The 52,500-nt window shown below is 34.6% G+C and overlaps 3 protein-coding genes and 2 long non-coding RNA genes across 16 annotated transcripts; 2 read left to right on the plus strand and 3 right to left on the minus strand.

The window, feature by feature from the left end:
• On the plus strand, positions 9,868-22,365 carry LOC109325818 (histidinol-phosphate aminotransferase, chloroplastic). Of its 5 annotated transcripts, none has more exons than XM_019558396.1 (11): positions 15,712-15,800; positions 15,889-15,912; positions 15,943-16,149; positions 16,994-17,077; positions 17,300-17,454; positions 17,600-17,697; positions 18,182-18,290; positions 18,806-18,963; positions 20,318-20,460; positions 21,391-21,531; positions 22,111-22,365. In XM_019558396.1, the coding sequence occupies exons 2-11, from the start codon at positions 15,895-15,897 to the stop codon at positions 22,240-22,242; spliced, it is 1,245 nt and encodes a 414-aa protein (XP_019413941.1). In that variant the 5' UTR covers positions 15,712-15,800; positions 15,889-15,894; the 3' UTR covers positions 22,243-22,365. The 5 variants fall into 5 exon arrangements, with proteins under 5 accessions (XP_019413938.1, XP_019413940.1, XP_019413941.1 ...); XM_019558397.1 differs by having other exon boundaries at positions 15,740-15,761; XM_019558393.1 differs by lacking the exon at positions 15,712-15,800 and adding an exon at positions 9,868-10,401 and having other exon boundaries at positions 15,889-16,149.
• LOC109325819 lies at positions 15,810-16,045 on the minus strand. Its single transcript, XR_002105189.1, has 2 exons — positions 15,951-16,045; positions 15,810-15,920 (listed from the first exon to the last, which is right to left on the minus strand). It is a non-coding gene; the product is annotated as an uncharacterized LOC109325819 (long non-coding RNA).
• Positions 23,863-30,234, minus strand: LOC109325512 (mRNA-decapping enzyme subunit 2-like). Its single transcript, XM_019557931.1, has 8 exons — positions 30,062-30,234; positions 28,963-29,114; positions 28,078-28,205; positions 26,646-26,741; positions 26,199-26,351; positions 24,972-25,075; positions 24,817-24,884; positions 23,863-24,372 (listed from the first exon to the last, which is right to left on the minus strand). The coding sequence occupies exons 1-8, from the start codon at positions 30,139-30,141 to the stop codon at positions 24,188-24,190; spliced, it is 966 nt and encodes a 321-aa protein (XP_019413476.1). The 5' UTR covers positions 30,142-30,234; the 3' UTR covers positions 23,863-24,187.
• Positions 24,598-24,926, plus strand: LOC109325514. The gene is made up of 2 exons (XR_002105140.1): positions 24,598-24,701; positions 24,738-24,926. It is a non-coding gene; the product is annotated as an uncharacterized LOC109325514 (long non-coding RNA).
• LOC109325510 (FHA domain-containing protein PS1-like) lies at positions 31,280-36,195 on the minus strand. Of its 8 annotated transcripts, XM_019557929.1 has the most exons (8): positions 35,854-36,195; positions 35,440-35,648; positions 32,997-34,776; positions 32,881-32,909; positions 32,626-32,793; positions 32,400-32,535; positions 31,949-32,298; positions 31,280-31,772 (listed from the first exon to the last, which is right to left on the minus strand). In XM_019557929.1, the coding sequence occupies exons 1-8, from the start codon at positions 36,140-36,142 to the stop codon at positions 31,545-31,547; spliced, it is 3,189 nt and encodes a 1,062-aa protein (XP_019413474.1). In that variant the 5' UTR covers positions 36,143-36,195; the 3' UTR covers positions 31,280-31,544. The 8 variants fall into 8 exon arrangements, with proteins under 8 accessions (XP_019413474.1, XP_019413472.1, XP_019413471.1 ...); XM_019557927.1 differs by having other exon boundaries at positions 32,626-32,939; positions 33,027-34,776; XM_019557926.1 differs by having other exon boundaries at positions 32,626-32,909.

Genomic DNA, 52,500 nt, shown 5'->3' on the forward strand with positions numbered 1-52,500 from the left:
AAGTTGAACAACTTGATGTCAAAACCACTTTCTTGCATGGAGACATCAAAGAAGAAATCTATATGGAGCAACCAGAAGGTTATGAAGAATTTGGCAAGGAACACTTAGTATGTTGTCTGAATAAGAGTTTATATGGTCTAAAGCAAGCCCCGAGATAATGGTACAAGAAGTTTGAATCCTTCATGACCAAATACAGTTTCAAGAAGACAATTGGTGATCATTGTGTATTCATTAAAAAGTATGAAGATGAAAACTTTATTATTCTCCTCTTATATATTGATGATATGTTAATTATTGGGCATGACAAAACCAAGATTGATGGTTTGAAGAATGCTTTAAGTAAGTCTTTTGCTATGAAAGACTTGGATCCTACAAAGTAGATCCCTGGAATAAGGATAATCAAAGATCGTTCCAAGAAGTTGTTATGGCTATCACAAAAGAAGTACATTGAGAAAGTTCTCAAGAGATTCAACATGGATAAGGCAAAGTCTGTCAGTGTTCCACTTGCTAGACATTTCAAGTTAACAACAATCCAATGTCCAACTAGTGATGAAGAAAGGAAAGAAATGAGCAGAATGTCTTATTCCTCTATGGTATGAAGCCTAATGTATGCTATGATGTGTACAAGACCAGATATTACCCACACAGTTGGAGTTGTGAGTCGGTTCTTGTCCAATCCCGACAAAGAGCATTGGAATGCAGTAAAGGGGATATTGAGATATCTGAGGGGAACTACCAAAAGATGTTTATGTTTTGGTAATGAAGATCCTATATTAGTAGGATACACTGATGCTGACATGGTTGGAGATGTAGATTCCAGAAAATCAACATCAGCTTATATAACTACCTTTGCAGGGGGGCTGTATCTTAGCAATCTAAGTTACAAAGATGTGTTGCATTATCAACAACTGAAGCGGAATATATTGCAGCATCTGAAGCTGGCAAGGAGATAAAATATATGAAAAACATCTTGCATGAGTTGGGTCATGTCCAAGATAGATATGTTTTGCATTGTGACAACCAAAGTGTAATTCACCTAGCTAAGAATCCTATGTTTCATTCTCGGACAAATCACATTGATTATCGTTATCATTGGATACGAAATGCTTTGAAGGATGGTGAGTTGCACCTAGAAAAAATTCATACAGATGACAACTTGTCCGACATGATGACCAAGACAGTTTCACTCAAAAAGCTAACAGACTATTGCAGAGGTGTAGGACTGGTGATACCCATCAATTAATTCAGGAAGGGGGAGATTTTTTGGGAATCCTTCCTAATCGATGTGGAAGCAAGACGAATGAATCTTGGTAGATGAACCATTGAATCATTCAATGATGGCTATTCCAAAGTCTTGGAATTATTCCTTGACTCTTAAGAATTATGAAGTCCAACTTAAAAAGTTGGAGTAGCACTTTTCAAAGTGTCTTGAAAAGTTGACAATAATTAATCATCCACTATGTCTTTATGATGGAGCTTTCCTCCCCTTCACTATATATAAGGAACTTGTGAGGAATAGATACAACAAGCAAGTGAGAAACAACACCATAGAGAGAAAGTGATAGAGTTTATCCACATAGTGTGAGATTTATATTCCTAGTGAGATACTAGAGAGAGTTTGTATTTCCATCCTTTTGGGTGAAATTGAGTGTTATCCTCTTTGTGAGATTGGTTGTTTCCTTCTCATATTGAGGGGGTTTTTCCACGTTAAAATTCTTGGTGTTAATCTTCTACTTTTCTCTATTTTCTTTATCCACTTGCCACTTCCGCAAGTGTTCATTTTGCATCACACAGAGGAGTAAAATTGGTTCTAAATTTCCCAAACAGAATTCAATGTTAGGGGATCATTTTGTCAATTACTAGAACCTCCATAACTATAAACATATCCTCTAACATCGTCTTTGTTGCCAAACCAAATATGTTATCCCTACAAACATTGCAACACACCCATAATCCTTAATTTGACACCACTTTTTTGTTTTTTCTTTGTTGTTAATGTCTTTTATTGTATGGTTAAGAACTATGTTGATAGAATAGGAACCAAATACTCATGTGGTGACTTAAGGGTAGCTGCATGTGGTGACATTAATAAATACATTAAAAAACAGAGAAAAAATCATAAAAAGAGAGAAATCTCTCTGGAAATTCTTGTTACCCTTTTCAACTTATAGTGTGCTATTTCTTTTTCAGATCTGACCAAATCATCTTGTTGCCCCACCTGTCATTCACTTGACACTAGTCATGGTCTTCTCTGCCTTGACAACCTTCAATATCTACAAATGTGTCAATCCATTTGACTAGGTAATACTCTTACTCCTAAATTTATTTCTTAAAATATATTTTAGATAAATAAATAATACTTATTATTTTCATTTTTTGATAATGATAATTGTTTAGAAATAAAAATAGTCAACCAATAAGATTAAATATTTAACTATATATTTTTATTAAATAATATAAATATCATAGCAGTTGAAAAGGTAGTATAACAAATAAAATCATATCTTCTATTCCATTAAGTTGAGAAATAGAGCAAACATTAGTTTTGATACTTCATTGTCTTGAAGTGGATATGTGGATAATAATAAATATTTTTATATAAACCAATCTCTTGGATCTCAAAGTGGATATTAATGTTGTTATTTCACTCTCTTAAACCAGATAGACGAATAATAATAAATTGAATTTTATAATAAAAATTTATCTCTTTAAGTTGAGATGTAGAGTAGACATTAGAGTTGTTACTTCCAGTGTTATAAAACTTGGTTCGAACCGGTTGGTTTGACCAGTTCAACCATGAACTGGTCATCTAACTGGTCTGAGTCTCTCATCTAACCAATTTTGCATCAAAATCGGGTTGACTTAGTTAATTTAAGCCTAAAATTGATGATTCAGACGGTTGGATTAGTTGGACTTACCGAATCAATAAAAAATATAAAAAACAATCAAATCGATCTCATTTTTGGGTGAAAAATCAAGTATTTTTAACTTATCTATAATTATGTTTATTATTTGTTATCTTTAAGTTATAACAAAACCTTCGTTCTTCGATTAAATTTTAAACTTATATGTTTTTTGTAATTAAATCATAGTTTATATGTTATTTGATGATGTTTTCAACTTGCTTATGTCATTTTATATAGTACTAAATTTTTCTTTGTTGTTTGTTTAATTAGGTACACTAATTTTTTTAAATTTTGAGTATACAATTATTAAATATTGTTATGTAGTATATCAAATTTTTAGAATTTTTAATGTCAACCGGTCCAACCATTAAACCAATAACTCATTGGTCTAATACTATGATGAAATCATTGACCAGTCTGAATTTAATAACACTGATTACTTCACTCTTTTAAAGCGGGTAGATAAATAATAGTAATTGTTGAATTGTATTTCAATCTTTAAATAAATAAAAATTAGATCAATTTATCAACCAATATTAAGTAAACTTTAACTAATTGTTATGTAGTATTAATTTCTCTATTATCTAAAAGTAAGTAGGAGCAAGATTATAGATGTTAAAAAAACACGGATCAACAGATAAAATCCACATAGACATGGGTTACAAATGGATACCCAAAGATTTTAGAAACGAGTTTTCCAAAATATCCATCGTATATGGGCTTGGATTCATATATTGTTATTTTTGTCTCAGTTACTCTTACTCAATCTCCTGTTAGTCTAGTCTATTTAAGAGAATGAATTGTGATTTTAACGTAAAATTCACTGCAGAACAAAAATCTTTTTTTTGTACATAATACTTCTTTCAACGAACCTGCACTATGTTGCTATAATCAATAGAGTTTTTTCCCATTTGAATATTGTGGCATGGGGAGCAATTGAACTTAGCTGACTAAGCTATAATAGAGTCTCTTTTCCGTCATTGATAATGCAAAAACATGTCGATAATTGTTGTATTTGCTTGCATGTGCCTATTGTCATTCTTAATCAAGATAAACTGCAACAACAACAAAAAATATTATTATTTCAACAATTAAGTTTTTGATAAAATAAATTAAGGGGATAAAGGTCCATACAATTATTGAGAGTATCCTTTAATATAAATGGATGATGTGTTAATACATTCTTTATTTCGTAATCGATTCTCGAACTCATAACTCAAGTTCGAAGACCATGTTTTCTAAATTGGATATAAAAATAATTTTTTTATATTATAACCCTAAAAATGTATTGACGCTCTAAATCATTTGGCAGAGTTCGAATTTGGGTTCTACCTCTTCCTAAGTCATGTATCCATTCACGTAAATGTGAGAACCCTTATTAATTTTTCACTACATTCAAACGGTGATGCATCTACTCTTGCTCAAATGACATTGTACTCGTGGAAAAAAATCATTACTTCTTAGCAACGACTTAATATTGTCATATTGTTTATCCATATTGTAGAGTTTCAATATTGTTTTATGTTTGCTCTTAACTGCATAACATAACCTTAATCTTTTATATGGGTTTAGGACCAAATATGTATAATATGAAGCACCAATAAATAGGTTTAACCATTATTGGGAAAAATTAAAAGATTGTTTGGCCTAGAACGTTTGTTTTAGTGCTTGACAGATTGGTCAACCATTGGAACAATCACTTAATTGGAAAAAATATATTATAAAAGATATAAATTAATATTTTATATTATTTTGAGAAATGTTATTGGTTAGAGACATGAAAATATGGTTTTTGGGACAGAGTATCCGTTAATTTTAACCCAAGCATGCATACAAAATGTTCTACTTTGTTGATAACACAAGTGTCTTTATTTTGGTTGGTCATTTGCGAAGTGTGTTTTTGAATGTGAATAGGCCAAGTGTTGAGCATAGAAAAGAAGCCGAAAACTCCTTTGGTGGGCAAATTAGTTTGCACCGTTCTAGACCCCAAAACTAATTGCCTAATTTTTACTATTTTAGAGTTGTCTCCTTACCAGTATATCCATGCATTCTCCATAACGTGTCACTTAAGGTTACCATCAAATTGAATTGCATAGATTTAATGAATCATTTAAAACTCCTTGGTTGTTCAACTTCAATATCCCTTTCATGACTCAAATAGTCAACACCACTATTTAAAAAATTAGGCAGCATAGAAAAGGCTTCCTCATATCAATCTATCAATATTTAGAGGGTACTTTCATACATTCTAGAATTATTGGAACATAATGAGCATGATGAGCACGACAACTTGCCAACCAAGCAACATGGAAATGCGCCACATGCTCACACCAAGAACACCCAAGGCTCATCCCATGATCCAGCACGAGTCATTGGCTCAATCAGCTCGGTCAGAGTCCTATGCACCATGACGCATCAGGTTGAAGCCCTTAGCCAAGACAACATAGCTCAACCCACGCCAAACACCAGGCGTAGTTCCCTCGGTCAGGCTGCTCCAGTCAGGCGCATCAGTCAGGCTGCTTGAGTCACGCGCATCAGTCAGACTACTCGAGTCAGACGCATGTCCCTCGGTCAGGCTGCTCAGGCTGACGCACCAAATACCACGCTTGGTGCATCAGAGGCCTTGTTGGGCGCATCAACATTACACGGTTAGGCTCATGGCTCTGACTAACCTTGGTGCACCATATTACACAGTCAGGCTCATGGCTCTGACTAACCTTGGTGCACCAGATTTCTACCTAGGCCACGAAGCATGCTCGGTCAGAATTTATGCACATGGACAATTAATTGACACATGTGTTTTATATGGGCACACTTTGTATATTCTAGAAGATTCTTCATTATATGTTAGTTAGGCAAGTTTGTTAGTTGGGGTTTTTCACCCTTTTGGTTAGGTTGCTTCTGTTACAAGCAACGATGTTTTTCTATATATAAGAAAGTCAGTAGCCTATGTAAAATGAATCAATCAAATAAGAAAATTATGGGGTATATTGAGTCTCAATTTCGCAATATGGTATCAGAGCCTTCTATATGATGGTTCTGTTTACCCAAGTTGCAGATAAGTTTTTTACTCACCTCATCCAAAGAGAGACCTAGCCAAGGATTCAGGCAAACAAAGAAAAGAAGCCAAGAATTGATTGGCAATGGAGCAAGAAAGAAGCATGCTAACAAAATTGAGCACTAGTGAGGTGCAGAGTCCATATTTCCTCCATCCAGGAGAGAACCCAGGGGCTGTGTTGGTCACACCACCACTAGAAGGAACAAATTATCACTCAAGTATCAAACATCCTGTGTAGAAACCCCTCAGAAAAACTCGGTTGTTGAGAGGAAACATATGCATATATTGAATGTGGCCAGAATCTTACTCTTCCAATCAAAGCTTCCTAAGGCTTTCTGGTCCTATGCAGTTTATCTCATTAACAGACTGCCAACCCCAAACCTACAACATAAGTCACCCTATGAACTTCTTAATGACAAACTACCCAACCTACAAGATTTGAGAGTCTTTGACTCTCTATGCTTTGTTAGTACCCTAGCACAACACATGACTAAACTTGAATCCAGGGCTAGAAAGTGCATGTTTCTTGGATTTAAGGACACCACTAAGGGTTACATTCTTTTTGACTTAAGAAGTAGAGAGATCTTCATTTCTAGGCATGTCATATTCCATGAACACATCTTTCCCTATAACACCAAACAAGCTAAAGATTTCCCAACCACACCAATAGAGAATGATGATTTCAATTTTCTACACCAAAATCCAAAAATCCATGACACAATAAACCAACAAACCAACAACCTACCTTTAGAACTCAATAACATTGGTCAAACCCTAAGCACTCCTACTAACTCTGAGGCCACCAACAACCCTATTAGAAGATCTAAAAGAAATAGGAGTGCCCCTGCATACCTGCCAGACTTCCATTGTAATCTTCTCTCCTCTAGTCACACCAAAACAAAATCCACCAAGGCTTGTCACCCCTTATCCATTGTCCTGTATTATAACACTATTTCCCCTAACCATTTGAAACACATCTTGTCTGTCCACACCAACATAGAGCCTAAGCACTACTTTCAAGCAGTGAAGCACCAACACTGGATAGAAGCTATGCAAAATGAATTAGATGCCCTTGAGGTAAATAGAACTTGGAGCATAGTTGACCTACCACCTGACAAAACACCTATAGGTTCTAAATGGGTTTATAAAATCAAGTATAGGTCTGATGGCACAATTGAGAGATATAAGGCAAGATTAGTTGCTAATGGATATAACCAAACAGAGGGACTTGACTACTTTGATACCTTTGCACCAGTTATTAAACTTACCACAGTAAGACTCTTATTGGCTATTGCAGCCTCGCAATATTGGCTTGTGCATCAGTTGGATGTTAACAATGCCTTCTTACATGGTGATTTATTTGAGGAAGTCTATATGTCAATTCCTCAAGGTGTCATATGCACAAACCCAAACAAAGTTTGTAAACTCCACAAATCCCTTTATGGCTTAAAACATGCTGGAAGGCAATGGTTCACTAGGTTAACCAAATGCTTATTATCCCTTGGATACACACAATCTCACCATGATCATTCTTTATTCACTAAGGCATTAGACTCTATTTTTACTGCTCTACTTATATATGTTGATGATTTGGTTTTGGATGGTAACAACCAAAAGGAAATTGATTTAGTTAAACTCTGCTTGGACACTCATTTTAAAATCAAAGATCTAAGCCCAATCAAATACTTTTTAGGCCTACAAATTGCTAGATCCACACAAGGCATCACTATATGCCAAAGAAAATATGCCATTGATATATTTGCAGATACTGGCTTTCTGGCATCTAGACCAACACCCACACCTATTGTGAAGACCACAAAATTACATCAAGACACCTCAACTCCTCACTCTGATCCAGTAGCATACAAAAGATTAGTGAGAAGACTCTTATACCTAACCAACACAAGACCTGATATCAATTATGTTGTGCAACAATTGAGTCGGTTTATGGCACAACCAACCATCACTCATCAACAAGCTCTAACTCGTATATTGAGATACATCAAAGGAAGCCCTGGACAAGGGCTATTCTACTCTTCCACATCAACTCTTCAACTCAAGGCATTTAGCGATTCAGATTGGGCAGCTTAAATAGACTCACGCAAATCCATCACAAGTTCTTGTGTGTTCCTTGGTGATTCCCTAGTCTCTTGGAAATCCAAAAAACAAACCACCGTAGCTCGTTCTTCCTGTGAAGCAGAATACATAACATTAGCATCCACCTCTTGTGAAATCCAATGGCTCACTTATTTGCTTACCAATTTCCACGTACAATGCAATCAACTTGCCCTCCTATATTGTGATAATAATTCAGCTAGATATATTATTACAAACTCTGTATTCCATGAAAGAACTAAGCATATTGATATTGATTGCCATGTGGTTCGAGAACGACTTCAAAACAAGCTTTTCCATCTTCTCCCCATCCAAACAACTCAGCAAACATCAGATATATTAACAAAAGCTCTGGATCCTACACCTTTCCACCACTTGCTATCCAAGTTGGGCACAATCAATATCTATGCTCCAGCTTGCGGGGGGCTATTGAAACATAGTGAGCATGATGAGCACGGTAACTTGCCAACCAAGCAACATGGAAATGCGCCACATGCTCACACCTAAAACGCCCAAGGCTCATCCCATGATCCAGCACGAGTCATTGGCTCAACCAGCTCGGTCAGAGTCCTATACACCATGACGCATTAGGTTGAAGCCCTTGGTTGAGACAACATAGCTCAACCCACACCAAGCACCAGGCGTAGTTCCCTCGGTCAGGTTGCTCGAGTCAAACGCATCAGTCAGGTTGCTCGAGGCAGGCGCATGTCCCTCGGTCAGGCTGCTCAGGCTGACTCACCAAGCCTGCCTGGTCTAACGCACCAAATACCACGCTTGGCGCATCAGAGGCCTTGTTGGGCGCATCAAGATTACACGGTCAGGCTCATGGCTCTGACTAACCTTGGTGCACCACATTACACAGTCAGGCTCATGGCTCTAACTAACCTTGGCGCACCAGATTCGTACCTAGGCCACGAAGCATGCTCGGCCAGAATTTATGCACATGGACAATTAATTGGCACATATGTTTTATATGGGCACACTTTGTATATTCTAGAATATTCTTCATTATATGTTAGTTAGGCAAGTTTGTTAGTTTGTTAGTTGGGGTTTTTCACCCTTTTGGTTAGGTTGCTTCCGTTACAAGCAACAGTGCTTTTCTATATATAAGAAAGCCAATAGCCTATGTAAAATGAATCAATCAAATAAGAAAACCATGAGGTATATTGGGTCTCAATTTCACAATAAGAATCGCACATCATATCTTAGTATAAGACCTATATAGATATTGTGTCAATTATTGTTTGTAGAACAAATTTAGCAGATGAATGAGTGTTTGTATTGGGTTTTGCCATTTGTTTATGTTTAATCACGTATATGGTCATGCAATATTAGAAATTAGTATATGGTATAAGATTAATAGTATCAAGTACATTGACATTGTCATTGATTTAGAATAAAATCATTTAATTTTAAATCAATAAATACATAGTTAATGTTGAGGATTTGATAGTAACCATTTGTCCTGTGCTAATTTTCCAATGTCAAAAGTAATAAAGAGGCCGGAAATGCATAAAATACAAAGGTAAAAATAATATGATGTAATATTCTGCTCTTTAAATGCAATATGATATCATTTTTACCTTTAAGTCCAAAATGGAAAGGAGAGGTTTTCCTCTACAGCACGGGAGTGAATTCTTTTCCAATTTTCCTACCCTAAAAATATAAGTGAAGCATAAGTTGATTATACATATACATGTATTGGCACTCATTCATAATTTGAAGTGAACAAAAAGTATAGTTTCTTGAAGTAGTTGAACTAAAACCCTCCCCAAAACAACTACCAAGTCCACACCATCAAACCTAACCCAAAAGCACCCTTCATTCATTCATTCACTCACATATCTTTACAAAGTGGTTATCATCCAAGGCATGGAGAGTGAGGATTTCACTTTCCCTAGAATCAATGATACTTCTTCATACAACATTGATTCACCTCGTCTATGGAATCTATCACCAACATCTTCTCCTAATCCATGCCATGCAAAACAAAATGATTGCTTAGGAGAAAAACTTATAACTTATGGTCAGAAGAAGAGTTTTTCATGCGTTGAGATTGGAAGGAAAATAATTGGATTAGATCATGATCAAGAAGACAAAATGGACTTGTTGTGGGAAGATTTCAATGAGCAATTATCTTCAAAAAATGGATCAGATACTGAATTCAGATCATGGGCTCAAGCTTTAACAGTTGCTAAGACTAAGTCCAAGACCAATGCACTAGTTCCTACTAAGAACAAGCCTAGCATGGTGGTGATTGTGAAGGTCTTGAAGAAGCTATTTTCCATCAACAACAATTTTCATGGGAGACAAAGAAAGAGAGTAAGATGATTCTGTTATTTTTAAGCAAAATTGGGATCATGGGTAGGGTTGATTTTTCTTTGGGGTGAGAATTTCTTTGTTAATCTATGAAGAATTAGTGAAATATTTCTGAAACTTCAAAATGCTTTGTATATGTCTTAAGTAAATATAAGTTAGTTATTTGATTTATTGTTATGAGTCACTTATCCTTTTTGCTATGACTCTTTTGGTTTCCCAACTTGAAGTTTTAACCAAGTTGATGACATAAACAAAAAATTTGTCTAAAAACATTTTTTTTGTATAACCAAGGGTACCCCATCACCCGATGACTAAGGGATGCATGACTGTCATTCTCAATAAGTGTCGTTTCTAAGAAATCGAACACTTGATCTTTAGTGTATCTAGAGTCTTACATCATTGGATGAACGCCTCGTAAAAACATATAATTTGTGATAGTTGACATTTACGTAATTTGATTGTATGTAGAATTTGATTTTTACAACTCACTCTTATGAATGTTTCCTTGTATTATTATTGCATAAACATGATAGCTGTAATCAGAACCATTTAACCAGCACTTCTCCAAATTTGAACATTTTACCACCAAAATTTAATCAATCATTGCCTATAGTAAATGCCTATAAATATTTTGTCTTCCCATAATCTAAAATTGGAAAAAGATCCCATTGTCCATTTTTATTGCACGCATGGACATAAAAGGCTATTTTTTAATGTAATGGGTAGTATGTGGTAAGGGTAAACATTAAAAATAGTTATAAAAAAGAGTTAATGTTCTGTTTTTTTTATTACCTTTTCTGTCTTGATGACATTGTTATAATTCAAACACTACAATGAAATACCATTTCTAATATTTTGTAAAGGGTAATAATAGTACTGTCTCAGACTGGAAATCCTTGCCAGGCTGTTTGGCTCATTTATTGTCATATACTTATCTAATGCTAATTGCTAATGAAACTCCTACTCGCCTTTTTTGGAAGATTTCGAAAGAAATATTACAAATGTGATGAAACTTATAAGGTATTCGGCTCAGATTACTATATAAGAAAAATGTTATTATTTGTTTTATTAAACTCGGTTTGGTTATTGTCTTAGTGACTCATTCAAGATAGTAAGTCAATATGTTACTAGTTTGACCAATCATTAATATCGTTCCAGAATAATATGTTTGACAAAAACCTAAGTTAACTTAAACATGACTTTTGGATATTCAAACTAGGGTGAGCATGGGTCGGTTTGAGATATGTTAAGGTTCGTCTCTTATTCGATTCTAAGTGTTGGCCGAGTTATTTTTTGAACTCGGACTTGACCCTAGACCCAAAACAAATCTAACCGTAAATATCAATAGGTCAATCTTTAAACTCGAACCCGACCCTAGACCTGATTAAATATAATGCATGTTCATGTTAGATAAAATATTTTTAATATTATCTATTATTATCAATATCTAATTTGATATATAAAATGATATATTTAATGATGTATATGTGATGAAAAATTAGAGAATCAATAATATTTTTGACCATAAATGTGTCATTACTATATACACTTTTGAATAGAGACACATACAAACATGATGAGTGGGTGATCATGAGCCAAGTCAGATCGTGTCATGCATGGTCCTACCCAAGTGTAAATATTGATCGGGTCTAATTTTTGAATCCGAACACAACCCTAGACCCGATCAAACCCGACCATATTCGGGTCCGTTCATGATCAGGTCATACCAAGTGAGTGAGTGCTCACCCCTAATTCAGACTACCTAATAATCAATTTATTTTCAAATATGGTCCAAAGACACCATGCATCTAGTAAGATTAAGATTTGATTGTTATTGTTCTATGAGTCAATCACAATCTTGAATAAAATATTTTTGTGGTGATTATCTCTTTTATGTTTGACTCAATGCTCCATTTGGTTATACAAGAAAAAATAAGAAGAGATAACTAGGTGAGAAAGAGACTGAAAAGAAAGAAATATATAAGAAATATAGTAGATTTTTGTGTTGTTTGGTTTTAGATATAAAGAAAAGAAAGAGAAGAGAAATATCTCTCTCAAAACTCTCGAATTGAGATATATTATCCAAAACAATGTCGCAAATTTTGTCTCACACCAATGAAAACATATCATGTTAATTAAAAAAATTTAAACAATCATTATATTTTAATTTTTTCTTTATTATCATTAGTGTGAGATAATATTTGAAATATGGTTTGGAATAATACATATTTATTCCATTTTCTCTTCATATGAGAGGAGAAACAAATTGCATGAGCCACAAAGCACTTTTCTCTCTCTTCTCCCTACTCTCCTTTAAGCCAAAGGACGGAAAGAGATAATTTTTCATTAACTTCTCTTCTCTCTTTCTCTTTCTCCCTTCTTTCTATTCTACCAAATGGAGCATTATAGTCTTATTCTAATCTTCACTCATGTTAGCTAATATTATTACCTGGTACATTTGCTTGTCAATTTTATTTTTCCATATGTATTAGAATTTTTACATAAAGAGTTAAAAAGTTTGGGTCAAGCATTGAGGACCATTTTTTCTATTTTGCATTGGGAAAATGATGGTTACACACTGAAACCAATGTCAAGTGTGTTTGGTGCATATTTGAAAATAATTTGATTTGTCATCAATGAAATTATTATTTCTTCCATATTTGATTTCATATTTTACTTGTGTATCAATAAACAAAATCCGACCTAACTCGTTCATCTAATTTAATTTGATTATGATTGACCTGAATATGGTTGGATTTCATTAGCTCTAGGGTTGAGTCCACATCCAAAAATTAATCTCGATCAATATTTAGGGTCAAGTAAGAAAGAAACATTATACGTAACTCATTGTCACTTATTTTTCATATTTATATGTGCCTATTTAGTGTAGAATAATGGCATCTTTTACCTAAAGTATCACCGATTCTCCAATTTTTTCAATATATATGCATATATATAAATGATTAACAAAATATCTAAACATATATCATTTTATATGTTAAATTATATCTCTATAATAATAAGTATAATAAATATTCATTTTAGTCTATCATATTTTTTGACAGGACCAGATTGGTCCTTCAAAAATTGAGAAAAACAAAATAGTTCCAAAAATGTCAAAAGTAGATCAAAGTAGTTCTTTTTAACATTTTCTACAATTTCACAGTAGATCAAACTAATTTAATTGACATTTAAAATTTTTGGTAATCATTTTATGTTTTTAATTTTTTAAGGACCAAACTTATAATGTTGAAAAATATAAGGGACTGAAATGAGTATTTAATCTCATAAGTAATATTGAGAATATTTTATCTAAAATGTGTATATATTATATTTAATTGGGTCTAAGGTCATGTTCAACTTTAAAAACTAGTTTGATCAATATTTAAGGTTAGATTAACCATCTGATTCAAAAAATATCCCAACCAATATTCAGAGTTGAGCAAGATAGACTAGTTATCCCATCCAACCTTGCCCATAAAAGAGGGTGTTCCCACCTGCTTCTTCCAATGCGAGGGTCTATGCTGTTGATATATGTAATCATTTGCAATTAAAGTTTGAAGCTATGTGAATAATGATCCAATGTGACAAACGAAAATGTTACCGAATAAATGTTTTTTTTTATGGGCAAATGTTAATATGCTACCTCCTTCGATTCATCCCTTCTTTCTAATTATTAAATTAGTTTATAATTTTTTTATATTTATTGTGGGTGAGACTAACCCACAACATCCTTTGTTTAATATTTTTAAACATTTTCCCTTTAATCACCGTAACACATGTTGCCTTCAAAATGGTTGATCTATGAAGACTAATAAATGAATCAGTATTAGTGGAATGGCTTATCATATTAGAAAGGACTTCTTGCAAATTTTCCTGTTTGCTAAACACATTCAAAAAAACAAGTCGTATTTTAGAAACATAGCTTTTTTTTCTGATAAAAAAGTCACTAGCAGTTTCTTTCATTTTTACAAGCAAGTATCACTAACTAGTAATTGTGTTTAAAATTGTTAATAATAATGTATAATTGTATAAAAATAATGTATAATTTTATGATTAACCCTAAAGGTTAAATAATTAATAAATTAGTATGACCCCAAATCGGCCTGACACAAGGCCCAATTTTTAAATATATGCCTAACATATTAAAATAATTGAATAAAATGTGTAAACGACATACACTGTTTCTTCCATAGTGTTGCAACTCTCAATATATAAAGTCGTAGTATTTTTAATTTGCACAATTGAAAATCACGTTTCTATTTTTTTTTTAATTTTTGTCTTATTTTAAGGATTTGGGTTTTATGTTAGAAGTACTTAATTTTACTATTATGAAATAATTAATTTTAAATTTTATTATATAACGTGCCTTAGTCTTGACATATTATTTTATTTCTAAGGTTTTCCATATTTATATCCTAGTGGCTTGTCCGTGCTTCCTTGCCTCTCTTTCCACGAGATTTCCAATGGAGATTTCACATTGGCATGTTCTTGATTATTTAAATAGGTTGATATGTCAATACAACATTTCTATATCTTATAATAAAAATTTAAGCAAATTATGTGTGAAACAGTGTATGTCGTTTACACATTTCATTCAATTATTTTATCGACATATAATCTTATTAATGCATATAATCTTATATATATATAAATATAATTTGCAATAAATATAATTTGCATTAATAAGATTATATGTCTATGAAATTTGAGTGAGCTAGAGCAATAAATGCTCCAATCCCAAACATTAGGAATGTTCTGTAGATTCTTTTGTCCTTTTTGTTCTGTAGATCTTAATTTTAAAAAAATCACCCGTTTATGCAAAAATGTATTCTAAAAATTCCTTTAAGAGAGTTTTTTTTTATATCTTCTCTCATCATAAATTTTAATCCCTAATAAATTGAATTAAACTGCATGAATTCAAATTTTGATGAATAAAATAAACTTTTAGAAATTATTGTGTGACTTTATTTTTTTCCGGTCAAATTGTACCCTAAACAAAATATTGATGAACTATTTTGAGATTTAACATCTAAAGAAATTCATTCATTATTTTTATCAACATAATTAAGAGTGTCAATTACCTTAAGCATAAAAAACTAATCACATTACTTACGAGATTTGTAAATTAATTTCTTCTAATAACTTTCGCTCGTAATTATTTATGAGAATCTTATACCAGTAAACTAATATTATTATATATAAAAGATGAATTTTTTCTCGTTAGTGAAAACAAAATTGAAACCGATGTTTGTTTATAACAATTATTACCCACCTTTGTAAGGGTTCCACGACACACAGTTCACTTCTATTTTGCATACAACAATAACAAAATAACAACCTCTTCACCCTTCACTGCACTCGTAAGTCGTAACCACTTCCACACTCCTTACCTTAACCTCGTATAACTCCTCTCTCTCTTTCTCTCTCTCCTTCTATGTTGTTTCATTCTACAATGGTCTTTCTCTAATCTTAGTTTTCATGATGCAGGTCTCAATGGGTGCCATTGATTTTCATACTTCCTCTTCCTTTTCGATGGTTAAATCCAATACCAATTTGCAGCAATTGGGGTTCAAACCCAGACCCAATATTTTTTCTTTTGATGGGAATCAGAGGAAGAATTTTGTGGTCATGGCTTCTACTGTTCCAGTGGAACAAGTCAATAAGGTTCCTCTTCAGGTTAAAGGTGATTCCTTTATCAGAGAACATTTGAGGAAGTTGGCTCCTTATCAACCCATTTTGCCTTTTGAGGTGGGTCTCTTGCAAGTCTACTATTTTATTTGATTTTGTTGGTTCCCTTTTATTCTCTCACCGTATGGGTAAAGAATTAACTTTTTTAGGGGTTTGTGGCTGCCCCTCCTAATAAGTGTCGCACTCAGTAATCGAATATTGACATTTTGTTCATCATGGGGTGGTGCCTTACACCACTAGATCAACGTCTTGTTGGTGTTGGTTCCCTTTCGTTACTACCGCAAAAATGGTTTTTTTCTCTGAAGTATTGTTGCCATTATCAAATTTTCGGTTTTATACTTTGTAGCATAATCACCACGAAAAACTATAAGCAAAAAAATTAAGAAAGATTTATATGTTAATCTGTAGACATGATTTACAATAGAACATTATGGGATTGTTAGCTCCATGTTGCTGACCCCAAAGGAGTTGGAAAAAACTTGGTTGTTGTTTGTTATAATTTGGTTTTGTGTGGTTCACTGTTAGCTCTGAAAGGATACTTTTCTAGTTGTTACTTGAAAGTAGAAAATCAAAGATTTAAAATACATATGTATTTCTTCAGGTACCACCTAGCTGTATTAGATTTTCATTTTATTTATTTATAATTTCATTAATTTGTATATGTTTTCTGTCTCATCTGTGATTGGTAAGTCACTTGCATGCACACTGCAAGGTGCTCACTATAGCAGGTTTCTTAACTGAATTTTATTTCCCTTGTATCATCTAGAGGCAAGGAGTTTCCGTTACAGCATACCTTTTCTAACATTTTCCGTAGACCCTAGAACTTGTCATTGGTTGCTTTTTCGGGGGAATTTGTTCCATTGCAATGCAACTTTGTAATAAAAGAAAAGGCTGTCTGTTTCAGGTTTTATCTTCTCGTCTTGGACGCAAGCCTGAGGATATTGTCAAGTTAGATGCTAATGAAAATCCTTATGGCCCCCCTCCAGAGGCAAGTTATTATTGTATATGTCTATTGGTATTTTCCAAACTATTGAGTGAAAATAGAAGGTAGTTATCCTGTAATATGATGTGCAACATTCACCGTGAGATTGTAATGTTATCTTTTAATTTTTAAGTCTTTTCTAGTATATATGTTAAACTGCAGACGAGGATCTTATTGAGAAATACACCATTACATTATACCCTGAGTTGAATATGAGTGGTTTGACAGGTCATGGAAGCCCTGGGATCAATAAGGTTCCCTTATGTCTATCCTGATCCAGAGAGTCGCCGATTGCGTGCCGCTCTTGCCCGAGATTCAGGCCTTGAATCTGAATATATTCTTGTAGGATGTGGTGCGGATGAGCTTATTGATTTGATCATGCGGTTAGAACCAAAGTCTTTCTATTTTAATGATCCTCAAGTTCTTTTTCTCTTTTTAATGTTAATTTCAGCATAGCTATGGCAAGCAGCCATTCTTTATATTCCGTGGTCTTGATATATGGTTTTCATATTCATATATATACTACAGTTGTGTGCTTGATCCTGGTGACAAGATTGTGGATTGCCCTCCGACCTTCACAATGTATGAATTTGATGCTGCACTTAATGGGGCACTTGTTATCAAAGGTAAGAATAATATTTCCTGAATGTAACTTTTGAATTTGCCCTTTTGAAAGATTATAATTTGTTTATACTTGTTAGGGATATAAAACCAGTCATGAACAATTGCCTAATAGCTTAAGCTTTTAGGAGAATGGTCCTTGACACATCTGAATTGAGATACAAATATCTGTAAACAGATTGAACCTTAGATATTAGAAATGTCTCATGATTGTTTACTATAGTTCTCTAGCTCTTAAATTCATCAGTATAAAATGTTCCTATTATGAAATTATAAACCCCTTTGTACTTATAAAATGAAAAAAAAAAAAAATATCCCCAAACAGATTGGTGTTTATTATTTCGAAAGTGGCTCATACCATATCTAGTGATTGTAAATATTTTGTGATTAGACTTGTCAAACTAAAGGGTCTTAGGTTTTATGGCTGGTGTATCCTTTGAATTTTTTCTGTTCTTTGTCACCTCACTATCTGCATTATTTAAACTGTAGTTCCTAGGGGACCAGGCTTCAGCTTGAATGTGGAACACATTACAGAGGTTGTTAAACAAGAGAAGCCTAAATGCATATTTTTAACATCTCCAAATAATCCAGATGGAAGGTAACTGTATATAGAGTGCATAGTTAGAAAATTAGGTAGCTTGAATTTTTATCTAGGCAGTATTTTATTTCCCCCCTAATTTGTTCTGCATCAAATCTTTCCTTTAAGACAGGAGTTCCTTGTGAGACTAAATAATGCGTTTTTGTTTAGTTACATTACAGTCACAAGTGGATATGATTGGCTAGCCGATATACATCTTTGTTCGGATAGTTATATAACTGGATTATGCTTTCTGTTTCTAAATGTTTTTTGGAATATGATTTTGATGATATTTGCATGATACTATTGCTTCTCCTGTAATAAAGTAAAAGCAGTCTGTTCTATGTGCAATATTTACTGTCTCGGCAATAGTACCACGAAAAAACCCCCTCTCTCTATGTATATACACACACATTAACAATAAGGGGTCAAGCTTCAGTAAGGCTGCAGACTGTTCTTATATCAATAATATGCTGGAAATTTGAGTTTTTTCTGTTAGATTTTGATCAAGAATATATCATACAATTTCACAACAGTATAATTGAGGACGAAGTTCTCTTAAAGATACTTGAGCTTCCCATATTGGTCGTGCTGGATGAAGCATACATTGAGTTTTCAGGAATTGAATCGAGGATGAGTTGGGTGAAGAAGCATGAGAATTTGATTGTTCTTCGGACATTTAGCAAAAGAGCTGGTATGCTTATACGGCACCTTCTTTTTTCGCTGTTACACCAGGGAAATTGAAATTGAAATGATAATCGTGTTTTTCAGGCATAATTCCCACATGCCATATACATGTATTTTTTTAATTGAGATTCTTTTATTGATTTTCATTTCTTGGTATGGAGTTAAACCCTCTGGGGTTCTTTTGTTTCTCCCTGGAATAATCTCTTTGGGCTTGCCATTGGCAAGGAAATTTTGCGACTGTTATCTGTCGAGAATTGTGGTAAGGATTAGAGCCTTATTGGTTAGGTTAAACTTGGCCAAAACCAGATATGAGTTGTTAAGATTACGAGAACCTGTGAACTGAAACGTCACTGTCTAATAACACCTTATAGTATACTACTGCTGTTTTAATATCATGGATCAATGAATCATAATGGTGGGTCTGTGTAAGAAGTAGCTACTAGATTAAGTATCTCCTGAACTCAAGTGTAATTGGATTGCATATTTCAATTCTAAGCTGAATACTAGTCTTTATGAGTGTACTATCATAAATTGACTTGTAATGAGTTAGCATGCTAATCTGAATGTCTAGTAACGTGAATATTTTGATAAAACTGGCAATGGCACATGGATATGTTTGAAGATCAAGTAGCCTGAAGTTGAGATGCTTGGGCATGAGGGCTCTAATAGAAAAACTAAGATTCAAGAATCAGAAGAAAATAGATAGAAGTTCCTCTTGACACTGGTTGGAGTGAAAGAGAGACAAAATATGTAGTCTATGTAGGATTAGAATGAGAAAAGGAATTTATATATTGGTTTTGAATGAATTTTAATAAGTAGTTGTAGTTTCAATCTCAATTCTTCGGAGTAGGGATGGTAAAATTATTCACACCTGTGGGTACCTGCAAAAATATCTGCAACGAGTACCTGTAAAAATACCCATAATGGGTACCCACACTGGCAACTGTACCTGCAATAAGTTAGATTGAACGCCATATATTCTCTCTACAAAATATTTGCATGGATGAGGGTGAGCTTGGGCGCAACGGCGAGGTTGCTTGCCTTGTGACCCGAAGGCTATAGGTTTAAATCCTGGAAACGGTCTCCTTACTTGCAAGGGTGAGGCTGCATACATCTACTCTCCCTTGATCCCAATAGGTAGGAGCCTTGTGTACTAGACTGCCATTTTTCATCTTCCCTCTTCTAAATCAAATTATCTTTTTAAATGTTTTGATTTGTAGTTATAAAATATATACTGATGTTTCATTTGTTTCTTGATGAAATGATGTGTACAAAGTTTTGTTACTGATTTGTCATATTGCGTGCTTAATTGCATATATTGCAGTTTCCAATTATTAATTTTGGAATGGACTGCATCTCAGGTTTAGCTGGGCTTCGTGTGGGATATGGAGCTTTTCCTTTGAGTATAATTGAGTATCTTTGGAGAGCAAAGCAACCTTATAATGTATCTGTTGCTGCTGAAGTTTCTGCATGTGCAGCATTGGAAAATCCAGTTTATCTAGAGGTTTTGCTTTTGTACTTTTGGATATAAGCTCACACATTCTTATAAATAAATATACGCTCATATATGTACTTTAATTGGTTATCAACTAATACACTATCCCTAAGTAGTCAATAGCGTACTATCACTCTAGGATAGCAGTGTCATGGTGGTTGCCAGCCCTTTCACATGACGAATGGAAGTGCAGCGCTGTAGATGGCTGTAACACCTGTCGCAGGTCAAAGAGCAACGACTTTACATGCCAAATTGCGGGTCAGAACCCGCTCCAACAAGGCTATGTGTGGAATCCTAATTGTTAAAGGGGAAGCCAGTTTTGCCCTTATTTTTTACTACGTGTCAACAAGGCTGTGCGTGGAACCCTAGTTTTTAAAGAGGAAAAGCCCTGTTTGCCCTTATTTTTATGGTTTTTTAGGGTTTTGGGTAATTTACCCCTCCCTCTTCTATATAAACAGCAACACCAAAGTAGAACATTCTGCAGCAGAAACATGTGAAACCCTCTTCCCCTTTTTTCCTCTTTCTGCAGAAATGAATAAGCTGTGCAATCTTTGGCCACTCACTCTCATCCCAACTTTCTACATACTCATTTTTCGGGCAAAGCTTCTTCCCCTCACTTCCCTTCTCACATACCTAATTCTTTCGTAATCATGACCTCATCTCAATTTCTAAGTTTTAATATTTTTAATTATATTACTTCACTCTCCCTCTTTCAAAACTTAAAAGAGTATAGATTACTTAAATTTTTAATATTTTAGTGTATTTTTTCCCTTAGCTGTAGCGGACTAGCGGCCATTCTGCCATCCGCTATTCCGCTATAATAATTTTTGAGTCGGCCGCTATACTCACTATCCGACTACCCATACAAGTTTTAAACATTTATTACACTCAATTGTTCTTCACAAAAGACAAATCTAACTACTCATTCTTAACAAACAGGATGTAAAAAATGCTTTGCTGAAAGAAAGAGAAAGGCTTTTTGACCTTTTGAAGGAAGTTCCCTATCTTCGACCATTTCCAAGCTATTCTAATTTCATTCTTTGTGAGGTCACATCTGGAGTGGATGCAAAGAAGCTAAAGGTACCTTCCTTTCCATATATTCATATAATCAGTTTTATCTTTTATTTTCTTAATAAATGTCTGAATAAATATTTATTTGGTGTTAAATTCAGCACTGTATTTTAGTATGGTATTTGACTTGACTTGATAGTAATCTTTTCTACCCCAAAGTTTCCATTTGATAACAGATGTTATCATGCAGTGAAGTTTATTTTTTGATGTTTATAGCACTCAAGGTTTTCTAATGAAATAACATTACTTTAAGAGTAAATTACACTGACATCGCCTGAAGTTTAGTGAAATTACACAAAGTTACTCCTAACTAATATACATACATTACATTGGGTACCCTGCAAGGGAGGTGAGTGTCTGTTTTAAACCGGAGGGGTGGTGAGTATAATTTAGCTAAAGCATCAGAGAGTGTCCGTATAGTCTATTTTTTTACGATGAAACTACCATACTTTTTATCAACAAAAAAGCATACCTATTGCACAATTATTTTGTTGCCTGCTAAAAGTGGTTTAGTATAGAAGATCTTGATATAATTTCTTCTTTTCAATAATCCTAACTCAACACATAATTTATATGATATGAACACAGGAGGACCTTGCAGAAATGGGTGTTATGATCCGTCACTACAACAGTAAAGAGCTGAAAGGGTACGTTCGTGTATCTGTTGGGAAGCCTGAACATACAAATGCACTAATGGAATGCCTCAAGAAACTGCCTTAGTTAGAGGAGAATTTGAATGAAGTTGATTTATATTACTTATAGCACGTAACGGAGAAGTGTAATTGCTAAAGTTTTATTTGTTAATCATATAAAAAAACTTTGAAATTAGAGGAAATTTTCTCACGTTATCAAGGAAGTTGGATTTCTAGCATCATTTGCATGTTGGTATGTTATTTTCTTCTCCTCTTTCTGGATGAACAAGCTCAGCACCCGCTTTATACCGCTAGCATTGTGCTTGTTTCTTTTTGCATACATATGCAGAGGGCATTGTTATTGGTAAATTACCTGAGGCATTGTTATGAATGAAATGTGAGACACTTGACTTGAAAATTGAACTCTTTAACTAAATGAGTTGTTCTTTGAGTGAAATATAGTTTGATTCATTAGCTTAACATATAATTTCATTTCATTTTTGAAAGAGGTTTTAAATGTTTTTTTAAGATGTAAAATAAATAAGTTATACAAAACTAGCCTTCCCCTAAACTTAAAAAAAGGCTGAAGATAATTTTATTTTTCATTAGAATGACATAGACAGACAAATGGATCTATTTGGGTAGATAGATATAAGTAAAGCCGAGTTAAACGAAAAGTAAAGATAAACATGTTTTCTCCTGGTTCACTGGTAACACCTAAGTTTCACTATAACTGATCAAAGTACAAATTATAATCACAAATTTTAATAAGTTAACAAAATCTCTCCAAACATGAGTATTTTTTTCAATCTAGCCTATTCGGGCTCCTGATTACTACTATTATTTTCAACCTGGCATTCATGCCCAAAGAAAATAGATTGACCTTTGTCCTCAAGTCCCGTTTTGATTAAGTTTTTGTTGAGTTGTAGTTTCTGAAACAAATTTCCTTCCCAATAACGGGCTTTGAAACCATACCTGCTTACTTCTCAAATAATTGTGAAAGGTGAGCTAACGCTTGATTTCCCGGGTGATGATTTAACTCCAGATATCTTCAAGGTGCTTACAATATCAGTATTTTTGTTAAAATGTGAAATCAAAATTTAATACAACAGAGATGGTGTATTTTCCTCAGCGCTATCTTATCATCTTCAGATTCATATGGGATACCAATAAGATGTTGGACTAGTAATGTAGGGACCCGCTAGATCCTCAGAATGACCAAAATATCATGACTCGATTCCTGGAGAGACACTTGGGGGCAGTCAAGCACCCCGAAAAAATTAATCCATTACCCAAAAGGGTGAGAGGTATCCTTGGCAATACTAAAAAATGATTCAGATGGGAGTCAGAAACAGAAAACAAAAGAGTTGGAAGAGGTTTGTGGTTCAAAAGCCACAAGCATTTAGCTTTTAATATAAACCAGAAATATTTCATTTAGGATCCAATTACGAGTCGGGTTTTAGAGATGATGGAATGAGAATGGAAGACTTCTGAGCTTAAACCCAACTTGCTATCGGACCCAAAAGGTCACCATACTTTGACATCGGAAAAACTATTCTCAAGATCCTCTCTTTGGTTTGATTCTATGCACGTTAGGTCCCCTACCAAGTGGCCATTATAGATAAAATGGAAGCATTCCTCCATACATAAAGCAGAGATAAAATGGTAACACCAAAAAAGGACATGAGCTATGGGAAATTGCCACAAAATTAACACATGAAATTAGTCCACTTAAGATTTTTCATAGACATCATCACAGTTTCATTCCATTTGAGTTACTGAAGAGTGCTAAATGAGGGAGTACGATAGCTTCTACATTGGACTATTTTTCTAGTTTTCTACATAAACTGACGGAAACTATTTAGGCACAAATGCTTCCTGTACACAATGTACATATTACTCAACCAGACAACTTGAGAAACATCATGTACCGCTACTGCCAATTAGCATGAAGAGTGATTATTAACAATTTTGACATTTGGACGAAGAAATCAATTCGGTTAGGGGAACTTTACAGGATGGTTGCTGGACTTTCAAGAAGAAAAGGCAGCTTCCATTGCTTGTAAAATTGAAGCAGTATCAAATTTGAAATTCCTGAAGCTCCTGCCAGGCCCCACATCAAGAGAGTGAGAATCAGGTTCAGGTTTTGTTGGTTGGATGTCAATTATCGTCGAGCTACTTCCAGTAGAACTGTGCTTTGCTTTCCACACGCAAATTCCTTAACAAGAAAAGGCTTGTTAGCAATCAAAACCATTGTAAGAATGAATGCATTCAGTACTCAATTTATAACAAGTAACACTTATGGAAGCCCATCTATAAAGGGTTTCCCTTTTGGAGCCCTTGCCTATTGATAAATCATGTATACTTAATATATTGTAGCAATGAAATCTCTGCAATATTGCACCTTAGTAAATCCAATATTGACACAACCTCACTTTTAAAATCACGACTGAACCTAACTTTAAAATCAGTGCTCAAGATATGTGAAACACCAGCGAACATAACATCACAGTAAAGTGTTTAACTAACTGATGGAAACCAACTCGAGTCCAAAAAACAGCTAGGAGTGGAGGCATCAGGCAGTTGACAATAACTTCATTTTTAAGTACACATAGAAGTATCTGTCAACAATAAAAAAACTGATGTTTGTAAGAGTAATTACCTTTAAGAGGCAAATCAGGCCTTGGAGCCATAGGGGGTTGGTGCGATGAAATCCATGATTTCAATGATCTGCATTAAGGCAATGAATCTTTTTGAACTTTGACAAGACATGGGACATTCACCAAAGCTATCAAAATCATATGAAGTGGTACTCACGCAAGAAAAGGGGACACCATATAAAGCTTGAGGCCAGTGATCCCACGAGATATCACATCATCACTTGCTGGTTGAAGTTCATCAAGCCTGTGCCATGCAATTTCCTGCATACAGATAATAAAGAATCAACCAGCACTACGGTCATTAAAAGTTGTCAATCACATTAAATAATATTTTCATGGCTTTCAAAATAAAAATTGATTTATGGTACTGGGTAGCTGGGTTGTTAAGGGGCAACAAGAGCATAAGCTTATGTTGCAAAGATCAGTGTTGTAATTGATTAGCGGATATACAAGATAAAATCAAGAAAAAACACAACAGAAAGAAAGTAAGGTTAGCACTTATAGAGAATATGATGGTAGAATCTGGCCTATGAAACCCAAGCCAGATACTTAGTACGACATGGACAAATAGATATGGGGAACTTCTTAATTCTAGATATGCTATGGTCTAGATCTTAAAAAACATACATTGAATATAAAATAATAATATTTGTTAAAAGGTACTGGTCATTTCTCATTAATACATAATTTGATCATAATTTACAAAGACATTCTTGTAAAAAGAACAATTTTGTCCATATCATAAAATAAGTTTTGTCTCTATACAGTAGCCTACAATTCAAAAGCAAATTTACTGAATTACTGTCTAATGCTGGGGATATTGTATATAGGGGAGAGAAACAATTTAAAAAATATCAAAAGTATTGTAAGTCATATCTGGCCATGTTGGAGAAATATATAAAACATATTAGAATAAAAATAATTATAAAAAAAGAAAAGAAAATATGGGATAGATACTTCTTGGGCACATATCTTAAAGTATCATATGGGTATTGGTATCGGATACGAGTATGACACCAATACTTTTTCAATTTTGCATTATCTGGGATTTATAGAACCTTGCCCAAGGTGGTTTTAGCCCAGTGAGAAGATAAATAGGAAATTTCCAATGTCGCACTCTACATGTGGCTGTTTTGGACAGTTTCCATTTTTTATGAGCATTTAGTTTGGTTTAAATTGTTTTTATTCTTAGCATTTTGACTCTGGCTTCTTTGGTTTCTCAAATTTTTAGTATAACTTATAACATGGTCCCCCTAGTTGAACTTTTCCCTTCTCCTCTCTAATCTAATTTTATACTAAACAGAGTTCAGGAAGTATTAAAAAGTGTCACTCCCTCTGGAATGATAAGAACATTAAAAGTAAATTCTCATAAAGAATCACATACACTGATCTCCTTTTTGGTAAGTGGGGCAAACACTGTATCATCCTTCACACCAGCAATAATGTAAAGCCGCACTCTCTGTTGTCCAAAAATAATTTCAAGATATTCATCTTTGTTAAGAAGTTTTGAAACATCAAAACCTGTTTCTTCCATGACCTGCATTCACCACGAACAAAAACATGTAAGGAAAGGCTAATGCAAGACCTTTTGTAAGACATTAATTAGCCAATTCTTAACTTTTTGTTGTAAAGAAACAAAATTCATTAGAAGAGAATAGAATAGTACAAGAGAATAATAAATCCTAAAAAACAGAAAGGGGAACACTCATGCTAGGAAGTAGAGCCAGTTCTTCTTATGTGTAGTTTCTTCAATCTATGTAATTAAGCACATGGAGAGTGTCACTTGAACAGAGAGACGGAGAGAGCGATAAGTTCATAGAAGCATGCTTACTTCTCTAATGGCACACGCATGATCTTCTTCATCTTTGCTCTTTTTGCCACGAGGGAAGCTCCAGCTTGAACCTTTCCATCCCTTCACTAGTATGCACTGTCAACAGATATAAATATTCAGCCACAATAAGTTGAATTGGAAAATTACTCAATTGTACCAAATGGAAGTCAATGACAAATTGTATATAAAGAACCTTGAACACTTCTACAAAAAAGTGACAGCTTAAAATTTGAAGTTTTGAAGTCAACAAACTTAAATGTCGTTTTCCTTATAAAAATTAAGCTACTCTTAGAGATGATAAGTGGGAATATCAAGACATTATTGAAGTACTTTACTGAGTTGAGAAACATTAAGGGTTTCAACTTTCAAGGAAAACAGAGAACACAAGCAGTGGTGAAGAACACGATATCTCTCATATTAGCCATACTAAATCTCATAGGTAACTAACCCGAATTACTTGTTACCTATTTGTATTAATACTAAAACTCATAAAGACACCAGTACCCTACCTTTTACTTCATAATCTTTATGACCTAATCCTAAAATGTTTCTCTAGTGTCAATCTCATCTTTAGTAATGAATTAACAGAATTGCTATAATTTTACACTTTCATTCATGTTCAATAGCTCAATCATTTCAGACTTAGTCTAGTTCTTCCACATTTGAACTGTGCATGCCAGCTTCAGCTCTTTTGGACAGATTGGAGTTTGAACTACATTAATGAAAGGAGGGAGGGTTACAAACCATGAATCACGATGCCAGGTTGCATTACACAACAACTTAAACATCCACCATTTGCACTTCATGTTCAATTCAATATAAAGAAATCACACCAAAAAAATGGTTCACAAAGTGCTCTGGAGAAAAAATCTATAAGAACATCACCAAGTGCAGTAATGAACAATATACATAACCAAATCAAGAACTGTATGCATCTTTAAAAGATTAAAAAGAAGGATGCTTAACCATCCCTGTGTAGAAGGCCCTAAATTACTTCGCCACCTTGTGGTTTCGAAAAGGTTTATTGCCTTGGTCAACTTTGATTACCACTTCTTCACAGAACTATTCAAATCTTCATTAAATAGAGTTTCAAATCACTTACTTGAATAGCCATCAAGTAACAATTTTCATCCTCATAATAGTCAACTATGGAACATACAATATAATTTTGATTTCACAAGACAGATTTTAAACAAGTGCATCATGCACACAGATTAAATTAATAGCCGATCAAACATCAGCACAAAGTAAAAACGAATGCTAAAATAAAGCAGCATATTCTAGGTTTAAGGGATGCAAATTAATTCAGGGCATAGTTATACCAAAGGGAAGGTAAAACATTGGAATTAGAAAACGCGGTATGCAAATAAATTTGCCTTACAACAGAAAAGTAAATGATTGGTATTGAATTCAGCATTTACTCTTGGCTTACCCTTTCATAAGTTTCATCAAGAATTATCGCCCCAGTTACAGGAACTCGGACCTTGTAGGAAGTGAAGTCCTTAAATATATCATCAATATGGGCCACATAAGGCTTCAAAACGTCGCAACTATTAAACACTGCTATATATTAAGGAAAACAACATCTATTATAGAAGATGGGGAAAGAGAGAATACAATGAAAAAATATAAACTTTCATGATATCTAAAGCCTATACAATAATGCCTTATAAAAATGTAACGGGGTTTAGGGAAGGGACACCCTCACAAGGTAACATAAATGGAAAACAAAATGGGATTACTACGCTTTAATTTATATTATTGTCAGCATGTGTGCATGCACAAGCGAGTGTGTAAGCATAAGGCCAGTACTCATTGATAAAATGCATTGGATTCTAGTGAAGAAAAAATGAAGGGGGTTTATTCAAGATACAGATGATGCCTGCCTACATCATTTTGGCCTATACCATGCACAAATAATATCCACAAACAGTTTTCCTTATATTTAAGTATACATGTTTCCAAGTTTTGACATAAAGAATATTAAAAAAAAATATGCAAGGGATGGCATGATAGAAGAAAAGATATGTACATCTTGGGGAGCAAACAATTTTTTTACCAAATTAAAGTTTTCCAGAAAAAATTGAGTTTGGGAATAAATTTCTGTGGACACTCAATTCTAAACCAGAGAAGATAGCACATCATGTAATTTCCCCGTATTCTAATGAGAAACGGAAAAGAAAGCGATGAACGAAGGAATTGTTGATATGTTATTACAATTAGACCCAAGTTATCAAATGGAATACGAATGCAAAAGTTATATTCTACAATCATAAAAGCATAGGACTGCAAAGCAAAACAGATTTAGTAAGGATACATAAAGAAGTGAACTCTTTCAGATTTAATGACTTCAGAGATGGATTATTTTCTACAGAATTATCTTCATAAAACCAATGTGCATACTCCACGAGAAACAAGATCCTTTCAAATGACTGAAGGTCTTCCTTCGGCACATTTAACACAAACCGGCTGCAATAAAAACAGCATAAAATGGTATAAGACACAAAAAAGAAGGATCAAATTATACTAACAAATCAGGGGAAGAAAGTCAAATATAAACATAAAATAACTACAAATGATAAACCAAGATCACTGGTATATTTATTCAAATCATTCTAACAAATAACTTAACTGTTATTTTAAAAAAGTGAAAAAATGAATGGTTACATTAGCAAAACAAAAAAAAAACTATACTTTAGCTTGGAATGAGAAATCAATAACTAGGATGTTGCGGTCCACCTAAATCTTTTCTTTCGAAACTTGTATATATAGCAATGGATACGGTAGCAAAAAAGCCTTCAATTTACTCCTTCACGCTTAGTTCACAGCCATAGTAAAATTATGACAACCCAAAACTACATTGGCAGAAATGTGCATATACTTCTCTACCTTCATTGCCATACATTAATAGTTTAATAAAAAAATAAAAAAATAGTAATACAAACTTCCACAGTTTTAGTAAGCCTTCAATTTCCAATGTTGGACGAGCTCCAATTGTAGAAAAGACAGCAGAAATGCGTATCAGGTGATTTGGACATGTGTGGAGAAGTCCATTATAACCCCAATAAGTAGAGTAGATCAAACAGAGGTTAGCCCAGTTTCTATGATAAGATTTAAAGATTATGGATCCAACCCAATTACTCAATCCACGGAATTAAGGTTCAGTTGTTGTTGGATACAAAATTCTAAGTCACTATCACACAATACTATCATTTTATTTTATTACTATCAAATATCAATTAAGGGTACAAACTATGATCATTCTGATGTGGATAAAAAAGCATACAAAATAGCACAATTCAACTAAAAAAATGAAAATAACCAAAAAGCACATAACTTCCAATACCCCTTTTTACTGAATTTTGGGAAACCAATCGAGAAGCGATAAAATAAAAATAAATAAAAAATTGAGAAACCTGCAGAGATCGTCAAGGAGTTCTTGAGGAGGAAGACCATTCTTCGAGGAAGCGCTCGAAGAACGGTGATGATTGGACATTGCTACTAACCGTCGATTCCCAAACCCTAAAAGCTAGAAACCAAAAAAATCCCAAAATGAAAAGGCTTATAACTTAACAAAAACAAGTACATTTCTATTCTTATCATAAATTTTAAAATTTTAAAAAGAATACCTTAGTGAAGAAAATAATGCGTATCTTATTAGTGCTAGAAGAAATAGTCCACACCTAGTTTTTCGATCAAATTATAATTTATTTTAACTTATTTTAAGATAGTTTTAAGATAGTTATAATAGGAAAAATATATTTTCTTTGTTTACATAAAATAAATACTGCACTTTATTTCCATTGTGTGTTAGATTTCAAAAGATGAATGAATGAAAAAGAATGATTCAAAACTATCTCATAAGTATATTATGTATTTTTATTCATTATCCTCTAAAAATTATTAGTTAAAAAAAAGTAGAAACATTTGAGTGCCTCATAAGTGTGAAGTTGACAAAACCATGGAGCTTATATGCTCCTCTTTTCAAGAAAAACAAGTTCTGACCATCTTTTCTATCAAATTGTGCTGTTGTTCAATTAGTTTATCTATGTTTTTTTTACTATTGGCATCAAAAAAGTTTAAGAGTCTAGACTTTTAGTATTGTCTTTAAATTAAAAAAATAACTTAAAAAATTATTATTCCCCTCAATTTTAGTACGGAAAGGTAGTACTGGCTCATTTTGTTTGGCTCATTTTGTTTTTCTTCCTCATTGGAAAGGAATAAAATTATGCTTTGACATCCATCAAATTATTATCATCTAGGTTCTCCAAATAACCAAAATGACACTTATCTTCACACTTGCACAGGCAAGCTCAAGGGTGCTGTGCCCAATTTTAGGTAATGTTCCATATTTTGAACCAATAATGCAAGTGGAATATGTAATGTAAATTACTGCAATACAGATTTAGTTTTATTATTACATTGTGATTGTTAAAAATATTGATTATCAATAAATAGCCGGTACATACAAAATCACACATGTAATAGCTCAACAATTTACTTATGTCACCTAATAAATTATGACCACATTAGGAATTAACATGTGAAATTATTTGATAATCTTCTGCAGATTGTCCTAACCATAATTGCAGATGATGACTTATTGGTATAAAAATATGCAAGTCCAACGCAACTTGGCAGAGAGAAATGTTAGTTTCATAAGAAATTTGCTTATGAAACAAAACATTCCCTATTGTCCTTCTCTTACCCCTGTTGTGTGTCAGGTTTTTTAAAACATTGCAACCAAACTGGATGAGTAAAAATGCATTTATAGGTAATGTTTGGTAGATTAAATTTTGTACAGGTACTGCCAAAATGAGAGAAAGTACATGCTGAATAAAAACAGTTCAGTAGGCTGAACTGAAACTAAGTGGCTACTGAGCTGAAATTCTAAGTGGCTCAATGCTCATTATATTGAGAATTGTGAAGGAGAATGAGCTTTAAACCACTTGCAGCTCCCTTTGATGACTTCTTAGACAGAAAAGGACAATATTTCTCCCTCAAAACTACATCGTCTTGGCAAGACCAAGTCTGTCCTCGAGGAGAACTGTTGGCCCACAGGAACCTCTCCGAAAATGGATTCACTAAACTCTCACGGAATACTTGCACCGACTCACATAGCAAACCCTGCAGCAGCAAGAACAAAGAATATAAGAGTATGGAGAATGAGAGTGGACACAATGATGAGATAAAAGTTTTAAATTGTGTTCTACAACTGTGATTTTGATAGTCTCGGTAATCACATCGCTAACCACAATCTAAAATCAATAATATCTTTGTCGAGGATGAAAGAAGTAATCTACCTCTGCCATGCATTTGATTTTTAAAGTGACATCCTCACTTAGCTGGACAAGTTGTCCATCATTCTGTTTTCTTCTATATTTAACAAAGTCAAGGATGTCATCTTCTACTGTTGGTGAAGCGACTTCTCCTGAGCTCCTACGGAATGAAAGGCTCTGCAAGCTAAATTGAGTGTAAGGAAAAGCAGGTGGGGTCGGAGCAACCATACTTTCTACCTCCATTGAGCTCTGGATATGAATCCACCAGTTTGTCTTTACCATACATTCTTCAATCCATTCCAAGGCCAAAGAAGCCTCTGAAATTCTTCTGAAAAATGAGAATTGTTGCTTCATACGGTTCAGTTCCCCTACGACTGATATCACAGAGTGATAACAATATTTGTCAGAAACAACACTTCATTTCAAAGAGTATTTATAAATATAATAAGGCAAAAAATATTTCACAACACGTTACCCAATCTAGGAATGATTAATCGAGTCCCCTTGAGACCTTGTAAAAGCTGCAGAGCTTTCCTTGATTCCCTATTCATAAGAGAAGCAGTGTCCACAACCATGTCCCAGCTCTTCTTTTGCTCTCCAGTAATATCCTGCTAATGAAATGAAACAGATGTAAGCATACACTGAAAACTTGTGAACCACAATAAACATGAACCAGTGTGACATTTCTCATGTCAACTTACAGAAAAGTTAACGCGCTTGTCTAATATTTGTCCACTATCACTGATACCAATGCTCTTTGTAGCAGAAACATGACAAGAAGTCCTTGATTTGCTCTTTGTAGCAGAAACATGACAAGAAGTCCTTGATTTGCTCTTGCCTCCAGGGTTATTTAACACTTGGAAGGGTACCTTTTCCACTCTCTTTGATGCCATAACACCTTGCTCCTGTGCCATCTTGATATGACTACCAAAAGGATTTAACACTTGGAAGGGTACCCTTTCCACTCTGTTTGATGCCATAACACCTTGCTCCTGCGCCATCTTGATATGACTACCAAAAGGATTTAACACTTGGAAGGGTACCCTTTCCACTCTGTTTGATGTCATAACACCTTGCTCCTGCGCCATCTTGATATGACTACCAAAAGGCTTTCTTCTCGACTTTTGTTCTTGGACTACTTTTAGAGTCTGGTTCTCTTTGTTTGAAGTGGAGCTTATTCTTTCATCTGGATAGATGTTGGGACTAAAATTCTCCTTTGATTTTTGTGACCACTCAGAAAATTTAGTTTCTTTTAGCTTACCGTTCTTTTTCAGAGTCCATAATTGATGTGTATTTGGGCTGAAGTTTTCCTTATCTGGAGTGAAGATTTCTTCTTCCCCATCGAAATGAGAGAAGAGATCTCTTGAGACTGTCTTACTTATGATATCCATCTGATTCTCTTTGCTTGGGTTGGAGATTATGCTTCCATTTGGATAGAAGTTAGGACTACAAGTATCCTTTGAGTTACGTGACCTTTTTGACTTAGAACGTTTAGTTTTTTCTAGCTTGCCCTTCTTCTTCAGAAACCTCAGTTGAAGGGTATTTGGGCTGAAGTTTTCCTTATCTGGAGTAAATATTTCTTCCTCTTCTTGCCCATCATCCAAAACAGAGAAACAATCCTCTGAGTCTGTCTTTGGGATATCCTTCACATTACTCATTGTGACTTTAATATCAACACTATCTTTGCTCTTAAATGTACTCTTGCTGGTCCGAATCTGAGGAGCACTTGCAACTTTACCTCTTCTTGACCAAATATTGCCAATAGTTGATTTTTGCTCCATTGATTCTCCACTGCTTTCAAGGAACTCAATATCAGTTTGTGGGAGCAGGTCCTCTTTTGTAATTTTCAAAACAGCTTTCTGAGGTGTTGACGAATTCACTGACTCTATCTGATTTGATATGGGACAAATGCTATCTGTGCAATTGTTTCCTATATCTTGAACACTTTCATCCAGTGAACAGTATTTGGCATTCAGGTGTGACAACTCTGACTTGTGCTCTTCACCACGTGTATCTTGCTTTTTCCCATCACATAATGAATCGATAGCAATTTCTTCAACAACTTTGTTCTGACATGTGGTGTTGCAGACAACTTCCTCAACTTGCAAAAATGTATTCTCAGAATTAAAAAATTCTGCTGCGGCGGTTCTATCTCTAACCTGTTCATCATCTCTGAGCATATATCCACATTCAGATTCTTCAGGTATTACAGCCCCAGCAGCACATTTTCCATCAAAAGTTGCAGGATCAGGTGGTAATGATGAAGTAAATTTATCCAGTGTGGTATGGAATTGCTGCATTTTGGTCCCCTGGACAGCTTCCACAACCGGCAAACATATACTCTCAGAGAGATATTCTGTCAATGTTCTAATACATTCAACAGATGATTCCACATACGGTAGTGCTAGAACCTGGTTTAGAGAGTCACGTAGTCCATTTTTAGCCCCAAGAGGGTCATTTGGGATTCCAAACATTTTATCTTTGGATTGACTCATTTCTTCCTCGCAACAAAAAGAAATGACCCCTTCTAGCATTGGAATCTCCATTTTCACAGATAGTTCTTGATTTAGAGAGTCACACAGTTCTTTTTCCCAATCAGAGGTTGTAGGCAAATATGATGTACCGGTTCCACAAGGCTCACTAAGGAATCCAAATACTCCATCTTTTGATGGGCTCTTCCTATCTTCTGGACAACAAAAAGAAAAGGTGTCTTCTGGCATAGGAGGTGCAGCTGCAATGTCCTTTTCCACAGTTACTTCCAAATTCTCATCAAGGAATAACAATTTTATACACTCAAGAATTGAATCCTCTAATTGAATTTCTTCAATTTCATCTGGACAACATTTCAAGTTCTGCAGGCCCCAAAAACATAAATGTAAAATGTCATGTTAACATTACATTTAACAACAATAAAATAGCAACGACGATGCAAGTCCTATCACACTGTGTGTGAACCACCACATGGATCAAATCAAATTATCAAACATAAGGTATAAGCTTAAATATAACCTTTGAAGCTTGTTGACATCAATATAATTCTAAAAAAATTCTCAGTCAATTTAATTACCCTAACTCCATGCCTTATTTTAACATAAATATGAAAGATCAATTAAAAATTACTTTTAAAAAAATAAGCCACACATATCAAAGTATGTCTATCCTGTTAAAGGCATCAAACAATGCCATACGACTCTATCAGAATGAATCAGTTACAAAAACACACTCAAATAAACATACACACACAACTCTTCATGCTTGTTACACTAATGCATCAAGCAATGCCATGCGACTCACTCTATCAGAATCGAACATCGGTTAGGAAAAAAACACTAAAATAAACAGACACATACAACCCTTCCTGCTTGTTAGCACTAATTCAATCCACAAAATTTTCTCATCCTATATACTTAAGCAAAGTTCAAACCTAATATTTTTTTTACAGAGGATATGAAATAAAACAACATAAAGAACAAGATCACAAACACCTTGTGGGCATTCAGAACTAATAAAACTACCTGCACTTGCTCTTGTTCTTCATTTTGAGCTTCCAAAACAACATCCAGCTCCGACACAAAGGGTTCATCCAAATCATACGTGCGACTAACGGGAATCCAATGCAAGCGATAAACCCTACTTGAAGCCCCAATCCTTAAGGTATCACCTTCCTTCATCTCCACACTCACCCCTGGCTCCACCTTCTTCTCCGAAACCCATGTGCCATGCACTGCAAAAAAAACCATAAAATCAAATCAACATTCAACAACCACAGTTCCCTTCTTCTTTTTTCTAAAAAGGGGAATGCAATTGCGCTAAATCAATTGCATTTCCCTGCAATCAAAACAACAGTAACCATAACCGCAATTTAAAACAATTATCGGGGACTATAAATCGGGGAGCGCTAGGGGCAAATTGGACATTTTATTACTTACCGGAAGATAAGTCGATGATGGAGATGGATTGGGAAGAGGGTTTGGATCGGATTTGTAGGTGGAATCTGCTGATGCTGGGGTGCGTCAGCATGATGTCACAATCAGGGTGGCGACCAACAACGAGAACATTCTCGTGATCTTTAACAACAACAGAAGAAGAATTGGGTTTCTTCGATGGTGAGGGTTGTGGGGATTTGTTGAGGATGAAGATGTTCTTGAAGATTGCATTGTTCTTCAATACGGTGAACACTGGGATTTTAGATTCTTCTTCTGATACATTGGAAGCCATTGAAGTTTGAGTTTGAGTTTTGAGAGAAGAAAGGAAAAGAGAGGTTTTGAATTGTTCAGAAAAGTGACCGTTGGCACAGAGGGCAACGGCTAGATAAATTATTGTGTGATTATTAGGTAATTACTTGATTAAAAAGATTTAATGGTAAGTATATGAGAATTGAAATGAAAATGTATATGAACCGTGGTGGAAAATAAATTTTTGGAGCAAGGATTTGAATAAAAAGTTTTAGCAAATAATAATAATATATTATTATTATTACTATTCAACTTCTCTTTTAATTAAGAAAAAAATGTAGTTTTATATTATTCAGCTTGATTTTTTTCATATATACTTTTTTATTCAGTTTGATTTGAATATTATTACACTTACTTACTGTTGGGGAAATGCATTTGATAGTATAAAAAAACCATATTGAATAAAAACAAGTAATAGATTTTACACCCAAAAAAACAAGTAAGTAATTTAAACTTTTGTACTACTTTTTACCTCTATATTGCGTTATGTTGCCATGCAACATAAGAAGCAACTTGTTTCTAGCATTGGAAATGAGTCAATTTGACTTAGACTGTTTTGAAGATTAATTGAAGTTAAGTTTTGAACTAATAATTTCAATATAAACTATTTTTCTCATTCAAATTCAATTGGAATAAATCTCATAACTTTTTAAAGGGTTAAAAAGTTTAAATTAATGAGAGATTATAACTAGTATCAAAAGAATCAGACCAACAGTTCCAGCAGTCCGATCACTGATCGAATTTGAAAATGATTATAGTTTGTAATATTAACTAAATAAGGGTTAGACCACTTTGAATCGGAGAAATTCTGGTTTGACCGTGTTAAATGCGATTAACCTGAACAATGGAGGAAGTAGATGATTCACTAAAAATTTTAAAAAAAATGGAACACTATTCTAATCTTTTGTTTTAGTCTGATCCAAAAAAATGGAGACTATTACTTCAATATAATTATACATAATTATTAATTATATAAAATTTTACATTTATAACTATATATATTTATAGATAAAAACATTAATTATATATGAAAACATATGATCAAATTAGTCGAATTAATTATTTAAATTGGTTAAACATTATAAAAAGACATTTTTTTTATTTGACGTATGAATTGAATTTCACAACATTAATTATAAGAGTTGAGTGAATGGCACATACTTAAAATGCAAGGAAGTAACTACTCAAGCATAATAGTGGAAAATGCCTCCACTCAAATTGCTAATATGCTATTCATTTGTATTTCAACTCTATATCTATCTATTAAAATGTTACTTTAGTTCCACTATCAAACAATTTTCATTAAAAGTTGCCTTTAGCTCCCACCAGCTAATCTTTTTGTTCCTCATTGAATAAAAGTTTACTTCAAAATGTCATATCCTTTATAAGTTCAATGCCTTAATGTTAAATCATTCATCCATGTATGTGATTGAAAAGGTTTTAAGTCTTGAAACAATTAAAGTCACTTCTTTACATCAAGTCAAAATATAATTTCCTGTAAATTTTTATTATATTCCATATATTAAAGTATTAATATTATATTTCACTAAATATACCGACATCTAAAGATATCTTTGTTCACAAGACTTTTAAAACTTTGTGATTTTATCAATTCAACATTTTGATTATGAAGACTCAAGTTCAAATTCTATTTCAAATTGTTCAAATTCCTATATAATTAATATAATATCATAAAAAAATAAAAAATATATATGAAATATAAATATTTGATAACACAAAAACTTAAAAAAAACCATATCAAGAAGTAAAATTTATGTTTTGAGACGACCTCTAATTGTCTTAGATAATTTCTATTTCCTATAGTTTCACACAAAAAAAAAAACAAGTATATATGAATTATTCAATTACTAAAGTTCTACCCATATAGGAATTACTCAAATACTAAAGTACCTATTTGATTTCCAGATTATTAGTTAACAGAATTAACAATTATCAGAAAAATAACATAAAGTTTCTATAAAACCACTCCGAAACATTAACATAGGTAGACAGGTAATAGGCCACCTGAAATATAACATGTTAACCTAGTAATATAAGGTTCCACTAAATTTTTAGGAATACTAAAAAGTTAAAGGTTCAATTCTTATACGTGACACTTGTAGGAGAGACAGTCACACATCTTTCGAAAGATTAATTCCATACATTAGGGGATATCGGGTTAGTAAAAGGAAACTAGTAAGTTACTTGTGTATACATGTGGGACAATATTTTTTTCCGCAAGATTAAGAATACATATATTACTCGTGTATTAGTATGGTTAAGAGTACACTTATCCTATGTATTCACAAACATACATGTTACTTTTGTGCATTCCTATGATATTGTGAAACTTGCTATTGAATCAAAACTCATGTAATAGTAGCACAACAAATATAGAGGATACAAAAGATTTAGTAAAAGATAGTTTTGAGAGAATTAAAATAAATAAATGGATTGAAAAATAATACATTTGATGTTGAGAAAATAATCTAATAATGAATGATTTCATTCAGGAATAAATACATTTAATACAAATACTAATAATAAATGAATAAATGTATTGAAAGAATAAACTAATAAATATGATTTTCCTTAAAAGACTAAAAATATGTATTACAAATAATTTGCATTAATTTATGGGAAGAGATCCCTTATTCCAAAAGTAAGTTTTTTTTAAACGTACTCTTAGAATAAGTGGCTCATCACTCTTAGTTTATTATCTATATGTAACATATAGAATAGAAAAGTAGTAATAAATAAATGTTAAATAGATTTTGATGAAAAAAGGTTCTATTCAAGTTTTTTTATAAAATAAAACCTCAAAGAAAATTCTTTTGGGATGCTGCATAAATTTAAAGATTAGAAAGATTTTTAAATAAGAAATTCTAGAGAATGAAATATTTAATATGTAATGCTTGAATTGGAAAAGTGACTTAAGTGAATGTCAAGTGTATTAAGAATAAATTAATTGGGTCATGACATATGAGAGATGAGATATATTGCACCTGATGAAGGTTTTTGGGTGAGGCTCCCTCATGAGCTGACAAGTAACGAGTAATAAATGTGAGTGCATTGAAAAAGAATGGTAACATGAATTAAAACAAAGGGTCATATTTTTTAGTGTGTGTGTGAAAGTTTATGATAAAATGGAATAAAATATCTCATAGTGTAAGGAGATAAATTATCTCATACAGTGTTGCCCAATAGCGGCCATGGTGGCATCATGGCGGATGACATTAGCCATTTGGAAAATCCTGCCATATGGTGGTGTCTGTCTTTTGCTCGAAAAAGACCCATGGTGGTATGGCAGTGGTGGGGCCATGGTGGTAATAAATGTATTTTAGCTTTCTCTTCGTTTTTTTAAAAAAAAATTGGGTTGGAATTAGTTTTTTGGGACATTCATGGGTTAAAAATTAAAACCCAAACCTCTTTCTATTTTTGTTTCTTCTCCTTATTGCTCTTATCTCTCAAAACTGAGTTCTCTATTATGTGCTGCCTCCACTATCCGTCGCTGCCACTATTACGTTTATTAACTTTTTTGTTCCTTTTTTCCTTTCTCTATTTTTATTTCTCTCTTGTTGTCTCATTTTTTTATTTCTTTTTCATTCCATTTTTTTAATTTCATTTTTTTATTTACTTTCAGAATATTTTTTTTTCCAGTTTAGTTTGTATACAAATTTAAAATGATTATTTAACAGTAGTACATTATATTCCAAAAATAGGATAACACATTATGAATGTTTTGCATATTATATTTGTGTTTTGCATTGATTTTTAGTTGTGGCTCTTTCCAAGACTTGTTAGTATTGTTTATTTTACTTTTTAGTGATCTAATGAAGTTATGATACATTGATACTTTATGATTTTTATTAAACTTGAAGTTATTGTTTGATTTTTGTGTTATTGTATTATTATTTTATATTTCCTATTATGTTATATTTTTTATTTATTTTTTGTCAACCCCAATGATGATGTCCGCTATTTGCCCTTAATGCCATCCACAACGCCTTCATGGCTGAATTTTGACAACCGCCATGGGCCACCATCCGCCATGGGCAACACTGACTAAAATACATGGATCTATTCGTAAAAGTGGATAGTGACAATAGTATATACATTCATATTCTTTTAATTGAAATGAATAATAGAGCCGGCAGGGGAAGAACCAAACACTCAAACTTTATTATCTTACTCTAGTGGAATTCCTGAAGTAATGCTGCAAAGTTTTTTTTAGAACTGATAATCAAGAATGGAAAGAATTTAAAGAAGTGAGAAGATGTATTATTATTCATTATTTCTAGTGGAATTCCCGAGGAAAATAAGGGATTGTAGAATTCCATTTCTAGTGAAAATAATGTAGTGAAAAACCATCTCACTAAAATACATGGAAGTACTCGTAGAAAGTGGATAGTGGCAGTAATATATACATTCCTATTCTTTGAATGGAAATGAATAATAAAGCAGGCGAGGGAAGGACCAAACACTCAAACTTTATTACCTTACTTGTAGTGGAGTTCTTGAAGAAATGTTGCAAAGTTTCTGTTAGAACTCGTAATCAAGAATGGAAAGAATTTAAAGAACCGGGAAGATGAGAAGATCTATTATAATTCATTACTTGTAGTGGAATTCTTGAAGAAAATAATGGATAGTGGAATTTCCCTTCTTTTGAAAATAATGTAGTGAAAAAATCAGCACTCTAAGATCAGGGTTGCGGGTTGCTCATGATGGAGGGTGGTGGCGTATTTTAGGCTACTGCCATTAGCCATTTGGAAAATCCTGCCATTAGCCATTTGGAAAATCCTGCCATATGGCGGTGTCCGCCTTTTGCTCGAAAAAGCTGCCATGGTGGTATGTCAATGGTGGGGCCTTGGCGGTAATTGATGCATTTTGGCTTTCTCTTCGGTTTTTAAAAAAAAATTGGGATGAGATTAGTTTTTTGGGACATTCATGGGTTAAAAATTAAAACCCTAACCCCTTTCTATTTTTGCCTCTTTTCCTTATTGCCTCTATCTCTCTCAAAACTGAGTTCTCTGCTGTATGCTACCTCCACTGTTTGCCATTGCCGCCGCTATTATCACATTTGTTAACTATTTTTCATTGTTTTTTCCTTTCTCTATTTTTCTTTCTCTCTTGTTTTCTCATTTCTTTATTTCTTTTTCATTCCATTTTTTTAATTTCGTTTTTTTATTTACTTTCAGAATACTTTTTATTTTCATTATATTTTTTCCAGTTTAGTTTATATACAAATTTAAAATGATTATTTAACTGTAGCACAATATATTCCAAAAATAGGATAACATAGTATGAATGTTTTTCATTTTATATTTGTGTCTTGCTTTGATTTGTAGTTGTGCTCTTTACCAGACATGTTAGTATTGTTTATTTTATTTTTTAGCGATCGAATGAAGTTATGAGACGTTGATACTTTATGATTTTTTTAAACTTTATGTTATTGTTTGATTTTTGTGTTATTGTATTATTATTTTATTTATCCTATTATTTTTTATTTATTTTTTGTCAACCGCCATGATGGTGTCTGCTATTTTCTCGTAACACCATCTTCAACGTATTCATGGCTAAATTTTGACTACCACAATGGGCAACACTGACTAAAATACATGGAAACATTTGTAGAAAGTGGATAGTGGCAGTATTATATATATTCATATTCTTTTAATTGAAATCAATAATAAAGCAGGCGAGGGAAGGACCAAACTCTCAAACTTTATTACCTTATTGTAGTGGAATTCCTGAAGAAATACTGCAAAGTTTCTATTAGAACTCGTAATCAAGAATGGACAGAATTTAAAGAACTGAGAAGATGAGAAGATCTTTTATTCTTTACTTTTAGTGGAATTCCTCAAGAAAATAATGGATAGTGAAATTCCCTTTCTATTTAAAATAATATAGTGAAAAAATTAGCACATTATAATCAGTGTTGCCCATAGCGACCATGGCGGTTGGCGGAGGCTTTTTGGGCCACCGCCATTAGCCATTTGGAAAATCCAACCATATGGTTGTGTTAGCCTTTTACTCGAAAAAACATTCATGGCGGTATGGTGGTGGCCTGACCATGGATATAATAGCGGCATTTTGGTTTTCTTTTCAGTTTTTTTTAAATTGAGTTGGGATTGGTTTTTTGGGACATTAATGAGTTAAAAATTAAAACCATAGCCCCTTTCTATTTATGCCTCTTTTTCTTATTGCCTATATCTCTCTCAAAATTGAGTTCTCTGCTATGTGCTGCCTCCACTGTTTGCCGTTGGCGCCACCACTATCACATTTGTTAACTATTTTTCATTGTTTTTTTCCTTTCTCTATTTTTCTTTCTCTCTTGTTTTCTCATTTCTTTATTTCTTTTTCATTCCATTTTTTTTTAATTTCATTTTATTATTTACTTTCATAATACTTTTTTTTCCAGTTTAGTTTATATATAAATTTAAAATGATTATTTAACAGTAGCACATTATATTCGAAAAATAGGATAACACAGTATGAATGTTTTGCATTTTATATTTGTGTCTTGCGTTGATTTTTAGTTGTGGCTCTTTACAAGACTTGTTAGTATTGTTTATTTTACTTTTTATTGATGTTATGAAGTTATGATACATTAATACTTAATGATTTTTGTTAAACTTTATGTTATTGTTTGATTTTTGTGTTATTGTATTATTATTTTATTTTTCCTATTATGTTATATTTTTTATTTATTTTTTGTCAACCCCATGATCATGTCCACTATTTGCCTGTAACGCCACTCGCAACGCCTTAATGGCTGAATTTTGACAACCGCCATGGGCCGCCATCCGCCATGGGCAACACTCAAACTTTATTATCTTACTCTAGTGGAATTCCTGAAGAAATGCTGCAAAGTTTTTGTTAGAACTGATAATCAAGAATGGAAAGAATTTAAAGAACTTCCAAGATGTATTATTATGCATTACTTCAAGTGGAATTCCTGAGGAAAATAATGGATAGTAGAATTCCTTTTCTATTGAAAATAATGTAGTGAAAAACCAGCACACTAAAATACACGGAAGTATTCGTAGAAAGTGGATAGTGAAAGTAGTATATACATTCATATTCTTTAAATTGAAATGAATTATAAAGCACACGAGAGAAGAACTAAACACTCAAACTTTATTACCTTACTCTAGTGGAATTCCTGAAGAAATGTTGCAAAGTATTTGTTAGAACTTGTAATCAAGAATGGAAAAAACTTAAAAGAACTGAGAAGATGTATTATTATTCATTACTTCTGGTGGAATTCCTAAGGATAATAATGGATAGTGAAATTCCATTTCTAGTGAAAATAATATAGTGAAAAACCAGCACACTAAAATAAATGGAAGTATTCGTAGAAAGTGGATATTGGTAGTAGTATATACATTCATATTCTTTTAATTAAAATGAATAATAAAGCAGGTGAGGGAAAGACTAAACACTTGAACTTTATTACCTTACTCTATTGGAATTCCTGAAGAAATGTTGCAAAGTTTCTGTTAGAACTCATAATCAAGAATTGAAAGAATTTAAAGATCTGAGAAGATGAGAAGATCTATTATTATTCATTACTTCTAGTGGAATTCCTGAAGAAAATAAATAATGGAAGGTGGGATTCCCCTTCTATTGAAAATAATGTAGTGAAAAAACCAGCACACTAAAATCAGGGTTGCCAATGACGGAGGGCGGTAGTGTTTTTTGGGCTACCGCCATTAGCCATTTGAGAAATTCCGCCATATGGCGGTGTCCACCTTTTGCTCGAAAAAGCCGCCATGTCGGTAAGGCGAGGCCATGGCGGTAATGGATGCATATTGGCTTTCTCTTCGGGTTTTTTTTAAAAAAATTGGGTTGGGATTAGTTTTTTGGGACATGCATGGGTTAAAAATTAAAACTCTAACTCCTTTCTATTTTTGCCTCTTCTCCTTATTGCCCCTATCTCTCAAAACTGAGTTCTCTGCTGTCTACTATATCCACTGTCTGTCGCTGCCACCGCCACTATCAAGTTTGTTAACTCTTTTTCATTACTTTTTTCATTTCTATATTTTTTCTCTCTCTTGTTTTCTTATTTCTTTATTTCCTTTTCATTCCATTTTTTTAATTTCGTTTTTTTATTTACTTTCAGAATTTTTTTTTTCCAGTTTAGTTTATATACAAATTTAAAATGATTATTTAATAGTAGCACAATATATGCCAAAAATAGGATAACACAGTATGAATGTTTTGCATTTTATATTTGTGTTTTGCTTTGATTTTTAGTTGTGGATCTTTACAAGACTTGTTAATATTGTTTATTTTACCTTTTAGTGATTTAATGATGTTAGGAGACGTTGATACTTCATGATTTTTTTTAAACTTTATGTTATTGTTTGATTTTTGTGTTATTGTATTATTATTTTATTTTTTCTATTATTTTATATTTATTTTTTGTCAATCGTCATAATGATGTCCGCTATTTGCCCGTAACGCCACTCGCAATGCCTTCATGGCTGAATTTTGACAACCGCCATGGGCAACACTGATATAATTATATAGTTAATAAAATCATGACATGTGTCCTATTTAGTTATTTTATATAAAAATATTTCTAAAACAAAATAGTACACATGTCATAACTGGCTGGAGGAGATAAGTTATGTATTCATATAAGGAAATTTTTTTTTCTCATGGTAAAAATATGGACTTATTTTGAAAAACAAGGGAAGGAAAATATGACACTTATATAAGAGTAAATTACACTGAAACTTCATGAGTTTTAGTGAAATTACACAAATCACCCAAACCTTTTTAAAACATACACAAACCCCCTAATTATATATATACATTACACTGACTACCCTCATAAGATAGATAAGTGTAATTTCTTAAATAAAAAATGGTGACGAGTGTAATTAAGTGAAACAAAATATGATATATTGTGAAGACAAGTCCAAATAGTATAAAAGTCGATGTTTATTCTTTATTTTGGTTAGTTACAATATAATATGAGAATAATTTAAACACCTCCTTAGACCTATTGATGTAGTTTGTAACGAATAAAAATTAATGAATATACATCAAGTTTATATTATTTGGATTTGTCTCCACAATATAACATATTTTGTTTTGACTTAATTACATCCGTCACTATTTTTGTTTAAGAAATTACACTTATATCTCTTACAGGGGTAGTGAGTATAATATAGTGAGTATAATATATATGTTTGTGTGGTTTGTGTAATTTCACTGGGGTGTTAGTGTAATTCACTCTATAAGTAATAGATTATTCAAAATGCATGGCTGGGGGCAAGGAACCCTCACTAAGGTTTAGTTCCTCCCGGACTTTATGCTCACTTTAGGTTAATCTATCCTAGTATTAAGATCGAGCTTTTTACTCAATTGATAGTAAAGCGGCAAGGAACCCTCACTGAAACTATAATGTAAATAAAATCCTTTCAGTGAAAAGTGAACAAATTATGTAAAGAAGCCAAGTTATGGGGGCTGAAATCTCTTTTACTTTTTAGTAAGTAGGAGTGCCAGCCAATCTTTAGCTCCAGTGTGATAGTGGATTGAGGCGAATACAAGGAGAATGGGCGAGAAATGGCATGATAAGAAGGCTTATTGCTTCGAAGCGGTTTATTCTAAGTGGTCCATTGGGTAAGCGCAGATGTAATAGGTCGTCTCCATTTCCGTAGAGGCTACGGTTTTCCTGTCTTTTCTAAACTAACAGAATCTTGGGAACTTGGGAATTTAGTCTTGGATTCGATGTGCACTCGGCTCGTTCAATTCTGAGGACACCGGGAATGGAGTCAATCTTCGTTAGCGGAAGCAACTACTTTGAAGAAAGAAGAAAGGCTTCCTTCTCTCTAGCTTTCGATAGGCGGGATGGGACTATAAAATGAGGTTGTTGGTTGATCTTCTGGTCAATGGGAGTGTTGTCTTCTTGGTTGAATCATAATCCTATAAGAATATGCATCCAGGAATCTCGATGTTCTATATCCTACTACTTCTTTCACCAGGAAATCCACGAGAGGAGATAGGTGCTTTCTTCTTTCCGCTTTAGCGAATCTCTGCTCGCCCTGAAAGCTATAGTATACTTTTTAGCATGAAAGGCCTTTCCTATCATTAGCGCAGTTCAAGGACAATATGGTCTTTCTATAGCTTTCACGTGGCAATCTACCTTGAGCAACGGATTCTGTACCAGCAATCCTTTTTCGTTTATTGGGGGACTGAAAAGGTTTTGTCAAGCAGGCATGATTGTCACGTCGATCGACAGTTGAGAAATCCTATCTCCGGGGCCCTCACTTTAGGGCTATCTTTCACCGTAAGGCTTCACTACTCGTTCGCTTGAGGGGTTCAGTTGTTAGTGGACTAGCGCTTCTCCTTGTCCCCTTTCTGCATTCGCGCATGACCTAAACTATACCTCTTCTAAGGCAGAAAGAAGGTCAACCTCAGGTAATCACACCTTTCTTTCTGGACGATCAAAGAGTAAAAACTAGCTTTCGAGCTAACCAACCATGGAGCTACCAGCCAACAAGCAAAACGAGTTCTCATTCACGGATAACTAAGCTTTGACAAGGGAGAGGGGGACCCTTCTCATACCCGCCCTTACAGGAGCCTAACGGAGAAAAGGCTATGCCCAATAGAATAGGGGAAGACTGCGGTAAAAGGATGTCCGTCTGTTGATGGCTAGCTCGTACAAGCAAATCTTGGACCGCAGTTTGTTGATGGATCTGGTCTTGTCGAACAGGTCCGGATTCGAGGTTCGAAGACAAAAGCCCACTAGCCGAGCTGAACTGGTTAGTGATGGAAGCAATTCCCATGAACTGAGAACAAAAGGATGTACTTGCCCCCTTCCCCACCCATTACCGCTCATCCACCGCTTTTAATTATATTATGAAATCCTGTCTTTATCTTTCCAGGCTGTCTTCTGCGTGCTATTCCTTACGCCCTGAGAAATAACCTCCACTTTTGTCCATACTAGCTCTCCTCTATGTCCCGGTCAAGCGTAGTCTAATAGAACTTGACTAAAATTAGAGGAAATAAGTATGATCTAGAAGAGGGTTCCACAGGCGATGAGGAGTAATTGATGGGGCCATTGCTTCTATGTGTATTCCCCATAAAAGGAGTCCCCTTAGGCGACGGCAAGAATATATTAATATACCTCATCAAAAGGGCAAGCGCAAAGCATAAGACTGCCCGCTCCACCACGTGCATAAACTAATTATCTCATGATAGGCCAAAGCGTGACCTTTTTTTCTGGCCAAACACTATGATAGGGATATAAAAAAAGGGTGTAATCCCGATTTATCTAAAGCACTACGTCTTTTCCCGGCCATCATGCATCGCTCCAACCTCCTATTGCCACAACCTTCAATCAAATAAAAGCAAAGGGCACACCACATTCGAATAGGTGGATGAGGCCCGCCGACCTTCTCCACCTGCTCTGTAGATGGAACCTTCGTATAGCTACCACTTTCGATAATAATTTTTGTCTTTTTGCCCCGGCCAAGGGCACACCACATTCGAAAGAGATCCCTCAGACTCCAGTCCTACCCCGTCTTCTTAGGATTAAGGTTGCAGCACATTTTAATGTAGAAGTGGCTATGATTGAAAAGAGCAGACAATATTTATTATAATAAGATAAGAGTTGAGAGCACTGCTAGAAAGATAAAGATGGCGATAAGAGATTAGTTCTGTCTTTCTTCACTTCTGATCTTTATCTATGATATTAACTTTAACTTGAAGACGAGTCTTATTCATAACTATAAAGCAGATCGAAAGAAGCATAGGTAGACTTCACACTAACCCAATCCAGATAAACAACTATTATCGGAACCCAGCTTCTCTTTTTTAGCGAATAAAGATTTAAGTCGCTCTTAGACTATATTTAAAATCTTTCTAATTTCTCATCTGAAAGAAGGAGAAAGGGGGCTGCTACTACAACCAAGCAATTGGTGCAGACGCTCTACGATGCAATTAGACAATGAGAGAGCGGAATCTCTTTCTCTAAGGGACACTTCCTAATTTTATTCCACCCCCTTTCGTCGGTTCCAGTAATAATGAATGGGAGGGGGAGTACCATGTAGTTAGGAAGATGATCGATGCCTAAAGCATGTCTACTTAAGATCTCTATCCTTTCTGGTGAAAAAGATATCCCAAGAAGAGAGACCTGATGACGCGCCTTTACTAGAAGAGAAGGAAAGAAGACACTTACTATAAATCTATTCCACCGGAAGACTACCGCTGGATTTATCTTTGTCCACAGCCATGACTCACCCACCTTTCCATCCCCCCTCAACGATCCACCCGATCGATGAAGACTTGAACCGAAATCGCAGTGATCAAATCTACTTTGGAGAGTCAATCCTCAGGGCAAGCCAAAGGAAGGACGGGATAGAGCTCAAAGACAGGCTGAAGGCGGAGAAGGATAGACGAGACAAGGAAGCAAAGGAGAAAAGAAAGATCGGAATAGAAGAGAGGTAACGGTTGAACGAACGGTAGACCCAACTCTGTATACTTAGCCGGAAGCAGGGCATTCCACCGATTAAACTTAGGGATATAGCCTTTCCCGTATCTATTTTTACCTGATCTGCAAATTTCTATCCGGTAGACTTGGTAAGGTCAAAGGGCCCCGACTTATTTTATTTCCAGAATTAGAGTTCGGCCGCTGCTGCCCTTTTTTTTGTTTTTGGGGGATAAAGTTCCTTGCCAACTGTCGACCCCGATCTCTTTTCATTTCTTTATTTTGGGTATTACTAGCCTAGCCTTCGTCAATCACACTAAAGAGCAGAGCACCCAACTATGGCAAGGCCCCCTTAAGGCTTAGGTTAGTCATTCCGGCCCGAGACTAGATCGACTAAAGGCGTTGACAAAACCGCCGTAGGGTAGGAAGTTCAACAGACATGGGGTTGATTCTACACCTATTTCTGGCTATTTTCTGCCAAAAATCGAGTTCACGAACATGTATCTTTATACTTTATTTACGGATTAACCAATTTCTAAACGCTGAAGTAGATTCTAAAGAGATCCCACTTCCTCATGAATTTATTTTTACTCGGAATCTTTTGTATCAAATCCCAGTTTTGCCAAGGGAGCTACCTCATTTTTCACCTTGAATTAATTGATGGAAAGAAGAATTTTTGACTTTTAGTGTAGGATTAGATCCAGTGAGGGTCTTTGGCTGACCGAAAGATTAGATCTAGTGAGGGTCTTTGGCTGACCGATATTGCACACCAGAATTTAGCTATTTCCATTTTTTTATTGATAGCCGGTCACATGTATAGGAGACCAACTGGTTTTTTCTTTGGTCATGGTCTAAAATATCTTATAGAAGCTCATAAAGGTCCATTTACGGGTCAGGGCCAGAAGATATTAGATGCATGGTATGCTCAATTCTCTCTTAACCCTACATTATTAGGCTCTTTAACCATTCACCTTATATATTCCATTCCCCTTTATCCATATCTAACTAGCTACTTACTATGGTACACAACTTTCATTGTTCACACATCACATGTGGATTTCGAAGACTTGATGCTGCTGCACATGCAACCATTTTCCTCTCTTGCGGAAGGGATAGGCGGGAAAGGGGGAGGAGGTCTTCAGTCACTCCGTTTTTTGAATTGGGTCACGAATGGTATTCGATTTCTTTTAACAGCATAAAAGCATTCGAACTTGGGAGATGCAAAAAAGAATAAGGTTCTTTTTTAGAATCCTTATTCAAGAGAGTACGCATAGGTGAGAACATCCCTAATCGAATGGCCTAGTTTTGCTTCTTCCTCTTTCTCTGCTTTGGTTTACCAAAGGGGGTGAGGTCGAAAGCCACAACTACTCCTTCCTTAGTGACAAAGAAAAAAAGAAAAAGAATCGCTCGGGATGAGTGAGAGCTAAAAGAAAAGCCTAGCGGCAATTCCCGATCTTTTCTTGTTAGAAAGATCATATCAACACCGAAGACAGATCGTAGTTACGAGAAGAAAGGTATGCCGGTTGATGGATGTAGTTCATTCTAGAAGTCGTTTGTTAACCGAATTAAATTGTTCGGTCGTGGTACTTTTGCTTGCTATTCAAACACATTGTCGAAAGGGTAAGATCGAATTAGCTCTGGTTCAAGAAGCCTAGCTTTCTTCGTAATTATACTGAACGGGGTCGATCCACTTTACTATAAGTAAAATCGGAAGCCGTTTTAGGTGCATAAACTAAAAGGCACCTTTGGATACAGAGGGCTACGCTAGTCACTCAAAGTCCTAGCTAAGTAAGGAACAGACTCTCCAAACAGAAGTACGTATTGCGCAGCCGAGGAAGCATCTGAAGCATCTAAAGTCGAATAATCCGAATCCGTTGAATAGGAAGCCTTTGATCCGCTTTCTGAGAGCGCTGAATCATTCGATTCTAAAAAGGTGGAAAAAAGGTCTTCGCACCAGCACCTGAACGCTTACTCTTACTGCTTCAGGTTCACCTATTTTCTTAAAATTGGCTGCCCTGAGGTTCTTGTTTGGAGTCATTTGTTTATCACAGAACAAGTCCCCCTTAGTCACTGCCATAATTGACCCAGTATCAACCCTCTCTTCCATATCCTCGCTTCTATGGGCCAAATCACTCTCCTCGCTCGTTAAACTCGCACCTTGACTACACCCTTATCGGCTTTGTTACCCAGACACTCATCCTGAGCAATCGCTTCCGGTTCAGCAGTGTCCAGCTCCCCCCTTTTGCCATTGTCACTACTGGTACCTAACCCCTATTGATTGAGTAAGGCTCGACATTTCTGCAAACACCGAGCCTTACTCAATCAATAGGGCAATGAAAAGAGGAGAACGAGGACAGCTGACTACCGCTAAAAGTCAAACAACGAGTACACATTGTATGATTGAAAACTGCCGCTGCGTACTACCTGGTGCTTGCAGGTCTGACTGGTGTCTTCTCTCCAACAACTGCTTCAATCAATGTTAAGTCTGACTACTCGGCTTGCTTAACACAAGTGTGATTTAACCTTCACGGACCACTTCACTACCCAGCGAGCTCCGGCTCGAAAACAACAAGCAAGGGATTGAGCTGAAAAAAAGAAAGCCTAAACTCCTTACTCTACTTCACCCCTCTCCTTCGCTTCTTCAGAAGTGGCGAACCAATCAATTCCATTCTATGCCGGTTTTCGATTGGCTTTCAGCCGCTCTTCTTCCTTGCCTAAGCAGGATATGAAGCCCTAACCCGACCTGGCTAAGCGAACCAATCAATTCCATTTTATGCCAGTTTTTGATTGGCTTTCAGCCGCTCTTCTTCCTTATCTAAGCAGGATATGAAGCCCTAACCCGACCTGGCTACAGGAATATAGTCTGTCTTTCCCACAGTGCAGTTGAAGTAGGTCAGTTCCTTTCTTCTCGTCTACCATGAGAGCTAGTCAAAGCTCTGAGAACGGCTAAGCCCGTCTTGACTTCCCTTATTGCCCTCACTCCTTCCTCTGACTTGAGTACCCACTTCGCCCCTACTATATAAGACAGAAATATTAAAAGCAATTAGTAAGAAAATAAGAATACCTAGTAGAAGATCAAGAAATGTACCAAAGGTCATAATAAGTAGTTCTCAATTTACTTCCGCTTCTTTTCTTGCTCTCAAAAAAAGGAAGAAAGACTTCTTTGTTGTAAATCGCCAGTTGGGTTTACCAACCAAGAAAGACATGGGAAAAGAAGGATGCACAAAGGAACCATGGCAAGCTACTGGAACGAACCTAATTCAACAGACAAGAAAAGCACTTCTTACTGGCTGGGTGAAGGGCAGGGCAAGAAGCTAATAGTACCGGCTCAATAGCTGCTCAGAAAGGTTCTAGTCAGGGCATCATCCCCTTATTTACTTGAAAGGTTCAGTGTTCAAGGAAACCCTGGCGAATAGAACGAGTGTTAGGGGAGTATGGAATCCCCCTTCTGACTCTTCTATTTTTTAACCGATGCTGAAGTGACGAGGTTTTTCGATCAATATTTCACCCTTCCTATTACGGGCTTCGGTTCCTTCTGACTTGATATCTTCGACTCCTTTCCTGCCTTAAGATTAAGACTGGAATGATCCATCCAATTAATCTTTCCTTCAAGGCTTTCCTACTTCCTACTAAGGGCTAACTGAACTTGCTTTCGCACTGGAGATAAAGAAAACTATTCCCTCTCCCTATCTAAAGAGCTGCTATCGCTCCTTTCACACTAAGCTCTCAAACCTATCCCTATGCTATGGTCTCGCGTCTTCAATCCTTTCCTTCCTCGGCCTTAGGTCAATCAGTGCCTTGCTTCTTTTCCTATGCTATGGCTCACTTCGCTTACTGGAGAAAGCCCCAATCCTAAAGCTATCGGTTAACTACGTACTTCTTCCCCGTCTGAAAGA

Source organism: Lupinus angustifolius, chromosome LG13, assembly GCF_001865875.1.
Source record: "Lupinus angustifolius cultivar Tanjil chromosome LG13, LupAngTanjil_v1.0, whole genome shotgun sequence".
NCBI lineage: Eukaryota > Viridiplantae > Streptophyta > Magnoliopsida > Fabales > Fabaceae > Lupinus > Lupinus angustifolius.

Bases quoted from the DNA above. Each gene is read 5' to 3' on its own strand.
- LOC109325818 (XM_019558393.1), top strand. From the start codon at position 9,952: ATGGAGAGTGAGGATTTCACTTTCCCTAGAATCAATGATACTTCTTCA. The intron at 18,291-18,805 runs GTAACTGTATAT...ATTTCACAACAG, and splicing joins CCAAATAATCCAGATGGAAG to TATAATTGAGGACGAAGTTC. The intron at 21,532-22,110 runs GTACCTTCCTTT...ATATGAACACAG, and splicing joins TGGATGCAAAGAAGCTAAAG to GAGGACCTTGCAGAAATGGG.
- LOC109325512 (XM_019557931.1), bottom strand. From the start codon at position 30,141: ATGTCCAATCATCACCGTTCTTCGAGCGCTTCCTCGAAGAATGGTCTT. The intron at 25,076-26,198 runs GTATGTGATTCT...ATCTGTATGCAG, and splicing joins TTACCAAAAAGGAGATCAGT to GAAATTGCATGGCACAGGCT. The intron at 24,373-24,816 runs GTAATTACTCTT...TTTCTTGTTAAG, and splicing joins GCCTGATTTGCCTCTTAAAG to GAATTTGCGTGTGGAAAGCA.
- LOC109325510 (XM_019557923.1), bottom strand. From the start codon at position 36,142: ATGGCTTCCAATGTATCAGAAGAAGAATCTAAAATCCCAGTGTTCACC. The intron at 32,299-32,399 runs GTAACGTGTTGT...CTGTGATATCAG, and splicing joins ATTAATCATTCCTAGATTGG to TCGTAGGGGAACTGAACCGT. The intron at 31,773-31,948 runs GTAGATTACTTC...TTGCTGCTGCAG, and splicing joins AAATCAAATGCATGGCAGAG to GGTTTGCTATGTGAGTCGGT.